Below are 72089 nucleotides of genomic sequence, written 5' to 3'. Positions count from 1 at the left end.
CTTTAGACAAATCTTGATGTGACTATGGTTGCCGGTTGCAAGTTTATTCGTTATCAGCATAGTTTAACAATTCAGTGTTTCCCAAAACCATAGTTCCGAAAAAGCAAACGCCATCGCAATCTTCTTGAAAATACAGCTCTCGACCTTTAAGTAGGCTATAGTGTGTGTCCGGTTAGTATGGCATGGACTTAATTACGGTTTTGGGCAAAATAGGCAAACTAACATGCAGGCTGCGTTTCACAAAAGCCCTGTAGGAAGTTCATTGTAGATGAGTGCTCCTGGAGAAATAGAGTGCGCTTGTAGGGACACGGACAGACACGTGCAGCCACCTGCAGGACAACTGCACAATTACACCTAAATCTTAATACAGTTATGGTTAATATGTGAACACATGTAGCTACTAATAGCCTACTATATTTACTTTAAGAAAACATTTTAATTAATAATTTAAATAATGTATAAATAATTAAATACTTATTAATTAATTATTCTAGTACACTATTTTGCTGTTTAACACTGTAAAGCTGCTTTGACACAACCTAGGCTATTGTAAGCGCTAAATAAAGTTGACGACTTGATTAATAACATAGGCTACACGTGGTAAGTGCTGATTTTGCAGACATAGTCTGGCACTATAACAACATATAGAGAGAACATGGCTGATAGAAATGGGGGGAAACGTCAACTGCCAAGCATATATATGGCCATATATTAATCATATCTTAGCTCGTCAAAACGAGTCTTCCCATGACATCTTTATCCTGTTCAACAATATCCTACCCAGGCCTACTAAGGCCCGTGGTCAGAATGGATGCCATTTATTCTGGGGCATAAACAGCACACCACCGCATGACTTGTAAATGTCAGCTTCACTTCTTTAATGCGAACTCTGTAGCCTTCATTGCCAGATCCCTTGCCTTGTACAAATACCCACACTTGCAGTCTTGGCCACTTGAGAGCGCGTGCGCGCGACAGGAAGTAAGTGCGCAAGACTGTCCCAGGTCTTCAAAACGCCAAAGTGCAGTGCACCCTAACACACACTCCGGAGCGCTATTCGAGGCTTAGTGTATCCCATCATGCATCATGATTTGGAATAAATCGTGAGATTTTTACCGAGATCTTGCGAGAGGTTATGGAAACTTTTCCAATGTAAGTTAAATATTACTTTCCTACTTGCCTGCCAACATATGTATTTCACGCAGACAGGATAGTCATCAGCGCGTTCACTTACACTGTGCAGACAGAGCGAGAATGGCAGGCAAACATCAACAGTCTGATCTTCCTTCCTGGTATTGTACAACCCGAATTCCGGAAATGTTGGGGCGTACCTTAAATTTGAATAAAATGAAAACTAATATACTTTTAAATCACATGAGCCAATATTTTCTTCACAATAGAACATAGAGAACATAACAAATTGTTACAATTTTATCCACTAAATGAGCTCATTTCAAATTTGATGCCTGCTACAGGTCTAAAAAAAAGTTGGCACGGGGCAACAAAGGGATAAAAAAGCAAGACATTTTGAAAATATTCAGCTAGGAGAACATCTAGCAACTAATTAAGTTAATTGACATCAGGTCTGTAACATGATTACTGTAACATGATTAGCTATAAAAGGGATGTCTTAGAGAGGCAGAGTTTCTCAGAAGTAAAGATGGGTAGAGGCTCTCCAATCTGTGAAAGTGTAAAAAGATTGTGGAATACTTAAAAAAAACAATGTTCCTCAACGTCAAATTGCAAAGGCTTTGCAAATCGTATCATCTACAGTGCATAACATCATCAAAAGATTCAGAGAAACTGGAGAGATCTCCAGGAGAAATAAGGGACAAGGCCTTCGGGTCCTCAGATGACACTGCATCACTCATCAGCATGATTCTTAGACATTACTAAATGGGCCCAGGAATATTTCCAGAAACCATTGTTGGTAAACAGAATCCGCCGTACCATCTGCAGATGCCAACTAAAGCTCTATCATGCAAAAAGGAAGCCATAAGTGAATATCATCCAGAAGCACCGTCATGTCCTGTGGGCCAAGGCTAATTTATTTTTCAAAGTGGAAAAGTGTTCTATGGTCAGACAAGTCAAGACACCATGTGCTCCAGGCTAAAGAGGAGGGAGACCTTCCAGCGTATTATCAGCGTTCAGTTCAAAAGCCAGCATCTCTGATGGTATGGGGGTGCATAAGTGCCTACGGTGTGGACAGCTTGCATGTTTTGGAGGGCACTATGAATGCTGAAAGGTATATAAAGGTTTTAGAGCAACATATGCTCCCCTCCAGATGACGTTTAGGCCTAAGCCTAACAATGCAAAACCACATACTGCAGCTATTACAACAGCATGGCTTTGTAGTAGAAGAGTGCCTGCAGTCCAGATTTTTCACCTATAGAGAAAATTTGGCGCATCAATAAACGAAAAATACATCAAAGATGACCACAAACTCTTCAAGGCAAGAATAGGACCAAATTCCAACAAAAAAACTCCAGAAACTCATAACCTCGATGCCCAAACATCTTCAAAGTGTTTTGAAAAGAAGAGATGATACACCATGGTAAACATGCCCTGTCCCAACTATTTTGAGACCTGTAGCAGGCTTTAAATTTGAGCAAATTTTGGGCATTAAATTGTAAAATTTCTCAGTTTAAACATTTGTTATGTTATCTATGTTTTATTGTGAATAAAATATTGGCTCATGTGATTTGAAACATCTCAACATTTAAAAAAAAACGTCTCAATATTTCCAAAATTCATGTTGTAGTACTGTTACTAACTGTACTATAAAGTCTTCTCACCGGTGAATGACACATGAAGTATTGTAGTAATCAGGGCTTGACACTAACTTTTTTGGTCCCCGGCCACTGTGGCTAGTGGCTTTCCAAATTTACATTTGGAAATTTTCACTGGCCACAATTTTGGGAAAATATGTGTTATTTTACTTAATACTGCATACAAAAATTTATGCTATTTAAATTGATTTCCAGGTGATTTTTGACCTATTTAAAGGGCATTTTCCCCTAACCGTATCAAATGCATGCATCATCTTTCATATCAAATTCGTACATTTTATAAAAAATTTCACTCAATATAATAAGATAATATAGTGCTGCTAACAATCATATGAAATCAGTATCTACAAAATCGATCTTTCCACTGCAGAAGAAGAGTTGACTGGAGCGGCATTCAGATGCATTTACACAGACAGTTCAATGTAGCTGAAATATAACACGAATGCATTTGCATGTAAAATTATAACAGCATAAATGTTGTGAGCTCAGTGTTTAAAAAAATAAATGAAATAAAAAAATTAATTATATATATAAATATATACAAATATGAAATGTTGGGGAAAAAAAATGCAAAAATAAGCTGCTATGAAAGTAAACCGCAATGTAGGTGGCAGCAAGTGACCTTAATAAATGAATAATTGAAGCATGCCTTCAAACGATTCGTTCAGACAGCTGATTCATTCAAGAATGAAGCAAGTGCCTGTCCTTATGAATGGACTACTGAATCATTGACTCAGGTGATTCAAAATTCAAAAACACTGCTGTGTGTTGCTCAGACATATGCAACTGTTCTGCTGTGATCTTTGTTTGAAACTATTTTCATTAACCAAAGGGAGCAAAAACAGTCAACGTTGACAATATATAATTTCAATAAGTTCAAATTCAAATACTGAACTAAATGTCTATTAAGTTCTCTTTTTAACTCTTGTATATAAATGGCAAATTTACAATCGTGGTTATCAGGCAATTCCCTCTCTTGTCGTCTCATGTTGCTTAGCTTAATAAAATCAGAACTATTATTGCCGAAATTTCGGTGCTTCCCTAATTAGATGTTTTAAATCAGATTACCGGTCGGGCTTCTCTTCATTTCCTTCCCTTGCCCCTTCAATAAATCTAATTGTCCCGGTCCCGGACAAGCATTACTGTAATGTCCAGCTCTGTTACTGTAGCCCAAAGTGGCTAGTGGGAGTGACTGTGCCAACTAACAAAGAAATTATCAGTCTATAATTTTAATGGTGGGTTTATTTTAACAGTGAGAGACAGAATAACAACAACAACAACAACAACAAAAAACGCATTTCAAAAAAGTTATAAATTGATTTGCATTTTAATGAGTGAAATAAGTATTTGATCCCCTATTAATCGGGAAGATTTTTGGCTCCCAGGTGTCTTTTATACAGGTGTTACGTCCAGTGACGTATTCACTGCACTGTGTATTGGGGGATGTTTTCTTGTTGTTGTTTCTCTCCCTTCCTCCTGCTTCTCTGGCTCCTCCCACTCTTTCTACTCTGGCAGGTAGCTGATTGCCCTTTCCAGCTGCACCTGCTTACCAGCTGAGAAAGCAGTAGCATAAAAGCCAAGAAGAACCCTCAGAAGAGGAGAACTTCTCTCCAGAGCATGTCTTGTGTCCAGCCCTGCCCAGCTCAATTTGTTGAAGCCTTTTTGGAGTTCTGTATGGTTGTAATCTTTACTAATCTAAAGAAATTGTTGACTAACTCCGTGGTTAGCTAGAAGCTAGCTAACCTTTGTTCCCTTTTCTAAGCCAGATATTGCAAGATCTATATAGCCTATGGTTTTGCTGTTTTGTTTTTCCCTGCTACCAACAGCTTAAGCTGTACATTCCTGATTGACCGTTACCCTTTTGGAAGCTGTAGGGAGGCGGGCGCCTTTTTTTTTACTGTACCCATTTTCTCCTGGTTTGAGGATCAGATAGGGAGAGAGAGTATAATTTTGTTGTTGATTTCCTTTTATTTGACAGGTGTAGAAAGAATTTAACCCCAGAATAGAAATGATTTTGTTTGTTATTTTGGCGATCCACCCCCTCCTGAAAGTTTTGCTTCCCTTTTAATTTGACTTCTTTCATTGTTTGGAAGATATTGTATACTTTCTGAGCTGTGAATAAAACCTGTTAAAGGGATCTGGTTGTAGTTGTTGTTATGCTGTGGCAGGGGCTTGGCCAAATGCTCTTCTTAAACCCTTAATATTGTTACGTTATCTTTAAACCCCTAGACACCTAAGACGTAACACGGGTAAGGATCTGATTATAGAAGCATTTTCTTAATGTCAGACTGTAGGACAGTTAAGATGCGTTAAAAACGGGTGCACACGACAACTTGTCTGGAGATCTACATTATCAACCTGTACACGTTCAGTGACTGTGAGCTGTATTGCATGCTGGGCTGTAATGTTGGCTATCATTAAAAGCATATGAATGGCGGCAATCCCGGCGTATTTCAGAAGAATAGTGCAAGCAGCACTACACATCCACATGAAAACAGCAGCGCAACCAGTGTTTATCATAGCAAAGGCAACATTTCAAATGAATTCCATGAGCGCCGGAGTTTATGCGGTTAGATGAAATGTCTAGCATTAATTCTGATCATGGCTTGTCTTGAAACCGAAGACCGTTTGATGTTCGTCGTAGGAGAAGTCACACTCCAAGACTGTGCGCCAAATCTTTTGACACTGCCAGAATTTCGTCAGAAGTAAAATTTGATTGCAATGGCCATTAATCGGCTGTCAGTGAACATGATTTTAGCCTAGGATTATAGGAATCTTTTAGGATTTTCAAAATTTGTCTCAGACGACCAAATCGTGGCCAAAATCGCACAGTGTGCCCCTGACTTTACATCCTCAATTTACTTCCATACTGTTCACAAAGCAACTAGTCGTTTCAGCTATCACACAGCCTTGAGACATGCCAACTGCACAGCTTCTCCTGCTTAGCACATGGTACCACAAAGAGGAAGGCCAAAAAAATGTGATTTCCTCAGAGTAACTATTTACACATGTGTAGTCCTAAACAAGCTTAATATAGAGCCACTACCAACACTACCTCCACCCCATTACATATTGTTTGTGCTTTGATCTGAACATAACATATCCGCGTGACGCAGCTGAGCTGACACAGAATAGCATATGTTGTTTACGTTCAGTGGATACTCTCCAAAATGGTGCCAAGGTGACGCAGAGGAGACAAGCTGTTGATTAAAGTTATTTTTGTTTTCTTTTGTACACAAAGTATTCTTTATAAAATTATGGTTGAACCCCTGATGTCACATGGATTATTTTCCGATGTCCTTCCGATGTTTCTGGACCTTGATCGTGTAATGCCGTGTTCATACTGCATGATTTTCAAAGTGATCGGATCACCATTGTTTTCACACTGCACGACTATCTGGGTAGCAGTCAGTTGCTGCTGTGTTCACATTGCATGATGGATCGGCGACAGGAGGTTACACGCTGCATGACTTTACAATAGGAAGAATCGCCGACAACTCTGTCTGATCCGCAAACTACAGCCAAACACACACGAGAAGTAATAAGGAAATAATGCAAGAACACACAATAATTAACAAAGATGATTTTTAACCACATACTTCTGCTGGGAATTTTTAAGTATTTGAAAATGAAAAACGTTTTGTGCATTTTATAAAGAGTTTATTTCTAGCCTACAAAAGCCCTCAAAGTGATGAAAAATAAAAATGTGTGATGTGCGTTTCAGTCAGTAAGGATCCTTGCTTTCTATGGGAGGATCAGAGAGCTCTCAGATTCCATCAAAAATATCTTAATTTGTGTTTCAAAGATGAACAGGTTTGGGACAACATGAGGGTGAGTAATTAATTACATAATTTTCATTTTTGGGTGAACTATCCCTTTAATGGTATGCTTTTTGTTTGTTGTTGTCTCATACTTTTAGATATGCTGTTACTTGTAAATGCTACTGCTTCTGTTGGCTTTTAATATACGGTTTTATCCTGATTAAAGCTTGAATACAGTAAGGCAACCGCACGTGCTTCCATATTTAACGCTTCTCATGGCTATGTGAAAACTATCTGTCTGTCTATACACAAAGTGTATAATTGGAACAGTTCATTGTTGGAGCTGAGCTGATGATCTGAATGGGGGAGAGAGAGAGAGAGATGCAGAGCAGGGAGACGCGAGGAACAGGATTGAGAACCGCTGCTTTAGAACATTGATTTTGAAACTTGTGAATCCATTAGAATCATTAGAAGACTGAATCGCGATTCATATATGAATAGATTTTTAGTGCACCCCTACTTTTTTCTTTCTCTTCTCTAAAGCAGTGCAACATGGCCTCACCCCCTTCACTGTGTGTTCCCGGGGTGGGGTTTATCAGAGTTTGTGACATCACTGAAGGAGTGGATATCTACCATATTGATATTAATCATAGTATTACATTATTTCTTATTAATATAATTGCATTATGTCTTGTTTAATTATTAATCAAGTTATTGATAAGTAGTTAAACTCCCAGATTATTTGGTGATTCACTTAAAGTTAGTAGTGCCATCCACATTAATAAATAGAAGTGTCAGTGTAGCAAGAATGGAATGTGTAACATTATTCTTTACATGCTGAGAACTATTCCTTCCTCAGGTCACAAGTGATTGGAACAACTGTGATATTTATCTGTTTGCATAATACATATTAAAGAATCCTGCTTTAGTCTGTATTTTTACTCTCTAGGATGAGACCCGCATAGTGTGTGTGTGTAATGAACCATACCCGATAAGGTTTAGTTTAGAAACGTTCATCTGCCGATGTCCAGCATATCAGATGTACATTTTTGGAGAGATGTAGCCTATTGCACCTGACCTCTGATCGCTTGTCACCAAAATAATTGTTAAGATGCTTCAAGTTTGACGTCCATATGTGGACATTTTCTATGTTTATCTTGACCAATCAGAATTTTGCTGACTTATGCATTGACGCAATTAGCAACCTCTGTTAGAGTATAATTGCTGGTGTTTACGAATTGTACGCAGAGCGGCTCACAAACTCCATCATTGTGTTGAAGCTGTCTTCTGCTGATGAAACTGCAAATTATTTTCTTCACTAAATTTTCCAATTAACAGGATCTATGAATCCTGGTCTTCATTCAACACACCTGGTCCTTGGGTCTTCTCTAATTCCCTACATTATAAACCCAGGAAGTAATTTGTTGTAGTCCCTACAGCCGTTTTTGTAGGCATTAAATTGCCATAACTTTAAAAGATATCTTTTGCATTTGAATATGATGCTGATGATATCTACCTGCATTTAACTTTCAGCGTCGTAACTTTTCAGGTCATAAGACCTCAATATTTGTTCAGGAGACACAAGTTTCTATTTTTTGGTTTCCTGTACTTCCTTTTTTACCACAAAGTGACAGCACCCCTTGACTTGCATATTATGAATCGATAAGGACCTATAGGTTCAGCTAAAAATCTTTAGTGTGAAAGAAGTCTTGAATGCGAGTAAATTAACAGCAAATGTTCATTTTGGGGTGAACCTGTGTGAGAGCAGCAATCTAGATGTAATGAGTGGAGAGCCAGACCTTCTCCCTGGGTTGGTACAATATTAGAGTGACTTTTCAGACATCAGCCTCACTCTTCTGACGCTGAACTGCTTATTGTAGGTGAACATGTACTTGCTCCCAGAGGCTCTCTCCCTAAACCAGTGAGTTAAAGCTTGAATCTCAGATGGCTCTTGACCAGGGAAGCAGAGAAGGCTTGAAGCTCGAGAACACTCTGAAACAGTGTTAGGTCAGTGGCAGTCTGCCAGAGGGATTTTTGTGCATACTCGGTCTGAGATAATGGAAATGGCTCCAGCTGTGCTGATGTTCATGGTGGTATGTCTGCAGGAAGTGTTCGCCTGTTGTCTGTGTGTGGTATCTAAAGGATAGGCAAATAAACTAAAGAAGAGGCTCACTGTCACAGCCAGCAGAGAGAGGAAGCCTATCCACACTGGTGAGATGAATTGAGGACCACGGTCTTCCGGGTAGTTCCAGAAGACATGTGAAACAGTGCTTTCATGGTCACAAGAGCAGTAGGAAAGCCCTTCAGTGGAAACTGTTAGAAAACAGCAAAAAACAAAACAAAAAAGTTCTGTAAATCAATTTTAACGTTAAGTAAATTAATCATTTTATTCTTAGACTTATTAAAAGCTTACACTTTTCTCTGTGTGTAAACCAACACATTTAACTGCTTATCAAGTTTTGTTTTGTTTTGCCGTCCATGCCATAGATGCAGATTTATGTTTCTGCCAGTCGGTGCCCACTGCCCACTCTGCATAACGCGCACTTGTAATATCTGAGACAGAAGGGAAAGAGAGAGCATCCAGTTTTGTTTACATAAAACTGGACGTGCTCGTGGCGCTCTCTGTCACTCACATAGTGAGGGAAATCCACCTGCGATCCGAGCGGAGAGGCTCACGGACTGAATATGTGCTCTGCAATAATAACATGATCGGTGCCTATGGTCCATGCATGCTGATAGCTGCTTCGGCACTTCTGGGGCAGTTTTTTTTAGTTATCAACTACATAAACATATATAATATAGCAATAGAGCTAATACAGTGGCTGGAAATCTGTTTATCCTCGTGCTTCCTCATCTCTATAGAGAACGTGGTTCATTGTTGCTCAGAGTGCTTTGGAAAGAGGGTGGAAATGGCACGGCCGTGATTTCCACGCATTTTTAGATGCTGGGAGCAGGGAAATCTATCTGTCGATATTTGACGCCAGGTATCGATTTTCGTATATCGCATGGAGAAGGACAACGATATATCGCCATATCGATTTATTGTCCCACCCCTAGTCACCAGTGTGCAATGAGTCTTGGGAAATGGTAGGTTGTGAAGGATCCATCTGTTGTATCATTCATTATCTGGGAAACGATGGATCAATTTTGAGGCTGCATTTGAAGGAGCCTTCAAATTAGGACAGCCTTCAGGCCCTTTTACACTGAGCGTAGTTTCAGCCTCAGACGTCATGCCCATGGACCATTGGCTAAACGTCTCATGCATATGGCACACAAAAGTGGAAACACTTCAGGAGTTTCGAAGTTATCATCAGATTGGTTGAATTATACAGGATTTCCGGGAGACGCGTGTGTCACGTTCTTTAACTTTCCACCTGGAAACAAAGATCCCGTGATGCCAAACCCCATCACGAAAGAAGAAAGCAGGCGTGTTTACAACAAGCGCTTATCGTGGCACAAAATCTTTAAAATACGTCCAAGAGTTTTACACATCGGTCTGTTATTGACATTTCGAAGCCCCGAAACATTACAATGAATGAAACGAACTGTGATTTGTTGTTTGACATGTCGGTCAAACGGCCTCATGGGCGGGACATGGCCAATAAAAGCTGCCATGGATTCCAGACCTTCAGCCGTCAGTCTGAAGGTCTGGCTATGTGAGACTACACTGAGCGTGATGCGATAAAGTAAAAAGAATCACAGAAGACGGTGTTTTAAACCGAATGCGAAATGATTGATAGCCTTTGGCTAATTCATGCCTGCACGATAGATGGTGCTGACAGAAAATGCATTTTATTCCTGCACACTAGGTGGCGCATCCTACTGTTCATCTGATCATTTTTACCCACTGAGAGAAAGAATCACTTAAATGTTAAGGCATAGCACACACAGGCTTTGAATATTTACAACTTGCCTACTACAATGAGAGAAGGGATTTTTTTATTTTTTTTTATTTTTTTTTATTAGATCCCTTTTTTTTTTTTTTTTATAAAAAAAATATATATTTGATCCCCTGCTGATTATATACATTTGCCCACTGACAAAGAAATTATCAGTCTATAATTTCAATGGTAGGTTTATTTGAACAGTGAGAGGCAGAATAACAACAAAAATCCAGAAAACACATTTTAAAAAGTTATGAATTGATTTGCATTTTAATGAGTGAAAAGTATTTGACCCCTTCGCAAAATATGACTTATTACGTGGTTGCAAAACCCTTGTTGGCAATCACAGAGGTCAGACGTTTCTTGTAGTTGGCCACCAGGTTTGCACACATCTCAGGAAGGATTTTGCCTCACTCCTCTTTACAGATCCTTTCCAAGTCATTAAGGTTCCGAGGCTGACATTTGGCAACTCGAACCTTCAGCTCCCTCCACAGATTTTCTATGGGGTTAAGGACTGGAGACTGGCTAGGCTACTCCAAGACATTAATGTGCTTCTTCTTGAGCCACTCCGTTGTTGCCTTGGCCATGTGTTTTGGGCCATTGTCATGCTGGAATACCCATCCACGACCCATTTTGAATGCCCTGGTAGGCTTCAATGCCCAGGCCCTGACGGTACATGCCCCCGTCAATCGTCCCTTTGATGCGATACAGTTGTCTTGTCCCCTTAGCAGAAAAACACCCCCAAAGCATAATGTTTCCACCTCCATGTTTGATGGTGGGGATGGTGTTCTTGGGGTCATAGGCAGCATTCCTCCTCCTCCAAACACGGCGAGTTGAGTTGATGACAAAGAGCTCGATTTTGGTCTCATCTGACCACAACACTTTCAACCAGTTCTCCTCTGAAACATTCAGATGTTCATTGGCAAACTTCAGACATATGCTTTCTTGAGCAGGGGGACCTTGCGGGCGCTGCAGGATTTCAGTCCTTCATGGCATAGTGTGTTACCAATTGTTTTTTGGTGACTATGGTCCCATCTGCCTCAAGATCATTGACAAGATCCCCCCCGTATAGTTCTGGGCTGATTCCTCACCGTTCTCATGATCATTGAAACTCCACGAGATGAGATCTTGCATGGAGCCCCAGACCGAGGGAGATTGACAGTCATTTCCTGTTTCTTCCATTTGCGAATAATCGCACCCACTGTTGTCTCCTTCTCACCAAGCTGCTTGGCTATGGTCTTATATCCCATTCCGGCCTTGTGTAGGTCTACAATCTTGTCCCTGACATCCTTGGACAGCTCTTTGGTCTTGGCCATGGTGGAGAGTTGGGAATCTGATTGATTGATTGCCTCTGTGGACAGGTGTCTTTTCCATAGGTAACAAGCTGAGATTAGGAGCACTCCCTTTAATGACAACTGAGATCCCACAGTGTGACATGATCATCATGTCCGTACAGTCTGACAAGTACAATCAGTCTGAGGACAGCTATGTTCTAGCCAGGCATTTATGACTGGGTTTGGTTCCCCTTGGGCACAAGCTCTCTCAAGTAAATGCTGAAGTCTTGTTTGGAATCTGCTGTCTGAGGATAGCTGTGTTCCAGCTCGGAGACTGCTCCCCTTCTTAGGGTTTTAAGTAGTGGTCTCCTTGAGCCCTACCTAGACAGTGCTGTCTCCCCTGCTAGGGTTGTAAGTAGACAGCCCACTCTTTGTGGTCTGGGTAGTCTCAGTCGGTCCCCTTCTGGTAGCCTTCCTAGGTGCATGGCTATCTGAGGATATCTATGTGCTAGCTCAGGGACTGCTCCCCTTCTTAGCGTTTTAAGTAGCGGTCTCTCTGAGCCCTTGCCTAGAGTCTGCTGTCTCCCCTGCTAGAGTTGCAAGTAGGCAGCCCACTCTTTGTGGTCTGGGTAGTCTCAGTCGGTCCCCTCCTGTTCTACTATTTCTAAAATCCATGTTTATGGTAAGCATACACGGTAGCTTCTGTGCGCATTCTACGATCCACATTGTGGTAAGTGTGCACGCTAGGCACCCTACGCACTTTTCTAAAATCCTGTATGGTATGGGTTACGCGCTCGACTTCGTTCCCATTCTCCGAGTTGGTTCTGGCCCCAGTTCACTTTAGGCCCCACTCCACTTATGCATCTCTGGATACTTCTGAACAGGGTTTCCTCTCGTTTTAAGAGAGACAATCTGCTGAAGCCTCCGCTCTCCAGAACTCCGCTTAGGCAGTACTATTATTATGTAGGCTCTTTTGTGAGCCTCACTAACTATCTCTAGCACTCAGTGTAGTCAGGTCTCGTCTCGTTCTAGAGAGTTGTCATGCTGAGACCTCCACTCTTAACAGCTCCTCATCTAGGGTTGAGTATTGTTAGGCTTCCTCTTGTTAAGAGAGTCATCTTGCTGAAGCCTCCACTCTTCAGAGCTCCGTCCTGGGCAGTAATATGAGTCTGTAGGCTCTTTCTTTGAGCCTCATTAACTGCCTCTGGCGTTGAGTGTAGCTAGGTCTCCTCTCACTTTAGAGAGTCGTTATGCTGAGACCTCCATTCTTAAGAGTTCCCCTACCAAGACTGAAGCCTTCCTAGGTACATGGCTATCTGAGGATATCTATGTGCTAGCTTAGGGACTGCTCCCCTTCTTGGGGTTTTTAAGTAGCGGTCTCCCTGAGCCCTTGCCTAGACAGTGCTATCTCCCCTGCTAGGGTCATAAGTAGATAGTCCACTTTCTGTGGTCTGGGCAGCTTCACAGGTAGGTTTACCAGGGGGTTTTCATTTTTGGTCCTGTAGCCCCTTCCTAGAGATATAGCTGAGGATAGCTATGTGACTTCTCCCCTTCTTGGGGTTTTTAAGTAGCGGTCTCCTGGAGCCATGGCTTAGACAGTGCTATCTCCGCTATGGGGTTTTAAATAGATAGCCAGTCCCTTGGTCTGGGCAGCTCTTTAGGAAGGTCCATTTTCATAAGACTCTTTGGATATAGGAAGGTCCGTTTTCATAAGACTCTTTGGATATAGCTATCTGCGGATAGCTGTGTCCTAGCTGGGATTGTTGGTAGCAATCTTGAGAACTCCTCTAGGCTTCAAACCTCTCAGTGGTCTTATGTATCTGGCTACTATCGCTCACATAGCATAGCTATCTGAGGGTGGCTGTGTTCTTAGCTTGGTTAGGGTGTTCAACCTTATCTGGTATCGGGCTCCCTCATTTTACCAAGTTATGTGAGCGGCCCGAGGCGTCAGTGGCTTGGCCCCTTTCTGAGGAAAGGTTTGGTGTATGTCTGTCACCTCCTTGGTGCTCTCTCACCAGGTGGACAGGCATGCGCCTCGGCATGGCGTGATTGGATATCGTTCCCCAAAGTGTCCACCAGGACGTGGCGTTGAGTTCCCTAGAAGGGGAACATCTCTGATTACTCATGTAACTATGGTTCCCCGAGAGGGAACGAGACGCTGCGTCTCCTTGCCATTCCTTTGGCCTGCCTGTTTACGTCTCCTCAGACAACTGAGTTGGTGACGTATTCAGCAGATGCCCTTTTATACTTTCGGGTACCCGCCTATGACGTCACGGGCCATGTGGACCAATAGGATTGTAGTTGTTTTACGCATGCTTCAGGTACCGACAGCGTTCCCCAAAGTGTCTACTAGGAAGCAGCGTCTCGTTCCCTTTCGGGGAACCATGGTTACATGAATAACCCAAGACATTTTGTGCTGCGATTGAGTGTATATTTTTTTCGCTGAGGAATTGCCATTCAACATGATTGGGAACCCTATGGTCTGTAGTGGGTTTAACCTTATTTGTTTTGTTCCTTTTGTTTCTTTGCCACTTCTAATTACCTTTTGTGTACAATAAATTTTGCTGTATTTGCAAGGAAACACACTGTGATTGTTGCCCTTCTTTTATATCTTCCCCATTACTTGTAATGTGTGGGGAGGGTTACAAATGTATCCACATGATACAGCAGACACAAAACAGCATACGCTGTTTACATTCCGTGGATACTCTCCAAAATGGCGCCAGGGTGACACGGAGACGACAAATTGTTGAATAAAGTCCTTATTTTTGTTTTCTTTGTGCACAAAAAGTATTCTGGTTGCTTAAAATTACGTTTGAACCCTTGATGTCACATGGATTATTTTAGAAATGTCCTTGCTGCGTTTCTGGACCTTGATCGTGTAAGGACCCTTACTGTCTATGGGAGGGTTGGAGAGCTCATGGCCACGGGATGCATAAAAAAAATCGTAATTTGTGACAATCTGGTGGGGGTTCAAGATCTCTTCGCCCCTTCCCGCTACCCTCACAAAACCACTCCATCCCTGCCACCTCGCGTGCCTCGGGGGGCAGCGGTTTCCAGCAAAATGTTAGATGTTCCGTTGTTTCTGGCTGTCATTCCGGACGCGGAACATCTAACATCCCCTCAAAAGGAAGTATTAAAATTAATACCACTCTCAGAGAGTCTGGCAGCGTGGAAACTTCTGCCAGGCATTTCTGCGTGGGTATTAAGCACAGTGCAGATAGGATACAGAATCCAATTTATTCGTCGTCCTCCGCATTTCAACGGCGTGGTTTTCACTTCCGTGAAACCGGAGCTGATGCACGTACTGTCACAAGAGCTGCAAACTCTTCTGAGCAAAGAGGCCATAGAACATGTTCCTCTTCCAGAGAGAGAGTTGGGCTATTACAGCAGATACTTCCTGGTTCCCAAAAAGGATGGGGGGGTGCGTCCAATCTTAGATCTTCGAGGCTTAAACCGTGCAGTCAAAGCGCTCGAGTTCAAGATGTTAACCGTCAAGACGGTCGTGACGCAAATTCAACATCACGATTGGTTCGTCACGATCGATCTGAAGGACGCATATTTTCACATAGAAATATTGCCACAACACAGGAAATTCCTGAGGTTCGCTTTCGGGGGCGAAGCGTACCAATTTCGGGTTCTTCCATTCGGCCTAGCCTCTTTACCCCGCACATACACAAAATGCATGGATGCAGCACGGGCTCCATTACGACTCCAGGGCATTCGCATTTTGAATTACATTGACGATTGGTTAATATTAGCACAATCGCGAGAGATGGCGCTCCAACACAGAGACATCGTGTTAGCTCATCTAGTTTCTCTAGGGTTGAGACTCAACACCAAGAAAAGTGTTCTTTCTCCTGCCCAGAGAATGACTTATCTCGGGATCATTTGGGATTCGATCATGATGTGGGCACAACTATCTCCCGCTCGTATCGAGACCATTCGGCAGACCATGAGCAAAGTCAGGCTAGGCCAAGATCGCACTGTTCGTCAGTACCAAAAGATGTTAGGTTACATGGCTTCAGCATCCACAGTGATTCCTCTGGGGCTGTTGCACATGAGACCGTTTCAGTTGTGGCTGAAAGCCACATCCTCAAAGGCAAATAAAAGTGACGCGCCGTGGGCTTCGTACACTATCTCTGTGGCTCAGACCCCGGTTTCCTCGCCTTGAGTCCCACTCTAGGGGCGCCGTGTCGTTGCAGACTGCTAACGACGGACGCCTCCCTGATGGGCTGGGGAGCGGTCTTAGATGGCCGTCCAGCTCAAGGGGAATGGGAGGGCCATCAGCTCGATTGGCACATCAATTGCCTCGAGCTGATGGCCGTATTTCTGGCTCTGAAATATTTTCTCCATCAATTGAGGGGCTGTCATGTCCTAGTGCGGGTGGACAACACAGCAGCAGTCTCTTATATAAATCACCAGGGAGGTCTGCGCTCACGCAAACTGAACAGAATAGCGAGGCAGATTTTTCTCTGGGCCCAGGACAAGTTCCTGTCACTCAGGGCAGTATACATTCCAGGGCATTTGAATGCGGGAGCAGATTTACTGTCCAGGCAGACACTACCGACGGGGGAATGGAACTCCACCCGGAAGTAGTGAAACAGATTTGGACCAAATTTCTCTTCGCCTCACAACAGATAGTGCAATGTCCCCTCTACTTCTCTCTGAGTCACCCAGCTCCACTGGGTCTGGATGCGATGGTGCACACATGGCCCAAGATGCGCCTGTATGCGTTTCCTCCAGTTTCTCTGCTCCCGGGAGTTCTAGCCAGAGTTCGCCAACAAGGGTCTTGCCTCTTGCTGATAGTGCCACGTTGGCCGAACAGAGTGTGGTTCTCGGAGATAATATCTCTCCTCGACGGCTCGCCGTGGGCGATTCCGGAGAGGAGGGACCTTCTGTCTCAGACAGAGGGCACGATATTCCATCCCAGGCCCGACCTGTGGAATCTTCACATTTGGCCCCTGATAGGAACCAACTGAGGTACACTGGGCTTTCGCCTGCCGTTATTGAGACCATTCTGAGTGCTAGAGCTTCCTCCACTAGACAACTTTATGCCAATAAATGGGGTGTTTTTGAAAGGTGGTGTGTTTTACACAATGTAGATCCAGTCAACTGCCAGGTTGCTTCAGTTCTGGACTTCATGCAGGAGAAATTATCAACAGGCACATGCCCTGCTACTCTTAAGGTTTATGTGGCCGCTCTTTCGGCTTGCCACGCCTTGGTAGACGGGGCGCCACTCGGGAGACATCCTCTGCTCTCTCGTTTCCTTCGGGGGGCCAGGCGACTGAGGCCTCCAGTAAAAACCAAGATCCCTTCATGGGACTTAGCTACAGTTCTCGAGGGTCTGGTTGAAACCCCCTTTGAACATATAGAATCAGCGTCTGATAAACTTCTGACTCTAAAAATGTTTTTTCTCATGGCAATAACTTCCTTGAAGAGAATTGGGGATATGCAGGCTCTGTCTATCTCTCCATCCTGCTTAGACTTTGCCCCAGGTATGGTGAAAGTGATTTTGCATCCACATCCTGATTACCTGCCTAAGGTTCCATTTTCGGCTGTACATCCGGTCATTCTAGAGGCCTTCTGCCCTCCACCGTTCACAACGCCGGAGCAGGAGAAATCTCATAGACTGTGTCCAGTCCGTGCTCTTCAGGCTTACATCCACCGCACTAGCCAGTGGCGTAAGTCAGAGCAACTATTCGTCTGTTATGGTGGTAGTAACAGAGGAGCAGCTGCCAGCAAGCAGACCATGTCTCATTGGGTCAGGGATGCTATTGCTCTTGCTTATGAGGCGCACGGTCAAGCTTCGCCTATAGGTCTTAGGGCTCACTCCACCAGGAGGGTCGCCTCCTCTAGTGCTTTGGCAAGAGGTGCCCCCTTACAACAGGTTTGTGATGCGGCAGGTTGGTCCTCTCCGCACACATTCATAAGATTTTATAGTTTGGATGTTCATGCCACTCCGGGCTCTCATGTCCTTGAGTCAATGTCACAAGCTAATGTCTGAGGCCTTCTTGCGTTCTTGTGGGCACACCTGCACAACCGTGGGGTCCAGACATTTCCAAGCACGGCGGCGTGGGTATTCTCGTTCCCAATGCGCTGAGCAGCGCAGCATCGATTGTAGCTTTCGAAAGAGGAACGTTTCCGGTTACTTAACTGTAACCTTGTTCCCTGAGAAAGCGGAACGAGATGCTGCGCTGCTTTGCCGTGCTGAAGATGTCCCAGGACTGCTCTTCAGACAAAATATCCTGATGATGCACCTGTGGCTCATCTTTTTATAGCCTTGTGTTGCGGGTGCCTATTGTCCTGCAGGTGAACTCATAATTCTGTCTTCTTACGATGTAGGGAAGGGAAGGGAAGGAAGGGAAGTGGTGTGTGGCCAATATGGTGACCCATACTCGGAATTTGTGCTCTGCATTTAACCCAGCCAAGTGTACACACAGTAGTGAACATACAACCGGGGAGCAGTTGGGGGTTCGGTGCCTTGCTCAAAGGCACCCAAGTCGTGGTATTGAGGGTGGAGAGAGTGTTGGGTTACAAGTCCAACTCTCTATCCATTAGGCCACGACTGCCCCTGTACGTAGGGCTTTACGATTGCTCCAGAGCACTCGTAGATCTACGATGATTTTAAAGTGCTACATAAGTTAGGATGCTTTTCGGAAACAGACCGTAATATTAAGATCAGTCGTACGATCGTTTTCACGAACTTCTTAGGCCTACGATGCTTTTGGGAAATGCAGCCCAGCACAGTTGCTCTCCACCGACTGCGCTGATCAAAAGCATGAAACGACTGATGCTTAATGCTAATTGGTGCTAATTCAGACAACCGTGATGCTGCATTCTCTGCTAAAATGTTTTATTTTATCTGATTTCATGTGATTATGTATTTAAATTACACTTGAATATTCCCAAACACTATGACGGTGCGATCTCTGTGTGAGATATGTGATTGTTGTCATATTTCTATAAAAATCTAAAATACATGTTTGTATTAAAGCAGAAATGGATGATAAATATGCCTTTGTATGGGATTAATAGCAAGCACTTTGAGTGTATTGTTCATCATATATTCATATAAAGCAACAGAACTGACATTCATCAGGTTTATCAGCAGCACAGCATATGATTGAGAATAACGCGATATCTGCCTTTGATCTCGTAGGTATCTATTCCACTTCCCCTCACTGCAGCCACCTACATTTCTGGCAAGGTGCATCTCAAACAAGCCTAATGAAGGACTTTTCAAGTAGGCTACTGTAGCTATTTTCATGGAATTACCGGTGCTTCACACTGCTTTCCAACACTTTTAAGCCTTAAAATCTGAATAATATCCTATTTTCAATGTGATGACCAAAACCCACCTTTTAGTTCATCCTTCAAAGACTAAAAGTTCAGAAAAACTAGCACACTTATTTTATCAGTTTGCATAAGTAATACACAGCTTAGAAATAATAATTAGTTTTGATCCAGATCAGGGCGCCAGAGCATGTCATGGGAGGCCTTTTCTCAATGCATTGTGTGAAATACAGACTGAAAGGCAGCTCACGAAACCAACACGTTCTCACTCCCAACTGATCACATATACAGGTGCTGGTCATAAAATTAGAATATCATGAAAAAGTTGATTTATTTCAGTAATACCATTCAAAACGTGGAACTTGTATATTAGATTCATTCATTACACACAGACTGATATATTTCAAATGTTTATTTCCTTTAATTTTGATGATTATAACTGACAACTAATGAAAGTCCCAAATTCAGTATCTCAGAAAATTAGAATATTGTGAAAATGTTCAATATTGAAGACACCTGGTGCCACACTCTAATCAGCTAATTAACTCAAAACACCTGCAAAAGCCTTTAAATGGTCTCTCAGTCTAGTTCTGTAGGCTACACAATCATGGGGAAGACTGCTGACTTGACAGTCGTCCAAAAGACGACCATTGACACCTTGCACAAGGAGGGCAAGACACAAAAGGTCATTGCTAAAGAGGCTGGCTGTTCACAGAGCTCTGTGTCCAAGCACATTAATAGAGAGGCAAAGGGAAGGACAAGATGTGGTAGAAAAAAGTGTACAAGCAATAGGGATAACCGCACCCTGGAGAGGATTGTGAAACAAAACCCATTAAAAAATGTGGGGGAGATTCACAAAGAGTGGACTGCAGCTGGAGTCAGTGCTTCAAGAACCACCACGCACAGATGTATGCAAGACATGGGTTTCAGCTGTCACATTCCTTGTGTCAAGCCACTCTTGAACAAGACACAGCGTCAGAAGCGTCTAGACTGGACTGCTGCTGAGTGGTCCAAAGTTATGTTCTCTGATGAAAGTAAATTTTGTATTTCCTTTGGAAATCAAGGTCCCAGAGTCTGGAGGAAGAGAGGAGAGGCACATAATCCACGTTGCTTGAGGTCCAGTGTAAAGTTTCCACAGTCATTGATGGTTTGGGGTGCCATGTCATCTGCTGGTGTTGGTCCATTGTGTTTTCTGAGGTCCAAGGTCAACGCAGCCGTCTACCAGGAAGTTTTAGAGCACTTCATGCTTCCTGCTGCTGACCAACTTTATGGAGATGCAGATTTCATTTTCCAACAGGACTTGGCACCTGCACACACTGCCAAAGCTACCAGTACCTGGTTTAAGGACCATGGTATCCAGCACCTGTAAACGCTTGGTCTAGACCCCTTGACGTCACTTTTTGACGCACAGGGTACCCCTTTAGCGTAATTCAACGTGCAGGGTTCTCTATTGCTTTAAATAAGAAACCCTTGGCGTCAATATGCAACGCGAAAGGCACTGGGAATTGTATTGTCATGATTCAATTATATATTGGGTAATAATATTAGAGTAGGGGTGGGGTTAGGTACTCCAATGAAAGTATAAATTTATATAAAATTATTTTTATTTTTTTACAAATGCATACAAACCATTAAAGGGGTCATTTGATGCCCATATTCCACAAGTTGATATGACTCTTTAGGGTCTTAATGAAAGGTCTGTAACATACTGTGGTTAAAATTTCTCAATGGTAGTGTAAAAAACACCTTCTTTACCCTGTCAAAATCAGCTCTGTCTTCCATGTTTCTTTAAATCCTAGTGAGCTTTGCTGACTCCGCCCCTCTCTTCCGTGGAGTGACAAGCAGACCATAGATATGTGTAGATTCCCTATTAGACCGCTCCAGACACGTTGACACATCAGCCATCTTGCATTCTGTAGTGTTTCCAGTCCAGGTAAGCATGAAGAGTCAGATTCCAGAAGTTACAATTCAAAGATTTAGTGGCATCAGAGGTCAACAGCAAACACAGCCAGCATACCACATGGTTGCACACATTTAATTGTTCTTCTACACCTTTTATAGATACCAACTTAGTAACTCATAGTGCCCTCTTCTGGTGAATCAATAATACAAGAACACAACACATTCACCATAATAATCAATGAATATTCAAACATATACAAGCATATAACTTGCTGTTGTAGATGCACACAGTCTATGCCCTCAAAGATTTGCAGACCGTTCCAAAAATGGCGGATGGCTTTCATATCGCGGCCCATAGAAACAGTCCATAATGAGGCATCTAGGTATGGAGCATGAAACTTCAGCCACAAAACTGGCTAACTAGCACATTATTAGGAAAGGCGATTTGCAAAGATTCATAAAAACCCTTATACTCACTTCTTCTGTAGATGAAGCTGGATCACGAATGATTCGCGCGAACATAGACATTTATGTAGATCGGGGATCAGCGCATTCACTTCAAAGCGAAAGTAAGGTTAATATTCTGCGTCTGCGGCTTAGATGTCAGGAGTAACTGACGACTGTTATATTCATTATTACATCCAACAACTAAACACTTCAATCGCTTAATCTGAGAAATCTTGTCTTCCCCTGCACCGGAGCTAACACAATGGCAGACAGCTCTCAGCTCACTCAGGGCAGGTCTAAGGTAAGAACTTGTCAATCGGGTGGGAGGGGTCTGTACATAACTACGTAATTCTGACAGGGCTCTCAGAACAGCCTGATTTGAGAAAGGGGATTTTAAAATGGGGATTAAAAAAAAAACACTGGGTGGATTTTTATCATTATAGGATGGATGTGTACACACACTTCCAACACACATTTTTGTTCAAACAACTTGTAAAGTGAATTTTGCATCCGATGACCCCTTCAAATTAAGACAAACAACTGAAAAAGGAGGACCTTGCACCTTGGAAAGTGATGCTAAAGGGGTACCTTGAACATCAAAAAGCGACGCCAAAGGGGTACTGACCAAGTGTCAATATGTGATGAGTTGGGAGTGAGAACATGTTGACCAAACTCGCTGCATGAGCATACATTTTGCAAACTATCTCTCGGTTGTATAAAGTAAATCAGTGATGTGCTAATAATGTACTGATGGATGACTATAGTTATCTAGGTAAGACCATTACAGTGACATGCAGGAGTCTTAAATTAGCCATGCGAGTGTCCGTTATTATTAATGCACTGATCGCTATAACATTGTATTTTTGCATAAACACATTTCATTTCAAATATTTCAGATGGCCAATCAACTCAAATAAGGCAGGGTTGATGTGTGATGCATTTGTGCAGGCAACAGTGATGCATGCAACAGGGGCACTTTAATGGAACTTTGAAGGGGCGGGGCTCTCATAAGATAAAGGGAAAGGGAAGTGGTATGTGGCCAAGTATGGTGACCCATACTCGGAATTTGTGCTCTGCATTTAATCCATCCAAGTGTACACACAGTAGTTAACATACACCCGGAGCAGTGGGCAGCCAATGCTACGGCGCCCAGGGAGCAGTTGGGGGTTCGGTGCCTTGCTCAAGGGTCTCACCTCAGTTGTGGTATTGAGGGTGGAGAGAGTGTTGGTTATTCACTCCCCCACCTACAATCCCTGCCGGACCTGAGACTAGAACCCATGACCTGCAGGTTACAAGTCCAACTCTATATCCATTAGGCCACGACTGCCCCAACTATGTAAATAAGTAAATATGTGCATATTTTTAATATTACCTATCTTTCCTGGTGTAGGTTTTCACTAAATTCACTTGTCTTAGAAACGGATTCATAATACTCATCGAGTCTTCCTAAGACTTGAAGTAGAATTTTGGATCTCTCATTTGGACAAGACAGCCCCAAGTGTCTTCTTTCTGAAAAGAGCATGAACTGCAAACATTCTTTATCTTTATCATGAGGAAGGCTCCATGAGGAAGGATTCTTGGAGACCAGACATCGCAACGTTCTCTCCAAATCCTGGTTGGCTCTCTCAGTTTGACCATTGCTCTGGGGATGAAACCCTGAGGACAGACTAACAGTCGCCCCCAGCCTCTGGGCTTGGCCAATCTACCCCAGCCTTAACCTTCTCAGGATCCATACGCACTCCCTCAGCCGACACAATGTACCCTAAAAAAGGAACAGACTGTGCGTGAAAAGCGCATTTCTCCGCCTTGAAAAAAAGCCCATTCTCTAACAGCCTCTGAAGCACTCGTCGAACGTGCTGCACGTGCTCCTGGAGAGAAGAAGAAAAAATCAATATGTCATCCAGGTAAACATATATGAATTGATCGACCATATCTCGCAGCACGTCGTTGACGAGTGCCTGGAAGACTGCCGGGGAGTTGGACAGACCAAAAGGCATGACCAAGTATTCAAAGTGCCCCCTGGGGGTGTTAAAGGCAGTCTTCCATTCATCCCCCCTCCTAATGCGGACCAAATGATAAGCGTTACGTAAGTCCAGTTTAGTGAAGATTGACGCTCCCTGCAACCTTTCGAAGGCGGAGGACATCAGCGGCAAAGGATACGTATTCTTTACCGTGATGTTGTTCAGCCCCCGGTAGTCAATACAAGGTCGCAGGGACCCGTCCTTCTTCCCCACAAAAAAGAACCTGGAGAAGAGGAGGGACGGATGAACCCCGCTGCTAGAGAATCAGAAATATATTTCTCCATAGCCTCTCTCTCTGGAACAGAAAGTGAATATAATTTGCCCTTAGGCGGAGACGTACCTGGCAGTAATTCTATAGCACAGTCATAGGGACGATGCGGAGGAAGAGAAGCAGCACGAGACTTACTGAACACCTCCTTCAGGTCGTGATACTCCGTGGGCACGTTTGACCAATCCACTGCTTTCTCCTGAAAAACAGAAACAGAAACAGACGGACAAGCAGACACAAGACGGGACTCATAACATTTACTGCTCCACTCCGATACTGATTTCAGTTGCCAGTCGATCTTGGGATTGTGTTCGGTGAGCCAGGGGTGACTTAGAACAATGGGTGCAAGGGGGGAGTCCAGAACGTAGAAAGAAATGGTTTCCGTGTGGTTGCCAGATACAATTAGTGTGACGGGTCCAGTAGTGAATGAAATGGTGGGAAGGGCTTGGCCATTGAGGGCGTGAACGGCGATGGTCTGAGTGAGGGGTAGAAGGGGAACTTGAGTCTTATGTGCAAATGTGTAGTCCATGAAATTACCTTCAGCCCCAGAATCCAGCAGTGCATGACAGTCGTGCGTGTGAGCTGACCATCGTAGTCTTACCGGGAGGAGTGTAGATGTCGATGAGGTCTTCTCAGCGGAGATCCCACCCGACAGTAGCCTCAACCTTACTGCCGGGCTTGCCCTTTTACCGGGCAGTTGTAAGCAAAGTGTCCTGCAGCGCCACAGTAAAGGCAAAGGCCCTGGGATTTCCGCCTCTCCTTCTCCTCCCGGGAAAGCCGAGCTCGCCCTACCTGCATGAGCTCGTGATCGTAGACGGGGCTGACCACGTCCCTGCCGCTGGCTCGTAAATCCTGAGTGGCTGCTGGAACCCGAGCGGATGACAACCGGCGTTCCACTCTGGAGATTCGGGAATCCACCCGAATGGCCAGCTCAATCAGGCCATTGAGAGTGGCCGGCAAATCCAAGCCCATGCAGGAACATATCCCACTGCGCCTCCTCGTTCCATTGACACTCTGTCTGGTCAGATCGTTCTGTCACGGATCAATCAGGAGGAAGCAAGGATGCAAGCAATGATTTATTGAATAGTCAGAGGACACAAACTGAATCACAAAGTCTCTCGGGTGGGCAGGTGGCGCAGGGACTCGACAGACAGCGTGCAGGTGGTGAGTGGTGTTGGTGAATCCAGCAGAGGTGCACATCTAGGTGAGACAAACCACGAAGATGAAACACAGACCAGGAACCAGGCAGCAGACGACACGCGAAGACACACTGAGGACATCAACCAACGATCTGACAATGAGAGGAGAGTGCGGTGAGGCTTTATAGGTGAGTGGATTGGCAGCAGCTGGTGTGGGGAATGAGATCAGCTGGCGCGCTGATGAGCACTGAGCGGTGACGCCCACTCACACATACACACACACACACACACACACACACAGAGAACAACAATTACACGAGACATGAAGAAACCAGTGAATTCATGAACCGTGACAGGTACAGGTAATATAAAAATGAATTCATTACCTCATCTGTGAACATCCTTCTTCATAGCGTCATCAAACTTCGCCTTTGTTATTGTTTTGAAGATTCGACCTCTAGTGGCGAAAACTGACATATTGTACCTTTTACGCAAATATTTCCACATCGTGACGTAGACATGTTGGAGCGTGTTTGAATGAGTCGTTTTAGGGGGGCGTGGACAAGTCTGAACTTTTATAAAGAATATCTCTTTGGGTTTGAGACTTTAGTCTTTGCAACTTTAGGAATATCATCTATGCAGGGACAGCTTGTAACACTCCAAAGAGAAAGGACTTGAATGATATGACCCCTTTAAAGAGATTTTAATGTTTATAATTAATGGTATGGTTCATTCTTTTACAACTCTGATTTTGACGATTTGCATTTTGCCACACGAACTAGACAAACAAGTAGCTACAGTTAATAGTAAACCCACTTTTAAACAAATAAAATCCACCAGTGAAACAGAAATCCTGCCTTAATTATGTAAAACCATACCTTTGCAAAAATGTATCTGCAAATTAATGTCAATTGTCACATTTGCGTTTAGGATAATACAATTAATTGCGTTTCTTTTTAATGTTTCAGTTGTTCTGTGTTTAGAAAATGGCATCACTTGAGCGTCATAGTTTTAGAATTAGATTTATAATTAGAATTTAAGTACAAAATATCCCACGTCTGATTTGAATGAAAGTGGCAATCGCCGGGTATTCATGCATTGTGAAAGGTATTTTTATTGCTTTCTGTGGTATGTCAACAAACTACAGGCTTCTTGTTAGGGCACTACAGAAGAAGAAAAAACTGCAGGTTGTCTGGTTTGAATTTGGATTAATTTGCATTTATTGAGAGGACAGCTCCTTGAGATGTCACATCTCATTTTAAAGGGGGTCCAAACAAACTAAATATTACAACATAAACAAAACAACCATACAAAACATGTACACGACACATACACAGACTAGAAGACATGCTCAACCAATCCCCCACACCCACAGCAGGATTATTAAGTAAAAGTAAAAAAGTCGTGACGTATTGTCAAGTATGGTGACCCATACTCGAAATTGGTGCTCTGCGTTTAACCCATCCAAGTGCACACACACAGCAGTGAGTAGTGAACAAATCCACACACACACACACACACACACACCGTGAACACACACCCGGAGCAGTGGGCAGCCATGCTGCAGCGCCCGGGGAGCAATTGGGGGTTCGGTGCCTTGCTCAAGGGCACCTCAGTTAATTAAACTTCACTTCACTAAACCTCACTTCAATTAAACAATTGAAGTCATACATAAACAAAATCAACATAAGAAAACTGAGATGAAAGGTGAGAATAATGACCTAAAGCAATAGGGAAGTAACAGATCTCAAAGTTTGGGGAAGATTATTCCAATCGGAAGGAGCTTTATATTGAAAAGACCTGCATCCGGCTTCACTAAAAATTCTGGGAACAAAGAAAAAAGGAAATTGCACATGTCTAAGTGAATAAGAAGATCTATATGGAATCAAATACTGTTTCAGATACCAAGACAATCTTAATAAACACATTTAAAACTAAACAGAAACCAGTTAAATTGTCTTCTTGATTTAGGGTGTAACCAATTAAGCATTTCATACATATGACAATGATGAGTACGATATGGACACCTTAACACAAATCTTCATTTTGGCTCTAATTGTGTGCTTTTGAGGGCTCACATGTGTTTAGGAATAGGGCCTGTATGCGCACAAAATCCCAAAAGCAGTGGTTTGCTTAGGTAAAAAGGGATTGTAGATATAGTGTATTCAGGAGTATTAGAATGCTAAACTGCATCATAAGCAGACAAACTCCTAACCACATAATTACACTTACTCTTACAAGTACTTTTAATGCATTCTTTATACAGTCTAGACTTGTGACTTCAATATATTGACAGTTGTGTAAATTAAATTCAGCACGTCATATTAAAAATGGGCTTTGATTTACAGGCAGATTGAGGAGGCGAATACATTTGCTGTCGTCCATGGAAATCAGTTATGTGTTGCGGAATACACTTGCCTTTCCATGCATTTTCCTCATCTTTCACAACATCATCGTCTTCCTCCATGACGCTCCGGAGCTCGCCACAATATTATGACCACCGTTAACAATGAGCAAGGATAGGCTTCTGAATCTCCTTTAAAAGGCAAAGGCAACTTCTCCTTCATATAGTCACATAGTGATTTAAAAAATATTATATCAGTTGGTTCTGACATTCAAATTAAATTCAAATTATGGCCCATAACTACTACCAACCAGTGTTAGACGCCTAAAAAAGTTTGCATGTGTGTCACAAAAGTGTGAGATCAGTATAACATAGATAAGACGTATTAGAATGATTTCTGAAGGATTGTCCGTTTTAGCCAGTGACAGAGCATCATGCACGTGTTTAATTTAGACAAAGTCATAAAGATATAGTTCTACTGTAATGTTTGTGCAGGTCTAATATGAGACATTTCCACTGCTGTTCTGCCCAAGCTACAAGCTTTGATTCTGATTTAATAGTTTTAAAATATATCAAATAAATACAAAACCAAGTTAAAAAGTTGCTAAACCGTGTTTATTTTCTGGACTAAACTGCATACTTAAACTAGGTTCACGCATAGACAAGTCAAAACTACACCGTGGTGTTGTCCAAATTCAGTTTAACTATTTGCATGTCACATGGTGACAACTATCCAATCAGATACCAGGTTATCTGACCTATGTAATTAGTCCGGAAAATAAACATAAAAGCTAACTATAAACGGATATTGTTCTCTGTGTGCAGTTTTCTTGGGTTTGAGCTCATAAAATACGATGTGTTAAATTACAAAGCATATAGGCTACACTGTGTGCAAGTAAATATGGAAGCAAGTGGGTTAGAAGAGGAGTTCAGAAGTGTTTACCCGTCTGCCTTCGGGGCGCACTCAAGCCGGTCAGCGTTCTCCGCGGCGGAACGACCGACTTCGACAAGCGATGAGTCTATCACTCCTTACGTTTTTTTTCCAGCCAACATAGGCACTAGCTCCTCAGTCACTTGTGGATGTCGTTTCGGAAATAGTTGTTATGGTTGCAAAGTTCCACAGAACGCCGTGTTTACGTCTAGTGTTGTAAAACAAAATGCGAATGGACCGTCTGCAAGTAAACCCGTGGACTATGGTGATGGCTGGCTTAAGGATTTCGCTTTTTACCAAAGTTACACAGGTTCCTACCCAAGAATCCACCCTGCCTATATTGATTTACCTGTAGTTCATGGAACAATGACTGGAGATTCCAGACATGAGATTTGTTTGACAGAAGGCCACCAGCCATGGAACTGGTCAAACAATTGCAGCGGTCAACTTTATTGCTCCAAAGACCAGACGCAGAGCCCGCTTATCTGGAAGCCATCATTAACAGGTAAGACTTGTGAGATCTGCTCTGTGAATCACTTCTCGCCTCTCTTCATTAGTTTTTGATACCGCCTTATTAAATGTCATGATCATGTCCGTATTAAATTAACTGAATTAATTCTTATATAAAATAAAAAAATAAGAAGCACAGGCTATACGCCGAAATTAACCAGGACAAAAATTAAAAACGTTCCCTGTTAAGTTAATAGAGTTCTTTTGAACCTGACTTTCTTTGGATGGAAATTAACGGGACGCCATTATTTTGGTTTTAAATTAATACAGTTAGACTATTGGAAACTGTTTCTTTAAAAGGCTGCGTTAAGGTAAATTTCAATAAATCTTACATCATTATTAATCTTGGAATAATGAAAAGATCTTGTAACAAAAGACAGCCCTATGATCATAATGATTTATTTCCACAGAGGAAACAGCGGTTTCATTCTGTCAGCTCGGGAGAAAGAAGCGGGTTCCTTACACAAAATTGCAACTGAATGAGCTGGAGCGGGAATACACCAACACTAAATTCATTACAAAGGAAAAGAGACGTCGGATCGCTTTTTCTACAAACTTGTCTGAGAGACAAGTAACTATATGGTTTCAAAATCGTCGAGTCAAGGATAAGAAGAGACCTGAAATCTGCAAAGAATGGTAATCATGGTTCATAGCTGATTTATATAGCGAGGAGTTTAGCTCTTTGTTCTTTTTTATTAACAAGGACGATATATTATTTTATTATTTATATCTTGTTCAAATATTTGGATGTACTCGCATTCATACTCAGTCGTAGTTTAAAGATAATTTTATATTAGCGTCCAGGTTTGCTGAAAGAATGTTCAGTTTCAGTAGCTTGAGGGTTTTTTTCCCTCAGGTATTTTTATAATTTAAGTATTGTTAAACGATTGTCTTAAGTTATTTCTACGCCATAAGCCAGGCCACTGATCTTTCCTTTCAGTCAAAATGTTATGTTTTACTTTTCGTTTCATGTGAGTGCAGCACATAGTTGTGTATATACTACCAGAATTTTATGGACGGATCTGTAACATTGACGCTAATAAAAAAAATAAAAAAAGAGTTTAAATCGTAATGTTGATTTAAGAGATCCGTGCAACTAAAAATAATTTGTTTTAACCCGTAAGACCGTGGCTGGTTTCCCCGAACCACCAAGTAAAACGTTATTTTGTATTTCCGATTACTTTTGCATTTATCATAGACATATTAAAGTGTTTTATTTTACTTATTGTCATTGCAAAGCTACTGTACACTATTCAGTTGGCTTGAATTTAATGTTTAACAGTAATAGACCTACAATTTTAAATAGCCCTACTTTGAGAAACATAAACGAATTTCAGTAGAGGATTAATATTCATAATAGTACGGATTCCACGACTGTTTAGGCCTGCAACGGTCTGTAAATGTATTTTATACATGAATAAATGGGAACTCATAGGCTAAAGGTAAAATGTAAGCTATGCCTCAAACGTCCTCGAAGTCGCTTTGGATATAAAAGCGACAGCTTTTTTTTTTTCTTCTTCTTTTTTTTCAAATGTGAATGAATTAGTAAGCCAACAAAAATATGAACACACGATCATTGGGTAAACGGTATAAATGTGAAGAGTAGAGTGTTAGTTACAATATTTAAGTGCGATATCCATACACACAGTTATTATTTTGCTAAATCCGCCCACAAATAGGTGTTTTATTGTTTGACTGATTATATAAAGGTTCATTGAAAATCTTCGAAAAGCAAAAAAGACAGGAGAGAAATCTACACAACACAAGCTTTTTTGCCTTTCAAATAGAATTTCATTATTTTAAACATTAACATCTTTTGAAACTGGGTCTTCTCACTGACCTTGAGACGTATTGTCAGACTAGACCTTGACTTAAAGAGGTCTCATGAATAAAACTTGCCACCAATTCATGAAGCTGCATCGCCACCTACCGGTTAGAGTTTGCCCTGCATTAAGATCAAATAAATTTTTGCATAAGTAAGCCATTCTGAGAATTCATTCAGAAGCAATGATCATTTAATAGGGAAGATGGCGCTGTAAATTATGAATAAATATGTAATCTGCAGTGGCAAAAAACAAACAAACAAAAAAACACGTGTAGAGTTAAAAAGTTATATTTGTTGGTCAGAAAATACTCAGGCTGGGGACTCTCATGGCAACTCGTAGCTGTTTTACGTTTTGCCGAATTGCTAGCAAATTCATGCGAGGGTTTAACAACAGCAGTACTTAAACGGTAGAATTTTTAAGAAAATGTTTATAGTTCACTGTCAGTCTGTTTTCAGCTTTTAAAAGCGACGCTTCTCATCAAATTATCTGCCTGGTTGTTTGGGACAAATTGTTAATGAAATTTGGACTATGACAGACGGTTTTACTGTGGCTTTTAAATGCACTTGGACTTGTTTTTGGTAAATCTGCGCCTGGACTTTGACCTTGAACTATATTGATGTAGGCTACATATAATTTTCATGTAGGCTACGCATTTTTTTTATTTATTTTTTAAGATTAAACAAGTGATTCTGTGCTTCTGTTTTGTCAGTACGCAACAGAATGTGAATTTCTAAAGAAATCCTATTTTAAAGGTTTTTGTGAATTTACTGGACCCGTAAAATGTGGGAGGTTGTATTGTCTCCACTCTGTCCGGAAATTGCCTGTTTAAAATAGTCGTTTTGCCTGCACGTGCGTAGCTATAGTGCACATTCTTTAACCCGTGTTTTTGATCATCTGGACAAATCTTTAAAGGTAAGATAAAATATAACTTGCATATCCTACAGTGTCAAATTTGAGAGACAGATTACAAAGAGAAACCGATATCTAAAGTAATGTCTAATTTCTTGCACCGATAGCGCAGCATCTCAAGACAACCGACTTAAATGTTTATGTAAGATATTATAAAGAATTGACAGTGTTAGGCTTTTCTTTTCTATTTTCTTTTTTGTTTTATTTTATTTTTACTTTACGTATTTGCTTTTACAATAAATATTTCACAAAAATGATGAATCAAGCGTTACCTAAACCTTATTTTAAAGTAGGTCTATGTGGAAAAGTTCATAGATTGAAATAAATGAATCGATCTAAGTTATCCGCCACTCTGTAACGAAATGTTTAAAAAGATGGGTTATTTATATTTTATATATTTTTATTATTATTGTATAATACTCTGTCAAAAGTGTAAATAGGCTATTGCACAGAAAGGATTTAAAAAAAAAATTAAGCATGTGTTTGTGAGATTAACGTTTTTTTAAACCCCTGTTTATTGGCTACTTAATAAAACAAGAACGCAGCACGAACGCAGCCATACCTGCTGTAATGTATTACTATACACATACATACATGCATGCATGCAGGCATATATATATATATATATATATATATATATATATATATATATATTACACAACAACACACACACACACACCATCCAAATGCATGTTTGCACCCATAAGCAAGCCAAAGGCACACCAGTAATCTTACTTTCTGTAGCCTAGCCTTCATTATTAATAAACGCTATCATTTGGTGCACTGTATTATGTAAGATATTCTAAAGAACTAGAGGATTTTTAGGATTTTCTTATTTTTCTTTATTTTTTATTTTACGTATTTGCTTGTACAATACATATTTTACAAAAATAAGGAATCATGCGTTACCTATACCTCTTTTACTGTATATATACAAATTCATAGATTTAAATAAATAGACAAGGAATTCAACTGGGATGTCTGCAAATGCTGTTTGTTATTTTATATGCTTTTTATGCAATGCCTATTTCTGACTTTGCAGCACGACTGTCACGTGGGCGTGGCTAAACTTTTTTTTTTTTTTTTGCATGACACGTGATGGTGCATTAACAAATCAACAATTACCTTGCTAGTATTCTTTAGGGGTAACTAAAAACGGTTTTAAGAAGCGTTCGGGCAAGTTCGTCAGAAATGTGCGAGCACAATCTTCTTAGTTCTGGGTATGTTGCTCCCCTTTTGAATTTTCACTCTTCCGACTCCCTGTACCTCCAAAACCTGCGAGGTAATGGAGTCCATCTATCTGGGCTTCCGCAGATGTCCTACAGTAGAAGAGAGGTGTGCTCGCTCCCGTGGACTTCTCCAAATTCGTGCACTACTCCGGCCCAGAGCCGCGCCTACAGTGGCTACTCTCAGCCGTTTTTTAGCAATTCAGCCGCTGTGAGCGCTAGCCTCAACACTCACAAAAAGGGCTCACTGGAGGAATCCGGGAGGTACTACTTCCAAGATGTCAGCCACAAATCAGAGGAGCCTGGACGACCTAATGCAGCTTACGCAAGTGAACAGAGACTCACTGACAATGAAGTTTCAAACTTGGACAGGCGACAGCAGAAAAGGGTTGCACAGAATGAACTTCACTTCATTGACCAGCCAGTGACTGATGCTTCAAAGCAGTCTCTCAGCTCCATCGCTCCATTTCAACCCTCACTGAACACCCCGACTATTAGATCAGCCTTCTCCGATGGTACGCAACTTCTTCCTTGACCCTTCCGTCATAGACACCAACGCTGTGCCTAAATGTCACTCTTGATTTCAGTGTATTTTACTCTGTAGGCTTTGTATATGTGATGTTATAAAACCGTTTGCTTTGTTCAGTTATTTGCAAGCTATTTCAGCCATTGAGTTTGCCACGCTTAACTTTTCAATTCTAGTGTGTTTTCAGACGGAGAGAGAGAGAGAGAGAAAAACTAATTACGCATGCTCCACCATAGTGTAAATGACAGAGGAATCAGATGAATATACTAAATCAGTGATTTGCAAGAATGATGACAAGTACGAATGGTTAATTCTTTTTCTCTCTCTCTCTCTCTCTTTCCCAGGACTGCCGTGGTGTCCCTCACAGGTGAGATCAAGAAAAAAGAGGAAACCTTACACGAAGCCACAGTTAGCCGAACTGGAGAACGAATTTATGATGAATGAATTCATAAACCGACAGAAACGAAAGGAGCTTTCGGACAGATTGGAACTGAGTGATCAGCAAGTGAAAATCTGGTTTCAGAACCGCAGGATGAAGAAAAAAAGACTTATGATGCGCGACCATACCTTCACTGTTTACTAATTTTTATTTATTTATTTTTTATTTTAATAATAACAGTCTAGGATTTGCTCTTTAGGTGGTGACATCATTCATACAAGTGACTTATGACGGGGATGCAAGTCCACCAAACCTCTCTATCTGGAAACGATTGTCTCACGAACACCTATGCAATGTAATTTAATATTAAAGCTGAATAGGCTATTGAATAATTAAAGCTGAACAATTTAAAATTGATATTTATTAGCCATGAAGTCGCTGCATTTGTGTGTGTCTGGTGTATGTTTTTGGTGGAAACACGGTCATTTTCATTCCAAAGTTGTAATGTTAGCTTGCTATATAGTCTAAATAGAATGCTTTGTAATTTAAAACTGCAGCAAAATTTAGAGTAGGAACGTCATGTGTATATCGGGTTCATAGCATCATTTAAAAGTACACTGGGCAGCTAACATAGCTAACTGACTGAAGTCAATAAATTGTCAGACGTTCCAACATTTAGTAATTTTGATAAAATCTCATTTGTATCTTTCGATCTAAAAATGTACGTTTTGTTGTATTTTAACCAAAAGTGTTGTGTGTAATATATAGTAAGTGTTCTGTAAATTCTGCATTACATTAAACTGTGTTCTTCTGCGATGTTTGTCTGGTTTAATTCGATGGGAGATTCTAAAATGATCTACTAAAACGCAGTGGTGCCTCTAGTCCAAGCTCAAGTTCGTTTATGTTAATACACAAACAAAATATCTTTATTCAATGAATCTACATCATTTTATATTTTCTGAAATTGTATCTGATAGAATTAAACTGAACTTTGACGAGCTAACTATAAGTGCTGTACCTATGCGTTAAGGGTGCATAGGTCAAAAAAAAAAAAACAGATTGGACGGCTAAACAATTCATTATTTAGTCGCCCCTACATTTTAGTATTTACTTTTGTAGATACGCAGTAAGAACTTATTAATTTATATATATTTTTAATTTTTTTTAAGAATTTGTTCACATCGCGCCAATAAATAAACTTGCTGATTATTTATTGGAATAATGATTGTATAATTCATTTTGAAAAGAGTATACAGAACAGGTAAATCAGTGGTACCATCAGTGGCGTGCGAAGAAAAAACTGGCCAATACCAAATATAAAAATTATATTTTAATGTCAGTATGACAAACCAGTGACATGTAGATATATAGAAAATGTTTGTTGTTTAGGTGTTTCAATCCCACCTTTCTAATGCACACGCAATGCACTTACTGTTTTTCTGCAAGGTAAATTGGTAAACAATGTGGTCCAATTACAGTACTAAAGTATAACAATAGGTGTGTGTGTGTGTGAAAGAGAGAGCGAGAGAGAGAGAATATATATATATATATATATATATATATATAATGTAGGCCTGTGTAGTTTGTAAAGTAGTTATTACTCTCCGCAACCCAAAATCATGATTGCACAGCACTACCACTGTACACCTTCACCAAATATATTATTAGTATATTATCATTAAAATGATCCAGTATTATCACTATTTTAATTTAAAATACATATTTTTTCTGAATATACATAATTAAATACACACAATAAATAAACAGTTAATTATGGTCCAAGTTAATATTATTGTCTCGACAATTCCTTTTAAATTTGATAAAGACTGAACTGTGGTGAAAGACCGAACAAGCAAGAAACAAATGGACTGTAATTTTCTTGAGATCACTGCCAGACGTTTTTCGACCGCTGTAGAAACTGGGGGCGCCAATACAAAGTTAAGGTCAAGTTAGTGACCGAAATTGTCAAATGAAGACAAATATAGGTATCATCTATATATATATATATATATATATATATATATATATATATATATATTTGTATAAAAGTTTGCACAAATAAGGCCAAACAGCATTATAATTAATTTGATACGACAAAGGAGCAGCACATGAAAAACCTCTTATCGTACAAGATTTCGTTAAGACTTCCCTTCGCGACTCGGCTAACTTTCTATTTACGCACACATTACGCACAATATTGTGTGTGTGTGTGTGTGTGTGTGTAATGGGATTGCACAAATTTAGTTTTTCATTGTAAGTCTAGAAGCTGTGCTAAAATTTACCAATAAAAACATTATGATATTTATTAATCACTATAGGCAGGTATGCAGATTAAATAATAATAATAATAATACATTTTAAAAAAATAAAATCATTTAAAATACAACAGTCAGTACAACTACTTTGGTTATTTATTTGTTTTATAAGCTTAACACCAAATTTGTGTCTCATATAGAAATGAGATATGTATATATCAGGGGGAAAAAAACTGTAAATTTGAACTTTTTCTGTAGTCTCTCGGTAGGAATGCACAAGTCAAATTTGACCTCCACCCAGGACACTACACCATAGCACATCCTTTTGCCTGTGCAATAAAATGATTTGGCTGGCGGTTGATGGAGATTGCCGGGTGCGCATTGTCTCAGACCACAGACGTTCAAAGCCAAAACAGTTGTTTTGTACTTGGCAGTGTGAATCTGTGTATCTCTTCCTGTTCTCCCTTTCAATAATTGCGTCGAGGAATTGTCTTTAAATCGTGGCTACTGGAATACATTATCGGACAAAAATGGAGATTTTACTTCACGCTAAAAAGAAAGGTATAGTTGAAAATGTTATTACGCTTTACTAGCTATATATTGCCCTTTGTCGTTTTTGGAAAAGCATGCACTGTATACACTGTGACTAAATTTCTACTTTCTGTGGACTGTGTGGAATAATCAGAAAATGTTTTCGCAGACATCGCGACAGATAGCCTAACTATATTTGATTAACTACATTACCTTTCTGTTGGTTTCTGTGTCAGCTCCTATATTTTTTCCTACTTATTTTATTTTTTCCCTCTCTCTTTTTCAGTCTTCCATGTGTCTTGTCTGTAAAGCCTAAGGTATAACAAAATATGGACTTTTCAGGAATTTTATTAAAAGAGCGTATTGCCTAGGTTCAGAAACGTGTATAAACCATGTGTTTAAAAATGTACCGTGCATTTTGATCACAAGTCATGCTAGTCTCTGAGTATGGGGATAGAAAGAGGCTAAAAACATTGCAGTTTTGCTTCAGTCTTCAAAGTTTTCTTTCGGCCGTGAGTGTATGACGTTGGGAAACCTAGGAAAATCTTAAAATAAAGCAACTGAATAGTACAACTTAATGTGGTGCGTTGGAAATGCATTGCTTAACGTTGTGATAAAGGTGCTTTATTTCATTAACTATTGTATGATTGTAAACGGAATATTTGATGTGTTTTTTTCTGTGATTGTTTACTAATGCCTTGTAATACACACGGGGAAATCAACAAGGGAGTTAAAAAAATGTAGGCAACCAATGACCTTCCTCGTGCGGTTACCTATGAGTCTCTCACTTAATGACTGATATTGATATATGGTAATTTTTTTACCGGATCACATGACACAATTACCTCAAGAATCGATCAAGATGAATTGCACGTCAGCGTACGTTTCCGATTTTTTCTTCCTCGCGAGTCCTATCCACACGCATATGGTGCAATAGATGGGCAAAGTTTAACAGTCAAGCAGACGATTTTTCCTCTCTAAGGCTAACGCGAGCAATGACGGACTACGATGATCGCAGCAACTGTGCATCTAATATGTATTTACCCTACTATGTTTCTGCTCCTGATTTCTCGTCGGTCTCGTCGTTTTTACCCCAAACTACATCGTGTCAAGTAAATTTTCCCTATTCTTCCAACCTAGCGCAAGTCCAACCTGTTCGTGAAGTGACTTTCAGGGACTATGGACTGGATCATCCGAGCAAATGGCATTACAGGGGCAATTACGCGTCGTACTATTCAACGGAGGAGATACTGCACCGAGATCTCCTGCAGTCATCAAACAGAGCGGAAATGATTTTTAAAAACGATTCCATGTATAGCCATCACGGTGGTACTAACTCCTCGTGCAATTTCTTCACCAACGTCGGCCGAAATGGTCTACTTCCACAAGGATTTGATCAATTTTTTGAGACTGTTAACTCTGAGAAGCTCAACCCTGAGCAATCCAAACAAAAGCCAGATACGAGTGTCCCCGGAGATCCTGCATGCAATGTGTCTACAGATAGCGCGGAGCAGACCAAACGAGACCCTACGGAAACCATGGAGGAGGAATCCTCAATATCAACCTGCGATGAAGAAAAGAACGACTCAAGTAGGTCCACGCTTTTAACGGCGGTTCAATTCACATTACTTTATCGGTTAGCTTTTATGTGCCACTTTATAAGCATGCAAAAGTTTTTATGTAGCTAGTAAGATTCTCTTTGCTGTTGTAAAAATCTTTACGATGTGGAGGCGCTTTCGTCGGATCACTATATATATTTAAACAGGCTATATGGTATGATATATCATATATCATATATCATATATATATATATATATATATATATATATATATATTCGTGGATGATTTGTTTTAAAGTCAGAAATGATCGTCGCGATACGGATCGAGAAAGACCACAAGGTTGTCAAACCCTTCAGCCCATTGCTTGTTTCAGTGGTAATTACTTATATTATCACAAAAGATTTTAATTTAGAAGAAAAACACTTTAATCGAACTGAAAACACACCTACGGATTTCTCGTGTGCGCGTGCGTGATTTTCTACATTAAGTGTGTGTGTGTGTATGTGTGTGTGTGTGCGTGCTTGAGCATGTGGGCCGCTTGCATGCTTGTGTGTATTTCATGTGGCAGAGCTTGTGTGGTTTTATAGTTTATTGTATACATAATCTCGTTTCTCCAAATGTTTTGTTTTGTAACTGCAATGTGGATTACACAATAGTTCCGTTATTGTGAGAACAATTTAAGCATTGCATTAGTAGCCTATCTTAAGTATCGGATTGACTCGAATTTTTAATGTCATCTCCTGAAGCATCTGCAGTTGTATTGCACCCGAGTTAAATTTCAAAATCATTGTAACGTAATCAAGTTGCGTTTCTTTTTGTAGGTGCAACAAAGTCCAGAAAAAAGAGATGCCCATATTCGAAATACCAGATCCGAGAACTTGAACGAGAATTCTTTTTCAATGTGTACATAAACAAAGAGAAACGTCTGCATTTGTCAAGAATGCTCAGTCTTACAGACCGACAAGTGAAGATTTGGTTCCAGAACCGAAGGATGAAAGAGAAAAAGTTGAATCGAGATCGTCTCCAGTATTTCACTGGAAATCCATTGTTCTGAAAGCCACGATATTGGCCGAGACGATGAAACGATGGCTATTCTATTATGTCATAATTGTGGGACATCATCCATTCGTCGGACACCTGGGTTACTTTCACGTCAACTCTGTATTTTACTATGCAAAATACTTGCTATCAAAAATTAATGTGATCTGCGATTAATATTCTGCACAAATGATCTACAACAGTGTATTCGCGATGAGGGAAATTATGAGTTATCAGGAACATATAGGTACCTCGACAATCTCTTCATACTCTGTTAATGCCACTGAAATGCAGTAGCTTTGTATTTGTATTTATTTATTGTGTTTTGCATTGTTCCATGAATTACATTCAAGTACTGCAAAAGCAGCAATGCGTATGGTTGCATCAAATCAATACGTAATTACATTGAGGTAGAACTGTGTATGCATTTATTCGTTTAAAGCATGTAATGTATCTATGTATTAAATAAATAAAAATTACACCAGATTTCTATCTGTTGCTGTGACGCCTCTTGTGTGTGTGTATGATAGTGCGCCTATAAGTCAGCCACAAAATTTGTTATTTAACAGTTATTTGTTGTTATTAAATAACAGAGTTGCATTTCAAACTGTTAGGCCTACTAATTTTTAAGACGAATACTGAAAAATGTTACAGAGGAAGGAACGTGAGAAGGATAGAGAGAGAACTATGTTCAATGGTAATGTTATAGGTCTTTGACTAATTCTTTTCCTTGTATGCTGTTTTACACTAAGGCTATTTACTAAACCTTGAACAGTCTAGACAGTACAATAAACTCTGGGCAGTAAATTAAATTGGGGCTATTGGACCCTCTGTCCACTTCAACTGCGACTTTGCCCTGAAACACAAAGGGTGCAGATGTTTTGTTTTTCTATCTAAAGATGTGAACTCAGTATGTGATAAAATAAAAGTGAAAATATAATAAAAAAGTGTTATGTTTTGAAATCCTCGAATTGTAATCCTGCGCATTACACCTCACCGCATTTCTACAGGCCTTACCAGGCCGGTGTATGACAAATAGCACGTTAATACTTAAAGTAGCTAGCTTTTCCACAGTGGTTTACAAAGTTAGATGTGGTCAACCAATGTAAAACTTAAAATGAAATATTGCATTTGAACTTCTGTAATGTCAAGGTCGTCACCCTTAACCTTTTTGAATAAGTAAAGGCGCCTTTTTGAGGTTCTTTTTGAAAAACTACGCCCTCTCAGAGGCGCTGCAGTGCAGCACGGCCCAATATGGCCGCTGCATCCACGAGCTCCCACTGGGAACACACTGACCTGCCTTTAAAGGCCTCCATACAGTTACCTCTTACAGGGCTATAGGTTAAATACTACAGGCAACTACACATGGACGCCGTTTGGCTAGGTGATATGCTGTAAAATAAACCCATATAGGCTAAATACAATCATATCACTTCCTCCATAAGGGGTTTCTTTCTTTCATAAGGACGATTTAGGGCAACAATGCAGTAATTTAAGGCTACTGATAGTGTTTTGGTGTGGGGTTTTTTAAGACTATGCTTAAAGAACCAAAACACTTACAAAAAACTCTTGGTGCATAAATTATTTGTTGATTATTATCTCATCAGTAGACATATATTTATACTTGCCAGTTTTGTTTCCTAGATGTGAGTTTCCTAAATGTTTTAGCCGAAATGTTTTATTCCAATATTGTTGTGTGTTTTGTCATTTATTTCCTGTCATAATAAGGAATCTTAGACATCCATTGTTTATTTACATTTCGTTGATACTGCTTGAAGCCACGAGAGGGCGAATTTACAGCAATGATTTGACCTGGTGCTGTGTGTAATCCAAGTGTAGCAGTTCTCAAAAACAATGACTATGATCTTGAGCGGAGTTATGTGATCTGTTATAATGTTTTTACGCCCGCGTACTTTTAATGGCAATACATTATTATTGCTATTCTGTCTTAACCTTAATTAGAGTTATGTTGCTGCATTACATTTCAAAATAACCTGAAAACCCTGAAAATTTATTTTAGTTGCGAATAGGATTTCTTTCTTGGGAAGACAGTTTCAGTATACATCTTTTACACGCTTTAGCATTTGGTTGAACAGTCCCTTTTTTGGGGAAACGTCCCGTTCAATAAAGAGATCATACATAAACAGAACTGCTACCATTATTATTATTATTATTATTGTTGTAACTATTATGATGCTACCATTATTATTATTATTATTATTATTATTATCATTGTTGTAACTATTATGATTGCTATTGTTGTTGTTAATAATAATAATATTATTATTATCTGTTGTTGTTATATCATTCTTAATATTGCAAGCATAGCCGATTACAACGTAGCAGATTTTTAACGTCTTCACCAGCTTTTAGTTTTATAATAGCCTATGTTTTGTAAACAGTTCCTTGGGAGACGGCAGATTTGAGTGTACACTCGGGGTATAAAAGTGAAATGAAATACTTCTAATCATACGTGGACTATAGGATAACGTAGCTGGAGTCCACTACTTATTTAGGTAATTATTCAACTGTACGCATCTCTACTGCATCCTCTTATTAATCGTAGGTCTATTTTTATTCATTTCGTCTATTTATTGCACACCAACAAATTAAATAGCCTAGACAAAACCTTTGTGGAAGAATCATAGCCTGCACTATTTACTAGAGTGTAAATGAGTATAAATATATTTACCTTTAAATTCATAACCAAGATGAATTATGCATTTCGTATAGTAGTAGGCCTATATTATTTTGACATATGTAATCATCTAAACATTATACTTCCAGATATGAAAATTGTGTACCTGCTTGGTGTTTATGTCTGTTTTCACAGTTCTGCAGTGATTCAGCATTTGTTGTATGTATTTATCTGGGAAAACTGATTGTGTTTACAATTTACTTAAGTGTATTCTAGGAAACCCACCTATTTGCCGCGTGCCTGCGTGCTTTTTATTCTTTATTAAAATTATGTAAAGAAATCTGGCATGATTGTTCCTTAATCTAAAATCATGTTAATATTTCTATATAAACAAATTCATAACTCCGAAGAGCTATTTTTATATTTTTTTATGAATACAACGACAATTTTACTGTTTAACAATAAACACTGACAATAAACACTGACAATAAACACTACCGATGATTAATTCAACGTCATTTAAAGATAGCATTTAATTATGTGCGCATTTTCATTGTAACAAGTTCTGAGATTGTTTGATAACCTTTGTAAATGCTGTTTAATTCTGCAGACATATTTGCACATTCATTCATAACGAATATTAGTGTACATCTTTTGACAATAATTTGATTGTTGCATATAAAATGTTATTGCTGAGTAAGTGTAGATATAGGCTAATTATTTTTTAAAACCAAGCGTTTAAAACTCTCTCTATACATACATACATACATACATACATATATATATTTATATATATGCACAAGACACACAATCATAAATTGATTTATAAAAACCCTTTTCAATCTATACATTTAAAAGAACCGCATTAAGCAAAGATGAAAATTCACTTAAATCTTTGACTTCCGCTATATATTTTGATACAAGCTATAGAAACAAATAGCCTTCCTACATATTTATAATGATAACGTCAAAAAATATACTGTCTGTCTAACATATAATTCTGATTTAACAAGTACAATGTTTATTTTATTTATTTAGAAAATAACAGCAAACAGCAAACATGGTTTTACATGAATTATTATATAGTAATTACATCTGAATTTCCTTTGCGTCCGATAAGACGGCCTGACTGCAAACAGGCAACATCAGTTGTGTATATTCGTATGTAGATGATAAAATCAAATATAAAAAAGATGAAAACACAATGTTGCTTTTCACCCTTAATCCAGTTAGCGGTGTTTAGGCCCACGTCCGCCGCCTCATTTTGTTCTGCATTGTTCTCTGCATTTTGCCTGCTGAAATTGTGAACTACGAGAAATTCCCTCTGCGGTGTCTGCCGACATTCCTTGTCTTGACCTTGAATTGGAGTTTAAAAAGAATACAATATAGACTGTTGAATGCTGTCATTTATTTTCCTGGTCTTTGCACTGTAATCAGCGGTAGCCTATATATATATATATTAGTCCAGTTTCGTCACATTTGGTCTTAATTGTATATGGTATTCTGAAAATGGATTCAATGTTATTTTGACCGTCTTGAACCAATTTCAAGTCCTTGTTCTAGGTGTCGCTGTTGACCACGTCTAAAACTTCAAACCTTGTCAGTGAGCCCACGTGATGGGGAAGAGCCTGAGTCTCAAGGCCATTTTCAAATTTCATTGGTGCGATTGTCATGTGGTTGCAGAGAGACTCTTTGGGTTATACAGAGATTGTTTTGCTAGATATGTCAGCTTACAGAGGACACTTCTCTGCTTCTTAAAAAAAAAAAAACAACTCTGCAAAATGTCCTTTCCCAACAGCTCTACTGCTGCAAACACGTTTTTGGTAGATTCCTTCATTGGCGCGTGCAGAACAGATTTTTATTCCAGCAGTAACATGTACATGCCAGCCACTGCAGAAATGGGAACCTATGGAATGCAAACCTGTGGACTCCTGCCGTCTCTTGGCAAACGGGGGGAAGTAAACCACCAAAACATGGGCATGAACGTCCACTCGTACATACCTCAAATTGATAACTGGGCAGATCCAAGCAGGTCCTGCCGATTAGAGCAACCGCTCAACCAGATGTCCACCTGCACATTTTCACAAAGCATAAAAGAAGAAACTAACTGTTGTATGTACTCCGACAAGAGAGCAAAGGTCAGTTCGTCCGAGATACCCGCGTACTCCAACCTGATTCCCGAAACATGTTCCGTTGATAGTCCCGAGATTCCGGTCCCTGGCTATTTTAGGCTAAGTCAAACTTATGCGACGGCGAAAAACACGGACTATGACAGCGAGACGATGAGCCCGAACACTACGTTACTGCAGCTGAACAGGGTGACTCCAAAGGTGCAGTCAACGCCCTTTGTCGATGTGGAAAAGAAGCTTACGCACGACCGGGACACAAGGAGCTCTTCCCCGGTGCGGAGTCCAGAGCCCAAAGTCAGTACGCTGGAGGAGAAGACTTGCTCAACTGAGGCGTCTGTCTCCAGCCCTGAATTGCCACACAGAGAAGGCAAAGGTGGGTACAATAAACGGATTAATCGCGTCTTGGTGTAATGCGAACGCTCCGGCATCATAAAACCCAATATAAAACACAAACAACCCGAAAGTCGTAATGTTTAATGGGAGTCTTACTCAGGTTGCAGTAAAAGCCTTAACAGGAAACAGCGCTGCGAGGGCGCGTTAACATCAAACACCTTTTGTTGCAAGTGACTTGACATTCTTCTTTGCTCAATATAAGCAGCTGAGTCTCGTTGAAATGTATTTGTAGCTTTATCCATTCAGCACGAAAATGAATGTACTTTTAATGTAGGAACCCTTCATGCCATTTATTTAACATGGTTAGTTTCTGGTAGTTAAATATAAAAAAAGTGCGTGTATAAAAAGTACATTGGTTATAAGGAGTAATCTAGCATATTAAAAAGACCCGTGTTAACAACAACAACAAAAAACTGTAATAACAATTCAGTAAAAGTACCCAGTAGAGACAATCTAGTCAACACTTGTCATTGTGTGCTGAAAGACCAAACGAGGGCACATGGGTTGTTATTTTGACTCAGTAGACTACTTTAATTCTAATGAACTGCGGGTAGGTTTAATTATGATAACTGTTTTAACAAGCATACGCTTTCTATTTTTTCATGTAGAAAGAAAACGTGTCTTAATTTCCCTTATTGTTTTGCTGTTGGTTCACTGTGTTTTTTTGTTTTGCAGAATCTAAAAACGACACACCAACGAGCAACTGGTTAACCGCGAAGAGTGGAAGGAAAAAAAGATGTCCGTACACAAAACACCAGACCTTGGAATTAGAAAAAGAGTTTTTATTCAACATGTACCTGACTCGGGAGCGCCGTCTAGAGATAAGCAAAAGCGTCAACCTCACTGACAGACAAGTGAAAATCTGGTTCCAAAACCGCAGGATGAAACTTAAGAAGATGAGTCGAGAAAATCGTATTCGTGAACTCACATCCAATCTCACTTTTTCGTGAGCATGATAACAAGAGCATTTCAAAAACTTACCTCCCCGTTTCGGTCCATCTGTGTTCTCCTGTATAATGTGGACATGAGGGCAGTGTGCATTGTTTTGGCTACTTTCACGTTCCAATGTTGTGATCGTTGCTAAATCTTTGTAATTTGTTGCTACATCATTGATTGCATTTGAAATGTGAAGCCTTGTGTATTTCAGTATGTTTCACAGGGTATAAAACTGTGTTAAGTCTTAACTTATATAATAAGATAGAAACAGACTGTTCCGAGCGGTTTCATTTCAGCTGGGACAGAGCAAATATGTCGCAGAAACATTTGCGCTAAAAAAAGGACATTAAAGCACATTTGAAAGTAAAGGTTACCCATTTTTGTCCAATGAAAACGTACATTTACCAGAAATAATTACGTATAAAGGTTTCTGTATAATAGATGTTTAAATATGTCTGTATCAGTGCATGTTTGTGGCATGTGGTCAGTGGACTAATAAATTCATTATGTCATAATAATGTTTGTTGTAAAATTTGTGTAAAACATTTCTAAACCATATAAATGTTTTTATAAGGACCATAATCAGGACCTTAATCAGGACCATATTACATTTCCCAATATACTACCCTCAAACACACACACGCACAAGAGAACATCGCTAATTAAAACCCCTTTGTAAAATATATGGGCAAAACAAAGTCATTTCAAAACATGATCTTATGTTAAAATACAGTCCATGTTTAAGCCTGAATGTATGTAATTTTCGATTTTTTAAAAAAAATACTTTATTTATATTCAAAGACAAATGAGCAAATGCAAACTAATTTACAAATAGGCCTACATGTCAACTGATATTTATTCGAAAAAGTATGTCCATATCATACCCTATCCTTTTTTTTTTTTGTTATGAAAAGGCCCAAAACAATTTAAATGATTCGATGACCAAAAAGGCAAGGAATACTAACTTGCTTTGCACGTGTTAATTGTTAATAACAAACAAACGTTTTCTTAATTCTTGTATGCCCAGAAAATAAATCAGAAAATTTACGAAAACGTAACTCTAACTATACATGGATTAAACTTCAACTTGATTTGGTCAAATTTGTGTTCAAAAGGGCCAAGATACTTGTATACTCGTATCTTATCTTTCCACAAGTATAACAGTGATATTAATGTTCAGATTTTTCTTGCTATAGCATTGACCACTCACTGTCTAATACAAACAAACACAATGTCACAGGTCTCTATAGGCACATGCTCAGATGCGTTCAAGTGTGTGACCACAGATGGGAACGCAGATTATAATTTTGACCAAAACTGTAACAGCTGAGCTCTTAGTGACAACTTGTCGACAAATAACATTTTACCACATTGTTTTCTCACTCAGATTTTTTTTTAAGGAAGACATATACGCAACGAATTCCTTTTAACCTCTCTTTACACAAACTATCTACTCGGTCTTGAACCTTTTTGCTATTTTATTGTAATGTGACGTAGCAACATCCGCTTTATTACCATCAGTCATTCCACATAGTCGTCTCCACCTTATTCAGTGCTCGACGTGTATTATTATCTAAAAAGACGAGAATTACAATAGCTATGTATTATTATTATTATTATTTAATGACACACGTGGGTCAAGACACTTTGAAATGCCAAGAGTCTTTTTATTAAGGGAACATTAATACATAATCAAATGCACCTCATAAAAAATTTATTGATACACATAAAATACCATGACTCGCTTTTCAATAAGTACCAAAAATATACACAAATATTACTTCCTGTGTCAATCTTACAACACATTACAGTCAGTATCAAACTTACAACAACTAAGTTGCAGATCTTAACACTAAAGCAGCGAGGACCGTTTATAAAATATGAGAATCTGTGAGGCTGTGGTGGTTCGTTGTTTTACAGCATGTTATTACATTTATTTTACGAGGACTTACAACTCGGTACTCTATAAAATCCTTTACAAGGCTAGAATATGACATACCTTATGACGAAATTTTGCAAGATTTTACGCTGCTGGAATCGTTTGCTAAGCTATCAATGGTGAGAGCTGGCACTGAAATAAATGGATGCATTAATATGACCTTGTTAAAAAACAACAAAAAAACAGTCGTTGTCTAAAACAGGTTGAAAACAGAAGTAAGCCAAGTAAACATGGAAATCATTTCTTATCTTATTTTTTAAGAGTACAAATCAAACATACCGTTATCAGCGGACTGATTTACTCTCTGTATTAGTAAATATGATCACGTGATTCGTGTAACCAATCACTGAAGATGAAGGCAGCAAAAATTCTATGATTGTTCAGAGGCAAGGTTTCTGAAACAGAGTAACGTTTTATATGAGTTCGAGGGGATCCAAAAATGTCGACTAGTTCAGCTCTCAGTAGCTATTATGTGGACTCTATTATGGGGCACGACACGGAGGATGTTTACGGAGCGCGTTATGTCCAGGGTTCACACACGGCGAGGCCGTCAGGTGTGGGGGAAAATGCGGACTTCTCGTCGTGCAGCTTCGCTCCCAAGACAGCCGTGTTCCCTGCGTCCTGGACCTCGGTTCATCAACCATCTACTGCCGCTGTGTCCGGAATTTATCATCCATACGTCCACCAGACCCATCTTTCAGACAACAGATACATGCGCTCCTGGTTAGAACCAGTTTCAAACCATATCTCTCTATCGGGGTTCCACTCCAGCAGTCGGCACAGCGGTACAAAGACTGAAAGTTTACCCTCGAAAAGGACTGAAAGCGCGGCGTTTGAAACGGAGACACCGGTGGTTCCCGAATTTAGCTGCAGCGCTGTATCCGAGAGCGTAGACAAAGCTACTGAAGAAACGGTTGCAAATGATATTTCGAGTCACAGTGAACCTAAAGACGAAAAACAACAACAACTTGACCCAAGTAAGTAAAATGAATTGCCCCTTGATTTACAACCTTCCAACTGTCCTAAACTGGAGGTTTTACAAACCTATAAAAGTGTCCGAGCTCTTACCACGGCCGAAATATTGCCTTCGTCTGTGAGAATACTATCTATCTATCTATCTATCTATCTATCTATCTATCTATCTATCTATCTATCTATCTATCTATCTATCTATCTATCTATCTATCTATCTATCTATCTATCTATCTATCTATAGTTGCATTAACACTCACTACACAATATTTTATTGGCTACATAATGTAAAGCTCCCTGTGATGTTGCCATGAGTGGTCCAACTGTGGACATAAAGCTCATTTATGTGCTTTTTCTTTTAGGCAACCCGGCAGCAAACTGGATCCATGCGAGATCAACGAGAAAGAAACGTTGCCCTTACACAAAATATCAGACTCTGGAATTAGAGAAGGAGTTCCTTTATAACATGTATTTAACGAGGGATCGTCGTTATGAATTTGCACGAATCCTGAATTTAACAGAGCGGCAGGTTAAAATCTGGTTTCAGAACAGAAGAATGAAAATGAAGAAGATGAACCGAGAGAGGAGCAGCAAAGATCCTTAGTGAACAGTGTGCTTCAGCTCAAAAGCTAATGCGCGTTCCTGTAATATGCTTGGATTAGGATACAATTGTTTTTTTGTTGTTGTTGTTGTTTTTATTTACTTATTCAAATGTCTATTATTTGAGTGACTTGAAATGAATGGATATTCCACAATAAATTAGTTATATTTGGCTTAAAACGCCTAAAATCTGCTTCCCAGCACAATGGTGGAATACTTCATTCAGGATCGGAGGATTCCGTTTCGTTAAATTCTGAAGTTACTTATCCTTACTCATAAAAATCCTACCACAAAAATGTCTTATAGGAACTTAGGATATGGTTCGTGATCTGATCAGTTCTTAATGTGCTGATCTTTAAATCTGTCCAAAATGCATGCAAAACCCGCTCTTCACCTTCATGCATGTAATAATTTACTGTGCCTTTAATTTCTGTCTTTTTTAAATTGGACATTATGTACAATCTTATATTTCTAATATCTCTTTTCTAAACTAGTGTATTTCTAGTTTGAGCTCTTGCTGGTGTGGTAGATGCATCAATATTGTCTAAATTATATTAAAAATATAACTTTTTAGTTTGTTTTATTTCTTTTTTTCCAATTTCCAATTTCGTTTTATTTTTCACAGGGAAGCTTGTCTTCAGTGCTGTATAGTGAATTTGGGTGTAGACAAGCTTTGTTAAAATACTCTACTCGTGCACCTACTGTGGAAATGTTCCCTGTTTTAGACCATGTTTTACAAATAAATGGCAATTTCGACTGCACACTACTGTATGTACAGAGCTTCTAAATAACACCAATACGACTTTATGTTGCTATGACCTGCGACAATTTTGTTTCATGCTGGACACAAAATACAGATTCATTGTTAGGCAATATTGCTAAAAAAAAGAAGAAAAAAATAAGGTGTTGCAAAGAACCCCAATTTATCGTCAAACCTGTACCAAGAATTGCTTTAGAGCAGGAAGAGACTGGGTCCAATAAAGCTATAGAAAGAGCTAGACGTCTGGTCTAAATGAGTTTATGGTATAGGAACGTAATTGTTCTTCTCTTTGAAACTAACCTCACTGGTTCTTTGTGTCTGTTACTTGCACACAAAAACGTAGACACTTTTCTACGGGGCGTCTGGTCGATGTATTGATGGTGAAACTAAAGCAACATCGACCCCCCAGTAAACTGAAAGTCACGTTTATTCACGAAATGCTCCACTATACAAACCTTAAAGCTGACAATCTTTTGGGGGTGCTATTACTATTCAACCAAATGCAACAGTAATGTTTTCATCTTTTTAAAAAAGGTCGCCATAACAGCCAATTAAATACTCACGACAAGCTGGGTAGCTAGATTCTGAACAAATAGACTTCAAAATATATTTAAATGCCTGGGAACGTGACTGCAAAAAAGAAACATGAAGGCATCCTGCAATTTTCAAAGAATGCAAGATTAAACAGGAATGCACATTATTGCCACTAGAGGGCATAGCTGATCTGTGAAAACAATGGGCTGCCCGTGGCTGTGCACACTTACTTACAGGAGCTTAATCAGGTATACTATACTAACAGGATAACTGCTGGAAAATGAGTTAAATTCGAATTTGCTTCTAGAAAGTCCATATTTCGGGACAAACATATGCGTTCAGTTTTCCCAGTTTATGTATGGTGCATCCGTACTTTTCATTGTCTGTTTTGAATAAAACTATAAATGGGTCGAGATAGGGCAAGAACAAAGGAATTTGGCCTGTGTGCATGTATCTCAGTACGGAGCAATATGTGGCTAAACAGAAGTATGTAGATGAATGTTGTAGATAGAATGTACTACATTATGACGGTTTGGAGGTGTCGAGCTCTCTATCAAATGTGTGTTTGCTTATTATATTTATAATAACACAACAATTGGGCTAAAGGAGTTTAGGTAGACTACTAAGGGAGGTCATGCTACAGTTTATTTCACTTTACTTTCGCTTTGACATAATGTTTCTTTCCTTTCAACTACAAGTGCAATACAAATGGGATCATCAGGAGAACAGCCATTTAGAAATGAAAAGTAAAAATGAAGGCTTTACTCAAAACAGCATCAGTATGTTACAAAGCCGTTTGTTTTATTTGTTTTAAGCAGTAACGCAAGCTGAAAAACTGATATTATTAGAAATATCGAAGGTTTTTGTTTGTTGCATCGTGGAATAGCATATTCACACATCAGTTACAAAACAACTAGCCTATAACTATTAAATATTACTATTAAACTATTAAATATACTTTCTAATTATTATTATTATTATTATTATTAGGCTATTGGTGGTGGTGGTGGTAGTAGTATGATTAGTTTTAGAGGTAAATTAATACATGCAAATGTAAACGCAGTATACGCTGAACAAGTACAGCATTTTGCTGACTCCAAATGGAAAAGAGCAAAACATACACTTAATCTAATGTTTCTTTCCTTCCACTCCCTCCCTGTCTGTCATGCGATCTGGATCTATAATTAAAAAGCAAACGTGTTTTGAGGCATGCTGTAGCACCCTGACCGCAGAATTTGGCTGTGGGCCTGTTCACCAAATGCACTATTCAATAACAGCAGCTCTGAATCATATCTGATTCCACTGGCATTAATAAGAAACGATCTGACACCATCGATGAGTTCTCACTTTGTCGACCCTTCACATAACACACTGGACGAAGTATCCTCTCCTGCGGATCAACATTTCCACAAAATCCTGGACGGTAGGCATGTGAAGGCGTATGGCGACGGCCAGCACTGATGCAATAATTTTATCTGCTTGGGAAATCTTCGACACAGAGCGCCAGTTATCAGTCGAATCCTGGTGGAATTACGTGTCACTGCGACCGCTCTAAATTTTACGCACACGATAACTTTCAAAGACAGCGGGTCTTTACGACACTGCGAGAGGCCGGGTCGCTACAATACCGAGCCTGTAAATCGTCCGGTTGTAATAATGGCTCGGAACCAGCGTGCCTAAATCAGCGCTCGCCTCGGTCTCAGATGTTCCCTTGGATGAAACTTCAAGGTTGTCGGGCATAAAATCTGTTTTCAGATTACTGTAGCTTCCCTTTGATTATAAAGGAGTTCCCATCCAAGACCCCCCCTACCACTCCATACCCCCCTTTATTCTAAACTTAAATTAAATTATATATTTCTGAAAGAGATATGTCAGAAAAGAGGAACATACAATGTACCCCGAGTGAAGGTATTTATTTCTTGCTTACCTGCTTTATTCATTTATTTATTTATGTTTAGTTTTAATTCATTTATTTATTTAGTTTTGTTTTTAACTTGGAATTTTCAGAAGCACGCATGCAATCAAACATGCTATTTTTTCCTGTGTGATATGCAATAGGCTAAATAAAACACGGTTGACTACAAGCAATATTGTATAAGCCCGCGTTAAAAAACTGCTGCTTTTAACTGATATATCCAGAATAAACACATGAAGCTAAATTCGATTTCTTTAAATAATAATGAATTAAGAAAATAATGATCGTTATTTGCTTATTAGCAGTATAAACATGAATAATGAATTTTATTAATTTTAATTCCATTATTTATTATTCGTGGTAACAATTTTGCAATATATAAAATCGAGGTTTCGTTATAAACCACATGTTAATCTGGCGTCTACAGCTCTTCTGACACCTTCAGCCTTGGAACTGATAATTAGTACCAGTGCTTTTGACACACAAAAAGAAACACAGGCAAATGTGTTTACGTTTTAAACGCCAACAAATGATTACTTTCCAAGATTCTCCCAGCTCTAAATACAGTAGCTTATAAATTTATGAATCGATGCTTTGTTGATCAAAGCACACTGTGAGAACTATAGAACTGTGTATTTCGATTGCCGTTTATAAAACATAATTTTATAAAATGATCAATTATATTATTCAGTTTCAATCAAAGTAAAGACATTTCATACACATTTTAGCTTCCTCACAATTCATAGCGTGTTTTCTAATATTATGCATTGTGAGCATTAAGGTAGGTTTAAGTAGTTAGCCATTATAGCTACAATTCTTTATTGATCGTCGCTGCTTAATTCTCTAGGCTAATAGCTAAAATTATATACATTTCTAAGAAGGCTTAAATTAAACTCAAACTAATTTGATTATGTTACATATTTTATACTTGCAAAACAACACAGATTAAGAACATTTTACCGTGTCTTTTACAATTTCTCTCTCTCTCACTCCCTCTCTTTTACTATATCTCACACACCCACAAACACACTCTCTTTCAGCAGATGTCTGTGACTGTATTTTCTTTGCTGAGGAAGTGCAGCTGGCTCGGTCATTATGCGCAAAAAACTAGAGGCTTTGCGGCAACCCAGATTCCTTTTTGTTAGAAGACAATTTACAGCTTTGTAGATCTTTTTATGAGCCTATTTCGTCTGTCATTGGATGCCACTGGTCATGTGCAAGACGCAAACGTCTTCATGACCCCTTTTCCTGATTTCCCAAGCGATGGCTAAGGCTCCAAATCCAAAATACACAGTGTGCTCATATATTCTGAAATATACAGTTTTGCTGTGCTCTGCTATCTGTGTCAGAGATCGAGAAGACAAACTCAAGGCTTTGGTAACGTGCGTTACCGATTACGTATGTTGTCAGATGCTATGGGTGCTGCAAGAGTTGCATTTCTAAACAGAGCAAGCAATACAGTACTGGATGACTGATTTGAAAGAAGCTTCATAATATTCATCAGCAGCGCAGGAGGCAAAACATGGATTACAGGGCTTTGTTTGGTAAGTTTATATTTTATCAGATTGAACATGCTGGACAATATATGCCTTCGTCATAGCATAGTCAGAAACTACCAGGAGGTTTTTGGTTTGCGATAATAATTTCAGATTGTGACAGCAGCATAGTCAGGCTGATAAAAAACAATCAAACTCACAGAGTATTCTCTGTTTGTGCATTTAAAAGAGAAATCAACAAGTGAAATGCTTCCATTTGGATTCTACTAAAAGCTAGAAGAGTGCTCCTTTAAAACGGCTTGTTATATTTTAGGGTAATGTGCTTCTTTGTGTTTCTTAAATGTTGACCTAACTTTACTAGATCTTAATTTTACTGATTTGACAGAAATGCTTGGTTTGAATCACAGCCTTGAATATGAAAAATACGAACCTTTAATTCAAAATATCTGATATTAGTATTATTATTAACAGTAGTAGTTGTTGTGCAAAGAAACAAGAAGCAAATCTTCAAAAATTCTAAAATTAAAAACAATACGTTATATAAACTTTCAAATGATGACTGTTCTACAGTTTATTTTATGACCGATTCTAACTTTTCTTGTAATTTTTATTTTTAATGTTGACACATCACTTATTTTATTTAGTCAATTTGTGTATATATATACATTGCAAAAAGTGTCAACACTGAAATGTAGAAATTGCAAGAAAAATATAGTTTATATATACATACTGTGCATAAAACCAATTATTCACATCAATTTAAAATATTCAGACGTTATCTAGCTTTAATTGCTGAATGAAAATAGCATTCACAGCATTTATGAAAAAGGAGGAGAAATAGAGAGATTCTGAAAGTCTGTAAAAATGTCGAGGTGCAGTTGTTGTGTGTTTTAATGTATGCCTCCCTTAATGGTGAGAATGGCGCAGTTTTTTGGGAAGGGAGACAGGGTCTGCGGAACAAAGACAGTATTTCACAGTCAGCTGACAGGCCGCTGCAGAGGTATTTACAACCTCACTGCAATGCGGCAAAAGAAGCAAGAGGAGCCTACAAACGAGATAACCGAAATCAGAGCAATACCCACTCATATAGGCCTGCACATGAAATTCAATCAACCTCATTTAGAACGCAGTTCATATCAGTATTTTATAATTGCAATGCAAATTTGAAATACTAGCAAATAATTCATTATATTATTAAACTGGATCTGTACGTATAATTATTTTCATTGGTTGATAATCATGCGATGCGCGTGGTCGTTGATGTATCTTTTATAACCAATTTAGAGTGTTATTTACAGTGTTGCCTTTTCAAAAACCAAATCACATTACATTAAATATTATTTAAAAAAACACAACTGTGCATGTGCAAATGTGTATAATGTAGGCCTAAGCTGTATTGTGTAGGCTATTGATACGTTATTTGAATAGGGATGATATTCAAAGTATAGGCTACATGTAAAATAGTTATGTAAGCACTTCTTGTAATTGTTAAATGCACTGTTTCTGTATGAGCAGGTATGCAAAAAATATCTGTTCCATAACGAGGAACGTTTGCCATGTAGGCTATAGAACACCTAGGCAGTGTCTGCTTTGGTCGGCAGGCGGTGCTGTTGTCTAACACTCTGGGACTTGCATGCCCACTATCTGCATCTTTGTCCTCGAGGTCATTTCCTGTAGTTGTGATTGGTTGTCGCAGTCATGTGATACAACAGTCACACAGTTCTCTTAGTAACTGATAGAAATGCACATTTTTAGAAACAAAAACAATACTCTCAGGTTCTGCGCGAAAACAGTCGGAATTATTTCATATTTTATTTAATTAGCTACTGATTGCTATAACCTGTTCAATTTCACGTCTCATCATTTTTTCACTGTTTACAAACAAAAGTTGGTTTACATTTTAATATTTTTAACATAACAATTATAGGCTATAACTATCCAAAATATTAGCAAAAAAATATTATAAAAATATCCAAGATATTTTGAGTTTGAAAATCCCGAAACACTCACTGCCTTGTACACATTTCATGCCCTTTGAATGAGCTATGAAATATTTTGAATTAGCTATCAATCGAGTAATCAGTTGACTTTATTTTCAAGTGGCTGGACTAAAAAAAAACTCTGTGGTGAGAAAATTTTTCTTACCGGTAAATGTTTATTTTATTTTAGGCTAATACTCAGTGCACAGAAACCTTCCCAATGACCATTTTACAAAAGTCGACAACTGGCCATATATTGCGCTAATGTGTGTGTTTTCTTTTTCTTTTTTTTTTCTCTCTCTCTCTCTCTTTCAATAGGGATGCATTATGAGTATTTTTTTAACCTTGAATTTACAAAAAAACATTAGTTCCCATTAGTTCACACGTCAGAGATTTTCAAAAACACCTCATTTATCCTACAGTGAACTGTGGCAAAATAACGTGCAAACTTAAGCAATGCTTTCCCCCCCTTTTTTATGAAATACTACACCGACTAATACTAGTTGGATAAGACATCTACAAGAACTATTTGCCTAAATATATCGCAGACATTAGTCTACTAGGATACAATAAATAATTTATGTTTTTTTTTTTTTTTTTTTTTGTCTGAGCGCAGTGAATGCGAATTGAACCCCGTGTCTTTATTTCCTCCTGAGATCAGAGTAATCGCCATTATTGAATAAGTGCAACTTTCAGGGTTATTTATGGCACCCGCGCGCTGTCATGAATGGCTGTGGGGAAGCACGTGATACCATTAAACTTTGTTTTATGGCCAGGGAGTTGACAAGCCAAAATATAATTCACATTGTATATTAGAAAGGTCGTTCAGACGGTTTAGAAAAGATCCCAGTATCGCTGCAGAGGAAAGAGGCTCCACGCTTGTTTTGATCATGGATATACAAACTTGTCGATACGCTTTACGTGATACTCCTGCTCCTGGAGGTAAGCTTGTCCTCAGTCACTGAACTTGTGTGTGGTTGAATTGTGCCATAATGTTTAGGGTGGTTTCATACAGTCAGCCTCCAAATCAGCGCTGATTTGTTTCTGTGAACTCCTCTTGTGTTGTTGTGCACAGTTTTGAATGGTTGGATAACTATGGAGAGAAAAAATAGGTTGTAATGGAGGTGACGTAAATGTTATGCAGTAGTCCGGTTTTGGTGCAGTTGTGGCGCCACGTTATGAAAGATTGTTTCCGTCGCTCCTAAGGGTTTAACTTGTATACACGAATTCAATTATTATTATTATTATTATTATTTGTTAATAATTGTTTTGATGGATTACAAGTGCGAAAGATATGTCTGTGATTACCACATATTTAAAAATACGACCAAAGTTATTTAATGTGAGCTGTTCTTTTGCATTTGACCTGCAAATTATTGCTACGTATTTACTCCTGTTGTGCAGTACGCTTAATTGTGATAAAATAGTGTAGCCTACTGTTTCTTTCTAGAGATAAATTTGGCTAAACGAAAACATCATTTAGTCGATACACGCGCTTTCATGACATATTACTGCACTTTGTAATAAGCAGGGTTTCTGTTTTTTATTGACCAGCTCTCTAGCGCCCCCAAGCAAAAGAAAGGTCATGCTGGCCTTAAACCATCTATACTTTGTGTTAATTATTTTTCCTGAACAAGTGGTTGTTTAGATTGTTGAGAAACATACAAAAGAACAAAAGTCATTTTCATTAAAGCCTGAATTAAATTGTCAATATTAACAATAGTAAATATGTCCAATTTTATGCGCATGTTATAAAGTAAAAAAAACAAAACAACAAAAAAAAAAAACATTTAGTCACTGTTTTATCCAACTGTGCAATTTCAGTTAAATAACGATTGAGAATTTTGTTTTGTTAAAATGTTAAATTAAACATTAATCAGTTAAAACCTGCGCATTCTATTAAAGAGCAGTAATCCAGGTATTTACTAAAGCGTTTGAGAAAGATCAGAAATTTAATTCGATGATAGTCAAACCATTGCTAATTCTCTTGTGAGTCAAACATATATATATTTTTTAAAAGGACTGAATCATAAAAATGTCGATTATTAAAGAATGACCGTCAATTCTTTCTGCATACAAAAATTCATTTCCAACTTGATTCAAGTCGGGGGTTAAAATAATAAAAACGGTTCATACCAAAGAAACCCTTATGTACATGTTAATTATCTTTTTTTTTTTTTTAAATGCAACAGGAGATCTTTTCATTTAAAATCAGAGGTCAGTACAATTGGTGGCTGTCTCATTCTTTTGTTCATCACTAACTCGGCTTTGACCCGCCTGAACAAGTCGCAAAGCAAGGTGAAACACGGGTCACGCTGTCTAACAAATAAATAAATAAATACACGTATTAAAAAGGTACATCGTCTAGCTAGGCTTGGTAAGTATAAAACATGACGAAAATTAAGTAATATATAAAAAAAAATCTAATATCAAGAATAGACGGCCTGCAAAATTTCGAAACTGTTATAATTTCTCTTAAATCTAAAAAGCTATCAATCGTGAAAGCTTCATACTCTAACACAGTTAAGATACAGCTGGTCAAATTAACCAAGCAATGTATTTGGTATTTGAATGGAAATTCATAAGATTTATGTTTTTGTTTGTTTGTTTATTTATAAGAAAATAATTCTAAATCCCTCTACAGGAAAGGAAAATGAAAGATAATGTCTTGTTAACCAAATTTAGATGCAACGACAAACATTGGTAAATATTTTTAAATACTGAGATTTCTTGATTCTTACATCTTTAATAGATCCAAGGTTTTGGGGGCAGCTTTGTTCTGGTGACCGCGAGCAAACGACCACAGGAGCTGGTTATCAGAGGAGGTCATGTATTATCCATGAACTTTCCTCATTTCCCGCTACCGCTGTCGCCTTGCAAAAAAATAATGAAACTTTGTGATGTGTGTTGTAAATGATTCGGCTTGACCTCTCGACCTTTAGCCTTCCTTTATATGCTTCCTCGGTATCCAAACAGCACACGGTTTTGAGGCCACCTGATCAAGTTGACTGCCATGACAGCATCTCACAGCGAGTAGGATTTAGCACAAAAGCCTTCAATCCTGTACCTGGATGAATATAATAATGTGTTGTATAAAGATAGGCCTATAGAATTAGATCATTTTTATTAGTGTGATTAGTCACCATTTATTACAGAAATTTGAGCGCAGTGCGCAATGTCTGAGAGATTGAGCTACTGGCCTCTATTTAGAAATGTGTCCCAACAACTGTTTTATCAAAAGAGTGTTAAAAAGTACTGAACCTTGTTTTAAAACCAAACTATAGTGTAATTTTGAAATTGAATTATACTGAATTAGACACTTTTGAGTTAGAAAGGTTGCAGTAACGAATTCAATGTATATAGAATTTACATTGATTTGTTCGAAGGCGTTTTGTCTGTTGAGCGAATACATGCCGTCGTCTATATATACCCTGTAGAACCGAATTTGTGTGAATAACATGACAGTCACAGATTCGATCCTAGGGGAGTATATGGTCGATGCAAGAACTTCGAATAAAACTTTGTGTGTTCTGAATGTTTTTGCCATCTAATGTACGGGCAATACATTAAAGTTCTAATAAGTGCGTTGGAAAACGGCTTCTGGCAACGAAGAACCACTTTCTTAATGGAGAATATGAAATGATAAGCATAATTGCATAATATGAGTAAATTATTCTGATTACGTGAACTGTCATGAAATGCTTTGATCAGTTGTGTCAACATTGCCTCTGGTTACTTGGTGGTGCTTTGTATTGCGTTTCTTCCTGTTTTCACTCAAACAAGTCAACATTTTTATTTTTTATAGCGTTGAAATCTGAGTGAGAGACAGGACAGAGAGCAAAAATGAACGTGAACAGTATTTTGTAAAAATGTTAACAAACTTTGCACATCCATTGCTCCCTGGTCTTACCTTATGAACTGCCAAATGGCTATTCTCTTTTATGTGTCGTTTGATTATTGATTGGCACGGCGCATTGATGGCGAACCAGGGCGCTCTATACAGCGAGCTGAAAGGATGAGAAGCGCTGGAACGATGAGACTCCAGTAACTTCTGCGTGACCTCTACATGACAAAGACGGTCTCCATCAATTGTCTGCTGGCTTTATGTGACTCTTTTTGTGCCTTGGGCCGTTTTTTATCTTTTGTCTTGTTTTGTTTTTAACAGTCAAAATCCCTGGGTTTGATTTAGCTTGGTTGAATATTAATTTACCAAATGGGCCACATACACATACATGTGATGCACATACATGTTTTATATGATATCATGAAATGTGTATTAAGGAGGGATCCTCCCATGTGATGATGGGCATTACCAACTGGGTCTCAATACACAAACAGAATTTGTCTTTAAAAAAAAAAAAAAAAAATTAAAGTTTTAAATCAATCCAATTTTATTATATTGTTACCGTCCTAATTGAGAGATAATGTGAAGTTTGTGAAATCAACTACTAGGTGTGCACAGCTTCTTCTCGGTTGATGAAGTCCCTCCACCTCGATTGGCCGAGTTGGTCACATGGTAGCCTAACTTTATTCAGTTGACAGCAAGTAGGAGGGCTTTATGGAGGGAGGAAAAAAAGACAACTCGAGAAAAATTAGTATTTCCTACCTTCAGAAATTAATGGCCATGAGTTCGTACATGGTGAACTCCAAGTATGTGGATCCAAAATTTCCTCCTTGTGAGGAATATTCTCAGAACAGCTATATACCCGAACAGAGCCCTGGCTACTACAGTCCGTCGCAGAACACTGATTTGCAGCATCCCGGAATCTATTCACGGTCAAACTACCCTGAACAGCCTTACAGTTGTAACACTGTCCAGGGCTCGTCGGTGCAGCCGCGGGGTCATGTGCAGGATCAAGCAAACCACCCTAGCCCTTATCCCGCACAGACAGAGCAGTGTCCTGCGGTCCCGATATCCGGACCAAGGACTTGTGGACAACAACAAAACACAAAGAGCCAGAACGGGATGCCAGCCAAGCAGCCTGCTGTAGTTTATCCATGGATGAAGAAAGTGCACGTTACTACAGGTAAGATTAACTCTATTCGCTGTCCAATAGGCCAGCCTATTCTGCTGTTTTAGACACAGTTAAAATCATTCAGTGAAATATTTATGGGTTCCTCTGAAGGGGCCGCCAATTACACCAGCCATAAATTTTTATTGCTTAGGAAATAGGCCGCTGGCTGTGTTGGCCACTATTGTAGAACTGAGTCCACTTGGCCCAAAGCTTTGAACTGAATAATTTAGCAGTGGTAAACTTTGAAATAAATTCACCGAAACTTAAATTATTCCAGTAAAGAATATGCGTTGGATGAAATCCGAGCATTTTTTTTTTTGTAAAAGTTCAAGCATTAAGCGAATGGTTCTTTGTTTTTTAAACAGAAGTGTGTTTTTGTTTCTCTCAGTGAATCCGGATTACACAGGAGCGGAACCCAAACGTTCTCGGACAGCTTACACAAGACAGCAAGTTCTCGAACTAGAAAAGGAGTTTCATTTTAACAGGTATCTAACAAGACGGCGTCGCATTGAAATCGCGCATACCCTCTGTCTCTCTGAGCGACAGATTAAAATCTGGTTTCAGAACAGAAGAATGAAATGGAAAAAGGATCACAAACTTCCTAACACGAAAGGAAGATCGGCGTCAGCTGGAAATCAGCATGCACAACACGCTCAGAAGGAGAGCCAGACAGAGATTACAACTTTATAAGTGGATATCTCTCCCTCCCGCCAGATGTACAGATGAACTGTATGTAATAGACAATGCTTCATTTGACATTGCATGGTAGCAAATCATGACATGTTGGGTACAAGTGCCAAAAACTGAGAACCAGAAGCACACGCCATAACTAAATGCAGCGTAAAAGCTGCTATGCATTAAAATCCCAAATTTCGATATTTCCAGTATTGTAACCGTTTGTAACTGAGGCAAAGAGGATATATGAGGCATCGAATGATGATTCACATGCCACCATGAGGTACAGTAAAACGTTATAAAGCTCACGCTATTTTACACAAACTTTCCAAATTTGTTTCAGAGCATGGATCGTTTTAGTGACCCTGTTTACACCATTTATATATATATATATATATATATATAATTAATAATAAGGGAAAAAATCGTTGCCTGGGAAATTATTTATTTGTAGACTGAAAAACTCTGAAATTTCCTTTTCAACTTCGTTTATTGTGCGCGCCTCATTAATGGTTTACGTTCTAAAAGACTATATTTCGGTCAAGGAATTTTATCATGTTCGTGTAATTTTTAAGAATTTCGTTATGGACGTTTTACATTTGTTTATTGCAGCTTTTATAAATGTCCTATTTAACATAGAAAAAAAGTCTCTTTTTGATACGAATATTCCATGCCTTATACTCCACTATCCCGCCCGACATCTTTGTAAACAATATAGCTACCATTGCAGAAGCAGTATTTCTGTCTTCCAGATGTTGCCTGATATTCTTGAAAAGCAGCTTTTCATTTTGCATTTTAGATACACGTTTAGCCCTCACGATGTTTGAACCTTCTATTTATTAAAAATGTTAAAAAGCTTTATGTTCTACGTGAACGTAAGTATCCGTTCAATAATTTTCAAATTCAGTTTTGAGTTTTTAAGTTCTAAAACATATGTATATATATATCTGTATATTGTGCATATTTTCTACAGGCATATTTTGCAGTAATTAAATAAATAATATGCAGAGAGGTTTCACTCAAACTGAGTCATATTGTGTTGAAACTAGAAACTTTTGAGATAGGAAAAACACGTTTTATCAAGCACTTTCATACACATTATGTTATTTTTGAAAAGGAATTGGTTTTAAATCTGAAATGGTTTTCCAACAGTGATTAAACTTAGACGCTCTGCTATCATTGTGGTGTCTTTGTCTCCTTAAACAAAAACACGAGGGATACATGCATTGCGAAGGAGTCTTCACACTGAAGCCTTCACGTTGAGAGCATGAAAAGGTATTTTTACAGAAGTTCAACAAAAGCCTTGCGGGCAGGTTCATCCAGAGGACACAGTTTCTGTTGCATTAGACGCTTTTGAGCCGCGAGCACTGACCTCTACACTCCTGACCCGATGGACCTTCAGCCGGTTCTCTCAGACGCTTTTTGCGCACAGATGCACCAAAAATGTGTTCGTGTGGAGGAGGGGATGCTTTTTTTAAAGAAAGAATGAAAAAAAAATTCAGCACGAAATTTTGGTCTGTATTAATGTTTGCTTGCCTTACAAGGTGATTATTTGCCACAGCGCGTGACTTTGTAAATAATTTGTAGCCTACTTTATCAGAGTCCTGCACATTAAAACAATGGTTATGCTGCAGCTGCACACTGATTACGATAATTGTGAAACTACAATCCATAAATAAACCTCTAGGTGTTCTATTTCATCATGAAAAATATCAAGTCAGAGCATTACTGACAAGCCGGATGATATACATTTTGGCATCCGTGTATTATTAAAAAAATACAGAGATTTGCAAGCGATCGTTACTATGCTAAATTACACTGTTAAATAACAACACAGTTTATATCATTTAAATATTACACAAATTTCTCTTTGTTTTGATTCTTTACTTGCTTTTGTTCTCAATACCTAAAATCGTTGTCCATCAGCACTGAAAACTTTTGTGCTTGCGGTATGTGTGTGTGTATGTATCATATTTTGGGGTGACAAATATGTGCCCTGAAGTGAAGTTAACATGACAAAATCTCTCAAAACCTCCGTTATTAGGCGTTCTCGTTTGTAGTAGGCCTATATGAAAATAGTAAATAGAGGCTTTTTAAATTGTACAAATGCCTACCGCTTTCTGTTAGGGTTAGGTTGTAGTATTTATAACTAGCTGTTTATAAAACACGTCCCCATTTAGATGGCTAAGTAAACGTGTTTGAGAGACAAAATACTAGTACTGATAATAATTTTATCATCTTTCTAAATTATTTATAAGTAAATGTCTGTAAATTTTGTCTGTAATTTAATGTTACCGATGCTGTGGCAATGTTAACACTTTTTATGTCAATAAAAGCCACTTCTATCACAATCAGAGAGAGAGAGAGAGAGAGAGAGAGAGAGAGAGAGAGAGAGAGAGTATAAGAAAATCAATACACACCTTCAGGGAGGACAAAATGTAAAGTTTATTTCAGGCGAAACATCTACAAACATACTTTACAAACAGGCATGTGGAGTAGTTTTCTGATAGCATTTTTTACAGAAAAGGGATTTATATAGGCCTATTGCATATGCATAATCAATAGTGTACCGACTATATGTGTCTGCGCGCCATACATATATTATATATATATATATATATATGTGTGTGTGTGTGTGTGTGTGTGTGTGTGCATGTTTATGAGGTTTATGAGGACACAAATTTGTATAATGACATGGGTATGACAGAGGTATTACAATATGAAGGTGGTTTATGAGGACACTGCCTATGTCCCCGTAATTCAAAAGGCTTAAAAAACATACTAAATGGTGTTTTTTGAAAATCTAAAAATGCACAAAGTCTCCTGTGAGGGCTAAGTTTAGGTGTAGGGTTGGTGTAGGGCAATAGCACACACAGTGTGTTCAGTATAAAAACCATTACGCCTATGGAGAGTCCCCATAAACCACAAAAACCAACGTGTGTGTGTGTGTGAGTGTTAAACAGCATATATAAAACATTCCAATATTTTTGTTTAATAAGCCGTGTGCCTATAGTGAAAACACGCCACGCAGGGGATCGCTCCATTATCTTTGCTTTCAGTAAGGCTTTCTGAGTATTGACCTGGATGTCTGAACAGAATAAATGAGAGCCGTACGCAGTTCCATTTGCAATGACACTGCACCGACTACTACCGCCGCTCTCACAATGCTTCTCAAACGGCCATTTTTGATTTCCAGCTGTTCGTTGAAAATGTCTTCGCCCATCGAGACAACCCGTTAAGATAAATCAAACTGCGCTGTCGACATCCCAAGATAGAATTCGGAATATGGTTCCGTTCTATATCTTTTTTGTTTGACCACGTGATTGTCTAAATAATTAATGCAGCACGTCCCCTAGAAACACGGCGTCGTCATTAATCGCGAGGACTCTATCAGACTTGAAAACTGAAGAGATCCAAGAAAATAATATCCAAACGGTCCTGTATCTCACCCCATCGCATCCTGCACATTCGTACAGCTTTTCAGCCAATGGAGCATCGGTAGGTAAACATTTAATATTTGCACTGAGACAGCGAATAAACATATCTGTCAGAATTTTGATAAATAGCGTCCTTTGATTCGGTCTTCTTCGCGGACAGACTAAAACAACTTCAGGCTCATTGTGATTTTTTGCTTAAAGAGCCTCAGCATGAGGCTCTCCCAATCTAAACCTGTATCAATAATGATAAAAACTGTGGAGTAGAACTACTTTTATTTTTAAAGCATTGAAGGCAGACTCTACGTTAATTATTTTCTCATGCAATATAATGTTATATTGATGCATTTTTGTATGAAAGATGTGAAGTCCAGTACGATAGTGTGTATTGCTTAGCCGCCAGGGCTTTAACGAAGGCCTCTTTGTGATTTATAATCCGTCAGAGATGCTGTTCTTTCCCGATTTAGTGGCGACTATTTGCGCAGACGTATGTGTTTGGTTAGATAAAAAGGACACATGCTAGAATTCATTGTAGAGATCTATCTGGAAAATCATCACATAGGCTAGTTACTGACGTGAAGTATTGCCTGAATAAAATTCATGTTGGATCCTGACAGTTCTACAACAATTAAAACAAAAACAACAACACCAACAAAACAGCATAAGTAACACACACACAGAGAGAGAGAGAGAGAGAGAGAGATAAAATATGGCATCGATCCAAAAACAATACATTTCATTGATGTCAAAAACCCCACAATACCCACTCGTTTAGTAATGGAGCGTTATGATCGTATAGATCTCTCCATAAAGTGTTGCGAACTGTTGGAGAAGGATGACGGTGATCTGCATCGTTGTAAATCATGCTCAGTAATTCCTGAAAGGGTGAGAGGCTGTTGGGGGCCGGGCGTGGACTGTAAATCTTTCACTTTTATTAGCCCGTGAACATATGCTGCAAGGGGAGACGACTCGCATCCTCTCCTCAGGACAATCCTTCGCTCGACCGCGTTCCCAGCCGTTTCATCTCCATCTTACCATCCAGTTACATATCCATGCAGCACAACCATAGAACAAGAATTCTAACTCAGATTACATATAACATAATAACCGACTTGCATTTAACCTCTCAAATTGTGTATTAAGGGTAAAAAAAGCGTAGGGTCACAGAATTTGTATGTATGAATTCTATGTAAAACATAGAATGTAAAAAAAAAGAAGAAAATTAAGTATTTTAATGCACAACTAAAAATCTAGACACCGAATACCTATTTTTTACATTTCATGCTTGCATATGGATCAATGCACACTCTTGCTTTTTGAGAAGAACAATGTAGAATTTGGGATGATTTTGATGAATCTCTTTGGTTGAGGAGGTCATACATTGCTGTCATTACCTAAACCATTATAGTCAAACAATATTTCAGTGGTTTCTTGTAGCCTATAATAAACGGATTTCTGTTCTAAACAGTGAGCAAAAAGGAACACATTTATATCTGATCATCTTCATTTTAAATAAAACGAAAAATTCATGATATTGCTTTCAACAACGGACTAATTCACAGGCCTATTACTCTGCGTTAAATGCAAAAATAAGAAAATTAATAAAAAGGTGAATATATTCAGTGAGACATTGGGCTGTGAAGAAAACAAAATCAAATGTTTCACAGATTATCCAGTTATTTGTCTTTCAAATAAAGACAACGCAGTGCTGAAACTAATAATTTTATTTATTTATTTTTGCTTCATTTGAACGTTTGTTTTTATTATTATTTTATTATGCCTGGGTTTCAAATCCATAATAAATAGCAATGTAGCTTTTGTCTTAATGATACACTCCGATACAGTGGCTGAGAAAGGTGCAAAATGATTGTACAATGATGTGAGGCTGGAGGGAATGTTAGTGCTCTTGCTTTTAAAATGTATTTGTGAGGTGAAGCTGGTTGGAGTAGCAGTCTCAATCAGGACAATCTGCGATCCGGATCACGTGAACAAATATGCTTGTATTTTAAGGCAGCGCCTGTATTTGTCATGATAAGGTTCCCGAAATATACTAATGTCGACTCATTCGGTGAGCTTGCCTCTGTAAAACGTTCACTTTTTTTCAAATGGGAAGTTGATTGCTAGTAATATTTCGTTTTGGAATAAGAAGACCTTCTTGGCTTTTTATTGGTAGCTGAGTGAGTGGCTCCCATTCTTTCGGGAATACTGTCTGCATTGGTATATGGAAATGCCTGGAAAAGCGCGAGATCAGTTTTAAGACAGTACTGTCTATAGACAAAGGGTGAAGGATATATCCGAGCAGCCGAACTGAGAGATATTGAGACTAAGAAGCACGGCTATATAATAAATTGACATCACAGGTAAGCAATAGCATGGCAAAACGTAACCTTTAAGAGTGGGTTTACATTAGGCCCGCGTAAAAATATGATTTATTCCATTCAAAGCAGCTGATCTTTATTAATGTCGTCGCCTACCAACTTAGCAAGTACGATTTGAAGACAAAAACTGAGACTAGTTTACAGATTTGCGCAACCTTTACTATTTTAGATGGTTAGGATGTAAGGTGATTTCAGTCATAGAATATTAGAGCTTATTTTAGCGTTTTATTTTACATATTCTGATAGCTTTCTGGAGTTGGCCATACACAGTATAAAACATCTGTGTCATACATTGTGAGATCGTTAATCACTTTAATTTGTGTTATAGTCAATGCGATGTTAGACATGACATATGTGGGCTAGGTTAGTCTATTCTATGAAACATAAATTTTTCCATAAATTCAAATAATTTCAATCTCTCTGATTTCGATTTAGTACAAATGACTGAGATTCAACCACTCAAATAATAATAATAATAATAATAATAATAATAACAAATTCTTACTTTACTTTATTCTAATTCTGAATGGAAACCTTATTTCGCATGCAATAAAAGAGTCAAAATTTATTTCATATGTAAAAATAAATTAAGATACGAAGTAGATTTTTTTTTTCAAAGGAAGCAAAAGCATACTATGAAACGACAATCTAGATGTTTGAAATCTAAACTAATATGGTGGTTTATAATTAGGTTTTAAGACCTAATGTGATTTATAAACTATTCCCGTAAAGAATTACATTTTCTTTTTTAGTTGATGTTCTATAACCGGTTTGCAATTGAGCCGTTTGTAGTATTAAGATTAATTACAGGTTTTTGGTTATACGTACTTTGATTATTTATAAACAATTATGAAATCTTATATATTTCACAAAACATTAAGTTCTGTAACTGCATTCTTCTGCATTGTGCGATATCTAGTAAATAAATTGAAGCTCAAACCCAAACGTATTTGTTTTCAGTTCCTCAGATTAACTAGATTTTTTCACGAACCTGTCATAGGATTTAAAATACTAGGGCCTAATGTGATAGCCATATACATATATTTTTCTACAAAATAGACAGACTTGATCATGCAAAACAGAAACAGATATGCATGTATATATTTAGAGATCGACTTCCAGAGTCCATTATATTTACAGCCCATTGTTCTGAGTACCAAACCTACCGTGGGAGTGCGTGGGCGAAAACACTGTTGCCGAATAAAGGCAGACCGTGTTCGGCTGAACTGTTCGCTACATTTATCCCATTAAGGCTTTGAACATGACACGCAAGTTGTAAATACTGGCTACGTACATTCTCTTGGGTATGTTTGCCAAAGCAGCGGTCCATCACCAAGCAACAATAATATTAATACTATTATTAATCCCATAGCCTTTTTCAATGGTGTTGTCTTCGTCTCATGATTTCGAAAGGATTTTCAGAGAGGCACAGAACAGGTCATCTGTCTAGTAGGATGAGGATTAAAATCTCGTCTTCAGGCTCTTGCTCGGTTTTAAAATCACCGGTGAAAAAGTTGTGCGGTGTGGATTGCATTGTGACTTGAGTCCCTTCCGTCCGTTGTTCATTAATCAGTGAGTTATTGGAGAGGAAGCCAAAGGTCATCCAAAAGGCTTATGAGTGCTAAATATTTTGGCCAGCATCTCTTTGTGTAAAATCGCTTATGTCATTTTTTTCCCCCTCTCACTGCTACTGCTCCTAAAACCAGTCCAATCTTCTAAAGGGGCGAAATAAATTCGTTCATTAAAAAAATGGGGCATCATGTAAAAATGTAATAAATTTGTGGTTTTAAGAACTGGCCACGCAGACGGCCGTGAATTCACATCCAGAATGTGAATTCCGTCATTTTGCAATCGAAAACGTAAGGTGTTGACCAAATTCGTAGTCAGAGGCAACTTAAAGAATCCTAAATATAATGGGGAGCTGGAAGAAAAATCTGAACAACAACTGAAAAAAACAAAAAAATATATACATTTTTTTTTTATTCTTCAGGTCGCCGTCTAAATTATGAAGATCGCTTGAGGAGAAACAGAGGACAGAAAGCCACAGACTGCGGTAAGATATGTCTTAATATTTTAGTTTGCACTGAAATTAAATAATAGTAGCTTTATAACCTGCAGTGTATTGCCCTGTGACTCTTATTTCACAGCTTACAACATAGACAATAATAGGCCAGAAAAAGGAATACATGGTTTTTGTGTAAATACAAAATTATTGTGATGCTCTCGGCTTAGACAACAAATTAACAATTTAACTTGAACAACAATTATTTGCGTGCTTTTACCAATACATTTTGAGGTACACAATATATTGTACACAATAAACAAAACATTAAAGCAAAGCATAAAATGCAAAAGCATTGTTATCTCGTATATATATATATATATACAATACATTTAAGAGATAAAACAAACAAGCAAGGAAAAAACAAGAACACATATTCCCATCCGCACTTTCTTCTTAATTTAAAGTATATCCTTTACTAAAATCCACAGCTCACCGCGCAGTTGGGCAAAAGTGTGTTCCATTACAAGCAGTTAAAGAACGTTCAAGACAAGAGTGTGTGAATTACAGCAGTAGCCGGATTTATACTGGCGGGCTGTAGGCTCTGGCTTTAGCGGGACATTCTTGCCCCCAGCCATCCTCCTACGCTTAGAGTTTTACCCCTCTGACGGTACCAAGTCTTGAGGAGTGCTTTTCTTTTCACCCCTCTGTGAGGCATTTACGGCTGTAGTATGGCCAGTCATAAATTTTGTCGGGCTCCACAATGACAGGTGCATTGATATGTATCGTGCGGCGCTTCAGGCCGTCTAATAACTACTGTATTGAGCACGAGCTACAGTCACTTGGGTGAAAGCCTATCTTTAGAATATGACTAGGAAGAAGACGACCAAGTTACACAGAAAGAAAGAAAGAAAGAAAGAAAGAAAGAAAGAAAGAAAGAAAGAAAGAAAGAAAGAAAGAAGTCTGTTGTGTCATTGTGGTTTATTGCAGATTAGGATCTCAGTTTGTTGCTACACTTTGCTACCAAATACGAACCAAATCTTATTCGCATACTTGGGTGATCCACCTCTTACAACTCACATTGGCCTTTGGTGGGAAACAAGCCTAACTCCGAACCCACCATGCCGTATAAAACAGCTTAAATAGCAACTAGAAATTTAGAAATGGATTGAGTCGCGGTATTGCAGATAGTTCCAAAAGCTACCTAACAAGCTAATAAAAATTATACACTGTTTAAATGTATTAGGTGCGAAAGGATGACTAATTTGCGTCCCTATAATTTATATCTCGGACTTTGATTTATTTTCATATAGGCTAAAGATTGTATTTTCGTATAATGTTCACAAATCCAAGAAATAGAGTGCATGGAGCCCTGCCACAAGTTATATCAAATTCCACTCGTTGAATTTCTTTAATATAAACCGATCAATCTATGCTATGACGCCGAACCTTTACGTAATCTCAAGATACGTGAAAGATGCACAATTTCATGTTTTAGACAAACAACTGCTGATCTTATTATTTTTAGTTATGTTACAACTAGGAGATTTATTCACATACTCGTGATATAAATATATGGATTTTTATTTATTTTATTTTATTTTATTTATTATTATTATTTATATATTTTTTATTTTTTTGCTTCAATTACGCTTAAAGTCTCAAAGAGTCGGGAAAGAATGGAGTATTGTTTGCAGATAAATGCTGATTCTCCTTCTGCTGCCTTATAGTTTCACTCAATGGGGTACTTTTAGCACAAGTTAAACTTTAACCGCCTTGTTGCATTCATGCCGAAGTTCTGAAAGTGAAAAGCTGAAGCTGAAGAGAGAGAGAGAGAGAGAGAGAGAGAGAGGGAAGAACTATTACTGTTATGATATGGTGAATGGTGATGTTTTAAGTGTTTTAAATATTCTAAAACATCTGATTTAAAACATGGTGCAAAACTGTACAATCTGCTCTTTTCAACCTGATTTGAGAGGCAGGAGACCATAGAGCAATAAGACATTTGGACTGAAGGCACTTAAACAAGATGACAAAAGAAAACTACAGTCGAATAGTTCAGTTAAGGGAGCAACATACACTGGGTACTATTTCTTGAATATTATTTTTCACTACACAACTTTGTCCTGCCATCTTTACCATAGTGCATTAAGAAAATTAATGAAGTCCACAAAGTTAAGAGGAGAAAGGGAATTCAGCTGACGCCAGAAACTATAGAGTTGGGTAAAAATCTATTTCCATCTCATATTTAAATATTGAAAATGCTGTGGGCTGTTCTCAATTGCAGTGTTATATGTTTAGAATGAGGAAGTATAGTTCTGTATATGCAAATATGGAGGTTTTTAGTGAGTATCACAGCATATCACTGTAGTACCTCACATCTATGATTGTTTAAAGTTTAATCCTAAAATCTTTGCTACAACTGATACATTTTCTTTCTTAACAGGTCAAAGGACGGAAAATCTGTGGGAAGCTCCAATCACGTGATTGACAAGTCCATGCAATTGGACAGGGGTTCACAGGCTCTCTTAGTTTGAACCTTCGCAATGCAGAAAGCCACTTATTATGACAATGCTGGACTTTTCGGAGGATATTCATACCCTAAATCTGACTCTTATACATACGGTCCTACACACCAGGGCTTCTCGTCCTCCAGCATAGAGAACGACTATCAAAATCCAATCTGTCCCATCCAAACCACGTCAGTCCGGCCACCAGCACATAAAAATGGAGACATCAATGGCAGTTGTATGCGACCAAGTGCCAGCCAGGGCAACAGCCAAACAGAGAGTATCAGTGAGCAGCAGCAGGCTGCTCCTTTAGCGGCCAGCTCACCCAGCCCTAACAGCAACTCCACACAAAAAAAGAAATCTCCCAGCACCACTGGTTCCAGTACTGCCACCCCAGTCATAACCAAGCAAATCTTCCCTTGGATGAAAGAGACCCGCCATAACGCAAAGCAGAAAAGCACCAACTGCCCAGCTGCAGGTATGGATAGTGTGTGTGCAATGCTTTTCTCTAAGACTGGAGAGAGCTCCTATATGATTATGACCTAGTTTCTTTTGTTTACAGTAGGCAGTCTCTCTTTGGCCTTTAAGTGATGTAATAGGCTGTATAACAATTAATCCATTGCGCTGCTCTCTGTGTTCAGGAGAAACCTGCGATGACAAGAGTCCACCTGGCCCTGCCTCTAAACGAGTGCGCACTGCCTACACCAGCGCCCAGCTAGTTGAACTGGAGAAGGAGTTTCATTTTAATCGCTACCTGTGTCGCCCCAGAAGAGTGGAAATGGCTAATCTGCTCAACCTCACCGAGCGCCAAATAAAGATCTGGTTTCAAAACAGGAGGATGAAGTACAAAAAAGATCAGAAATCTAAAGGCATAATGCACTCTCCCTTAGGACACTCTCCGGACAGAAGCCCGCCGTTAAGTGGCTCGAATCACATTGGATATTCTGGTCAGCTTCCAAACGTAAACAGCC

At 38.9% G+C, this 72089-nt stretch overlaps 6 protein-coding genes and 1 pseudogene across 7 annotated transcripts in view; all 7 read left to right on the top strand.

The window, feature by feature from the left end:
• Positions 1–28023: 28023 nt before the first annotated feature.
• On the top strand, positions 28024–29203 carry hoxd13a (homeobox D13a; the record flags this gene model as incomplete). The annotated part of the gene is made up of 2 exons (XM_079427418.1): positions 28024–28558; positions 28974–29203. 2 exons carry the CDS (start codon positions 28024–28026, stop codon positions 29201–29203), a joined length of 765 nt encoding a protein of 254 aa, XP_079283544.1.
• A 3286-nt stretch (positions 29204–32489) lies between these two features.
• Positions 32490–33633, top strand: LOC306876393 (homeobox protein Hox-D12a-like; annotated as a pseudogene). Its single transcript has 2 exons — positions 32490–33094; positions 33395–33633. The product of its transcript is annotated as a homeobox protein Hox-D12a-like (transcript).
• A 3395-nt stretch (positions 33634–37028) lies between these two features.
• On the top strand, positions 37029–38829 carry LOC306875823 (homeobox protein Hox-D11a-like; the record flags this gene model as incomplete). Its single annotated transcript, XM_079426569.1, has 2 exons — positions 37029–37805; positions 38597–38829. Exons 1-2 carry the CDS (start codon positions 37211–37213, stop codon positions 38827–38829), a joined length of 828 nt encoding a protein of 275 aa, XP_079282695.1. The 5' UTR covers positions 37029–37210.
• A 4331-nt stretch (positions 38830–43160) lies between these two features.
• On the top strand, positions 43161–45422 carry LOC306876424 (homeobox protein Hox-D10a-like). Its single transcript, XM_079427566.1, has 2 exons — positions 43161–43953; positions 44649–45422. Exons 1-2 carry the CDS (start codon positions 43233–43235, stop codon positions 44921–44923), a joined length of 996 nt encoding a protein of 331 aa, XP_079283692.1. The 5' UTR covers positions 43161–43232; the 3' UTR covers positions 44924–45422.
• Positions 45423–47238: 1816 nt separating this feature from the next.
• Positions 47239–48992, top strand: LOC306876027 (homeobox protein Hox-D9a). Its single transcript, XM_079426918.1, has 2 exons — positions 47239–47825; positions 48183–48992. Exons 1-2 carry the CDS (start codon positions 47288–47290, stop codon positions 48422–48424), a joined length of 780 nt encoding a protein of 259 aa, XP_079283044.1. The 5' UTR covers positions 47239–47287; the 3' UTR covers positions 48425–48992.
• A 10670-nt stretch (positions 48993–59662) lies between these two features.
• On the top strand, positions 59663–60809 carry LOC306876044 (homeobox protein Hox-D4a-like; the record flags this gene model as incomplete). Its single annotated transcript, XM_079426941.1, has 2 exons — positions 59663–60131; positions 60508–60809. 2 exons carry the CDS (start codon positions 59663–59665, stop codon positions 60807–60809), a joined length of 771 nt encoding a protein of 256 aa, XP_079283067.1.
• Positions 60810–71154: 10345 nt separating this feature from the next.
• The window catches only part of LOC306876024 (homeobox protein Hox-D3a), a gene marked incomplete at both ends in the record, with an annotated part of 1354 nt that continues 419 nt past the window's right edge, over positions 71155–72089 (top strand). Inside the window, 2 exons of the mRNA XM_079426915.1 lie at positions 71155–71596; positions 71760–72089. The exon at positions 71760–72089 is cut by the window's right edge and continues 419 nt beyond it. Coding sequence (XP_079283041.1) covers positions 71155–71596; positions 71760–72089 — 772 coding nt within the window. The remainder of the gene's footprint in view (positions 71597–71759) is intronic.

Source organism: Barbus barbus, assembly GCF_936440315.1.
Source record: "Barbus barbus genome assembly, chromosome: 10".
NCBI classification, from domain to species: Eukaryota; Metazoa; Chordata; class Actinopteri; order Cypriniformes; family Cyprinidae; genus Barbus; species Barbus barbus.
Note: the sequence above shows the minus strand (reverse complement) of the source record. Positions and strands in the feature narration are given on the sequence as shown.

Bases quoted from the DNA above. Each gene is read 5' to 3' on its own strand.
- LOC306876424 (XM_079427566.1), top strand. From the start codon at position 43,233: ATGTCCTTTCCCAACAGCTCTACTGCTGCAAACACGTTTTTGGTAGAT. The intron at 43,954-44,648 runs GTGGGTACAATA...TTTGTTTTGCAG, and splicing joins GCCACACAGAGAAGGCAAAG to AATCTAAAAACGACACACCA.
- LOC306876027 (XM_079426918.1), top strand. From the start codon at position 47,288: ATGTCGACTAGTTCAGCTCTCAGTAGCTATTATGTGGACTCTATTATG. The intron at 47,826-48,182 runs GTAAGTAAAATG...TTTTTCTTTTAG, and splicing joins ACAACAACAACTTGACCCAA to GCAACCCGGCAGCAAACTGG.